This window comes from Centrocercus urophasianus, unplaced genomic scaffold (assembly GCF_019232065.1).
Source record: "Centrocercus urophasianus isolate 14NV4802_14NV808 unplaced genomic scaffold, USGS_Curo_1.0 seq_9, whole genome shotgun sequence".
Lineage (NCBI taxonomy): Eukaryota > Metazoa > Chordata > Aves > Galliformes > Phasianidae > Centrocercus > Centrocercus urophasianus.
In genome coordinates this window covers 9,291,678-9,363,766 of record NW_024885532.1, presented here as the reverse complement: position 1 = coordinate 9,363,766, position 72,089 = coordinate 9,291,678, and the positions used below count along the sequence as shown (strand labels likewise).

The 72,089-nt window shown below is 41.8% G+C and overlaps 1 protein-coding gene across 1 annotated transcript; it reads right to left on the bottom strand.

Moving 5' to 3' along the window:
- Nucleotides 1–43,058: 43,058 nt before the first annotated feature.
- Nucleotides 43,059–44,036, bottom strand: KCTD12 (potassium channel tetramerization domain containing 12). The gene has a single exon (XM_042839087.1). The coding sequence runs from the start codon at nt 44,034–44,036 to the stop codon at nt 43,059–43,061; it is 978 nt and encodes a 325-aa protein (XP_042695021.1).
- Between the last annotated feature and the right edge of the window lie 28,053 nt (nt 44,037–72,089).

The following is a 72,089-nucleotide window of genomic DNA, read 5'->3' as shown; positions in this document are numbered from 1 at the left end:
TGGACCATATGGTGACAATGAAGCTCAGCTAGAAGCAGTAAGTTTCACCATTACTGTTGCCTGGCAAAAAGTACTTAAACCTCCTGCCTCTAAAAACTTCAGTTGCACTGGAGGGAATAGTTACTTTAAAATATGCAATATTTTCTTAACCCACACTGGTCATCTGCTGATCATTGCATAGAGCAGATGACCAGCACCTTGAGTTGAGGAGGAAATTCAGCAGCAGCTGTCTTCAAGGGCAATTCCTGCTGAGTCTTCTGGAAGCTGCAGGAATTCCTGAAGTACTAAATAAACCTCTGATTACTTACATCCATGACACCTACTGAGAAACAACTGGATTTATATGAGTAATACAATTCTAAAGATAGTGCTGAGAATGTCTTTATGTTACCAATCAAGAAAAAAAATATACATTGATCACCAAGTTTTTTCCTTGTTCTAAAAAAAAAATACTGTTTAGACTTCTGTGTTATGTCATCAGATAACGACTTTTGACAGTTTGTTTTGTTTTCAAAGCAGGTAATATTAAATCTAGGGCTTGCTGTGCCTCTTATTCAGATGGTCCAGGCATCACTTTCAGTCATGAAAATAGATTAGTGGTTTTCTACTAGACAGTTTTCACTCCTTTTATTTTTTTCAAATAATAATAGAATCTAAGGAGTAACATCTAAAATAACAGCTGATAACATCTTTGCAGAAAAGATCTCAACAATATATTATAACATATTTTATGTGTATGATAGGATTCTGCAGAAAAAAAAAAAATTAGCTAGAGTTCAAAATCACCTGATCACAGAATCACAGAATCACAGAACTGTAGGGGTTGGAAGGGACCTCCAGAGATCATCGAGTCCAACCCCCCTGCCAAAGCAGGTTCCCTACAGCAGGTCGCACAGGTAGGCATCCAGGCAGGTCTTGAACATCTCCAGAGAAGGAGACTCCACCACCTCCCTGGGCAGCCTGTTCCAGTGCTCCGTCACCTCACTGTAAAGAAGTTCTTGTGCACATTTGTGCGGAACTTCCTATGCTGCAGTTTCTGGCCGTTTCCCCTTGTCCTGTCTCCACTCACCACTGAAAAGAGTCCGGCCTCGCCATGCTGCCCCCCACACCTTAGATATTTATAGACCTGCATCAGGTCCCCTTTAAGTCTTCTCTTCTCGAGGCTGAACAGACCCAGTTCACTCAGCCTTTCTTAATAGGAGAGATGCTCCAGGCCCTTCACCATCTTTGTGGCCCTCCGCTGGACTCTTTCCAAGAGATCCCTGTAGATAATAATTTCTATGTTGTGGAGTGTAAGATATTTATATAGCACATTCAATACACAAAATACACAATACAAAATCTTTCAAAAAAGGCAAGCAATAAAAGTACTACATGCTTTCAGGACTTTTTGAGGGTAAGGAAGTTCTAAATTAATTAACATCTTTGTACATTCATCATAGAATCATAGAATGGCCTAGGTTGAAAAGGACCACAGTGATCATTGAGTTCCAACCCCCCCTGCATGTGCAGAGTCAGGAATCACCACACTAGACTGCCCAGAGCCACATCCAGCCCAGCCTTGAATGCCTCCAGGGATGGGGCATCCACAACCTCCTTGGGCAACCTGTTCCAGTGCGTCACCAGCCTCTGTGTGAAAAACTTCCTCCTAATATCTAACTGAAACGTCCCCTGTCTCAATTTAAAACCATTCCCCCTTGTCCTATAACAATTCACTCTCATAAACAGCCGTTCCCCCTCCTGTTTATACACTCCCTTCAAGTACTGGAAGGCTACAATGAGGTCTCCCCAGAGCCCTCAACCTGGGTTGAGGGAACCCAGTTCCCTCAACCTTTATTCATAGGAGAGGTACTCCAGCTCTCTGAACATCTTAGTGGCCATCTTCTGGACCCACTGCAAGAGCTCCACCTGTCCTTCCTGTACTGGGGCCACAGTCCTGGACGCAGTACTCCAGATGGGCCTCACAAGAGCTTAGCAAAGGGGCACAATCACCTCTCTCTCCCTGCTGGCCACCCCTTTTTTAATGCAGCCCAGAACACAGTTGGCCTTCTGGGCTGCAAGCACACACTGATGACTCATGTCCAGCTTCTCATCCACCAGGACCCCTAAGTCCTTCTCCACAGGGCTACTCTGCAGGAGATCTTCCCCCAGCTTGCATACATTCCTGGGATTGCTCTAACCCAAGTGCAGCACCCCGCACTTGGCCTTATAGAACCTCATTAAGTTTTCACGGGCCCACTTCTTCAGCCTGTCCAGGTCCCTCTGGATAGCTTCCCTTCCCTCCAATGTATCAACTGTGCCGCTCAGCTTGGTGTTGGTGTCCACCAAAGCCATCACTCCATCATTGAAAGCCACCAGATTGGTCAGGCAAGATGAGTCATCGGTGAAGCCATGCCGACTGTCTAGAATCATCTCTTCATCTCGTATGTGCCTTAACACAGCTTCTAGGAGGATCTGCTCCGTGATCTTCCCAGGCACAGAGGTGAGGCTCACTAGCCTGTAGTTTCCCAGGTCTTCCTTTCTCCCTTTCTTAAAAATGGGACTAACATTTTCCTTCTTCCAGTCACTGGGGACTTCACCAGACAGCCATGATTTTCCAAATAGAGTGGAGAGTGGCTCGGCAACTATATCAGCCATCTCTTTCAGAACTCTAGGATGGATATCATCTGGCCGCATGGACTTACACACGTTCAGTTTCATGAGGAGGATTCAGACTTGTTCCATTGCTTCAGTGGGACAGAAACCACTCCCCACACCCTCACCTAAAGGCCCATAGTCTTGGCAGACATGGGAAGCCTGACAACCCATGCAGACTGAGGCAAAGCACTCATTGAGTACCTCAGCTTTTTCTATGTCTGAGGAAGCCAGCTCCCCATTACCTTTCATCAGAGGGAGAACACTCTCCTTGGCCTGTCTCCTCCTGCCTATGTACCTGTAGAACCCCTTCTTGTTATCTTTCACGTCTCTTTCCAAGTTCATTCCACCTCCATTTGCACCTTGGCTTTCCTAATCCTATCTCTATACACATGGACAAACAGCCTTGTACTCCTCTCAGGATACACCATCCTGCTTCCACTTTCTGTACATTTCCCTCTTTTCTCTCAGTTTAAACAGCAGATCATTGCATAGCCATGACGGTTGCCTCCCTACCCTGCTCGACTTCTGCTGTGAGATGGAGATCTGTTGCACGCTCAGAAGAACCATTGTGCTCTCAGAATGAACATTAACATGTCTCAGAAAATATATTGATGTTGAAACAGTTTGATACAATCTCTACACTTTTCTATGGAAGGCATTTTCAAGTACGTAGGGCAACATACATTATGTGGTTCCTTGGCCTGCCTTCTAAGAAGCAAAATAATCATAATTAAAATGAATTTTGGATTGCAAATACTCCATGATTAGCACTGGTACTAAAATCCTGTGTGAAGTTTGAGAATTTATTTTGAATTGTCATAGTAAGTTTAGAAGAAATTATGGAACAGGAAAGGGAAAGGCTGTGGGAATTGGCACAGTGGTTGTCGTGCATGCAATGTTAGCCAAGAGGGGGCAAATCCAACCGCTTTGGGACACAAATCTTTTCTTTGCTGTTATCTGAATGCAAGGTCACTGTTTCTCCATTTTCCCAGCTCCAGCCTAGGAGCAGTACTAAACTTGCATTCCCAAAAGGCACACGTGCATGCACAACACATGGATCTCTCCGGTATCTGACACAGGCCTGTAGCCTGAGACCAGTATCTCCAGTAACCAGTCTCTAAATGTGTATCTAGACTTGGTATTACTCAGGTAATCTCTCCTTTACATGGTGCCATGGATGAAGTATTTGAGTCATTGCTGACCTCGTGGTACTTTTCTCCCCAAAATGTCTCTGATGTTCCTCTTCAGCTAGGCCTATCTAGAGTGAGGGCTCCTCTCATTCATTTGGTATAAATTCTGTAGGATTTCAGACATGAAATGTCTGCCAAGTAATTAATCTAAATTAGCTACCTTACCTTCATATTAGAAAATCATGGATGCTACCCTCTGGTTAGAAATTAAGAAACATAATTTACTCCAGGATCAAGAGAGAAGTGAAGGCTTCTGGAAGGCTCTCTCAGTAGCTACTTTCCAAACAGCCATGCCTTTAATAAAATAGTATATACAATGAGTGAAAATAATCTCGGAGTGGTTCTAAAATGCAGAAGCAATACCAGAAAATAGACCCATAAAACTGCCATGTGTAGTAAGTTTTTCACTTTCATTCTGCTGACAGTTTTCTGAATTTGCAATAGACAAAAGTAATTGACGGAGTGCAGGACCTACCCTAAAATATGTTTAATGCAATCAAATTTGAATTTCGTTTGCTTTCATTTCACTACTTTTCACTGATAAAATTTTTATACAGTAGAATCCAAAATGCAATCTGAAAGTCAAATATACTTGAAAAAATATATCTATAGAATCATTCAACTATAGAATTGCATATGGTTTTTATAATTATAGATAAACGAACACATTTGCACATTTATCTAATAGCTTTCTGTGAAAAGATTCCTGCTTACCCTTGCACTTACCACGCATTTCATTTAAATTGCATTCATGTTAAGTTCCAAGATGCTCTTAAGTGGGATTGACTTGCTAAGTTGAATCAATTTTGTTTAGATGAAATGGGAGTGCTCTGCAATATCAAAATCAGAGCTTCCCTACTAGGGAAGATGGTGGTATCGTGTACAGTTTTCTACTAATTATGGGTAAGCCAAAGTTGCATCAAACTGCAACTGTAGACTACTGTGATGTGGAGTTTGGAAGCTGTGTAAAAATTCACTCATGAAGCAAATGAATAGCATAATTGTGAAATAACAGCATAAACAGTGAATATTCATCCTTTGTCAGAATGAGTGCAAGTTAAATGTGAATCCATTTAGTTCCAAAGCAAAACGAAAATTAAAAAAACAAAACAAAACAAAACAAAAAACCAACCAAACAAACAAAGAAACAAAAGCCTCATCTACAGCATGACAAAACGTTTCCAAGTGTCTCATCAGCTCTGGTTGTTCAGCTGATGGTAAACATATGGAGGAAACTAAACTTCAAGGCAAATGAAATCTGAAGATTGAAAAGTTATGAGGTACAATGTGTATTTAAATAAAAATATTTATAAAACCATAATTTTAGTGTAAGTCAGGGGTATTTCTAGCAATGGACTTCTAAGCCCAGCGACTGCCTTGCCTGAAGTGCCCACATTTCCAAGTGTATTCTGGCAAGGGCTCCAGCTGGGCCACACACTGCTGTGGATTCCACAAGGTACTCACTACAAGCCAGGCAACTCTATTTCCATCACTGTATTCAGGGCTGCTCTACTGCAACTTGCACATCCAATTAACCCACTATGTTTCTTCAGCTTGCTATTCCATATTAGCACTACCTTTACCCATTCACTGCATCTCAGTCTGGCAGGTGACACAAGGTTAATCAGCCCTGCAGGTTGCCCCCAAAATAGTGTTGAGAGCTGTATGGAATCTAGATCCATGCACCCCTCCAAAGCAGGAGTCTCCAAGGAGGCCTTCTTCACATCATCCCCATATCATCTTCTACACTGATGCGACGGTGAAAGCCTCTGTGGCCTTCATCTGTGATGCTGTGGCCTTTTTTCTATGCCATGAGCTAGGTGAACATTTCACCAGGACCCAGCAAGGACCAAATCTTTACAGGATTCCCATTCAAAGTACTGACAAGCAGAAAATAGGATCCCGTAGCTCTTATAGACAAAACAGTATTATTTTGGTATTCATTTCTGGTATTTGCACCTCAACTGGAAGCCATACAAGAATCTTAACATTTTCCTTATCAAGGAAACTGGAAAATTCACTGTCATGTTTTCTGGGCCTCAGGCAAGGCTGGAGGTGGTCTTGGGAATCTCTCATTCTAGAGAAGCAGCCACAATGGCTTGGGAGATATATCAGATACAAGTGCCAACACAGATGGGAGGAAGAGATGCATTGCTCTTATTTCACTGCTAGACAAATGTCATTCCTTTTAATTGCTGCAATCTGGTAGGCTGCAGTTCTCTCCTAAGATTATTTCAGGCTCTTTGAACCAGAAATAACACACACAAAATAAGAATGAAATCTGCAGTGGCATATGATGGGCCCCCAGGGCTGTGTGTTTTACAGTGTGGATGCAGTGTGTTACTGGAGTGCAGGATAGCCCTAAACGCATCACACTCAGCCTGTGGACTCACTGTCTGGAGTGATTACATTTGTCAGCATGGATGTAGCCTGCAGTAGACAGGTTAGTTCTCCATTCCTCTATTTTCTATTTTTCTGTTAATGAATGTGTTCACCAGTGCTTTATGGAATAACAGGATTACAGAATATCTTGGGCTGGAAGAGACTCATGAGGATAATTGGGTCTAACATCTGAATCCAAACAGGGCAAAATAAGACTTAAATTGTATATCTAGGAGAACTGTCCAAATGCTTCTTGAACACCAACAAGACTGAGGCTATGACCACTGTGCTTTTTTTTTCTTAATATCCAATTTGAACCTACTCCAGTGAAGCTTTAAGCCATTTCCTCATGTCCTATCACAAAGAGATCAGCACCTCCTGTTCCACTCCCCCTATGATAAAGGCGTTTTTCAGTAACAACCACTATAATCTTCATAATTTTACTAGGCACCAAAATGATATTATAGAATCAGTCATAGAATCCTTAGAGTTGGAAGTGACCTCTGAAGGCCATCTAATCCAACTCCTCTGCAATGAAAGGGACATGCATAGCTAGATTAGGTTGCCCAGAATCTTATCCAGCCTGAAAGTCTCCAGGGATAGAGCATCAACCACACCACTAGGCAACCTGTTCCTGTGTCTCACCACCCTCACTGTAAAGGATTTTCCCTTGTATCTAATCCAAATCTAACCTCTTTGAGCTTGAAGCCATTTCCCCTTGTGCTATCACCACAGACACTGCTATAGAGTCTGTCCCCTTTTTTTCCTTTAGATACAGAAAGGCCACAATCGAGTCATCTCAGAGCCTTCTCTTCTCCAGTCTGAACAGTCTCAGCTCTCTCAGCCTGCCCTCATAAATTAATTGACAGACCTACAGCTGACAGGATCCTCTTGCTTACCCTTCATAAAAATTGGAATAATATTGTCAAGCTTCTAGTCAACTGATTCCTCTTCAGGTCAAACTGTTGATAAATAGCTGAAAGGGGTCTTGCAGTAACACTGGCCAACATTTTTTTTACCCTGGGAGGAATCTCGCTGGGCTTAGTATCGCAAAATCACACAGATTCACACAGAATCACACAGAATGGACAGGGTTAGAAGGGACCTCAAGGATCATGAATCTCCAACCGCCCCTGCCACAGGCAAGGCCACCAGCCTTCCCATTTAATACTAGATCAGGCTGCCCGGGGCTCCATCCATTCTGACCTTGAACACCTCCAGGGACGGGGCATCCACAACCTCTCTGGGCAGCCTGTTCCAGCACCTCAACACTCTCTCTGTAAGGAACTTCCCCCTGAAATCCAACCTAAATCTTCCCTCCATCAACTTAAAAAAATTTCCCCTTGTCCTGCTGTATCTACCCTTTCAAAGAGTTGATTCCCCTTCTGTTTGTAGGAACCTTTTAGGTACCGAAAGGCTGCAATGAGGTCACCCCGCAGCAGCTTTTATCCAGGCTGAACAAGCCCAGCCCCCTCAGCCTGTCTTTGTAGGGGAGGTGCTCCAGTCCCCTGATCATATTTGTGGCCCTCCTCTGGGCACTCTCCAACAGCTGTCTTTCTTGTACTGGGGGCTCCAGACCTGGACACAGCACTCCAGATGGGGCCTCACAAGAGCAGAGTAGAAAGGGACAATCACCTCCCTGTCCTTGCTGGCCACCCCTCTTCTGATGGAGCCCAGGATACCATACTCTCTTTCCGAGCTGCAAGAGCACACTGCTGGCTCATGTTAAGCTTTCCATCCATCAGGAAACCCCAGGTCCTTCTCTGTGGGACAGAGTGCTTAAGGAGTGCTACTTCCAGTCTGTATAGACTATTCCAGCCTGGGATTCCTCCAGCCCAAGTGCAAAACCTTGTATTTTGCTGTGTTGAGATGCATGCTCATGCTGGGCTCCTCCATCTGCCCTGGCCCTGACAGCAAGGACAAGGCCAATGGTAGGTGGCATGGAATGGGCTTGGGTAATGATGGACAGCAATGCAACTGTAACCCAGGGTGAGAGGCTGTCCCCACACAGAGAACACTGACAGTGGGCTCCCCATGTCAGCCATTTTCCTCACAAGTCTGAGTTATTTGATTCATCCATTTCATTATACTTGAGTGAAGCTGAGGAGTCCTTTCTCTCTGGGGTAGCTGATGGCAGGGCCTTCCATTGTCTCCTGGTACCCACCATAGTGATGCAGTGGCCGTGTCAAGGCAGGGAAAATGCTGGCAGAGCACTGTGTCACAGAGGTTTCAGTGGCATGGCCAACACAGCGAGAGTATAAAAGTTGCTGTGTCAGCAAAGAAACCAGACCAGAGTAGACCAGGAGGATGAGCAAAGGCTGAGGTGAAAGAGCAAGGAGAAGGACATAGAAAGGGAGAACTGGGCCCTGAGCAGGGAGGCAGGGGTTGCCTGTGATGAAACAGTGGCTTCTTCTCCTTTGCCTCCTAAACCCAGAGGCCCAGAGGAGAATGCGACCCATGGAAATCTCCTGTCCCCAGACACTAAGCCAGAGAGATTGGCAACCTTCTAAAAGAACATAAGCATAAAGATAAGGAATCAGAATACTAATAGAAGGGTGGTAGTTTTGAACATTGGCTCTTGGCATCAGCCCCACTGACACAGTGCTCATGTCACAGCTGTCCATGTAACCATGTGGATAGTGACATGGCCAACCCAACACAGGTGACTTCTGGTTGGGAAGGAGATGTGGCATTGACAGCCTTGAATCTGAGGCAGGGTTTGCCCTTAGCAGTGGGCAATGGGCGACGGACAACACTTTCTCCTTTAACAGTGGCAGAACCAGACAGGGACATGGCCATGTCAGCTTCCTGACCACATCCTCCAGAGCTGCTCAGTTGAAGATTACTGCAGCCATCTATGAAGTCACTGACCTAAAGGCATATTCGATTGAGTCTAAAGAATCTTTATTATTTTAGACTGTAGTACCCATAAAGAATAACTCCATTGCTGTCAACTGGAATACATTCTTTTTTTTTTTAAGGTGAGACTAGAAGCCCAACATTTGCACTACTTGCTACTTCATTTTTTAATCCTTCAGAATAAAGCTTTAAATACACTGGGAACCTCACAAGACAAACTAACTTATTAATACTGTAACATCAGTTAACCAGGAATCCATTCACTATTCTAAAGCATGCGAAAGAATATAATATATAAAAAAGCTAAGTTTTACAAAAACACAAACACTTCTAACCAGCTGGGTTTCTACAGTATGTTTGTTTTTAATTGAATTTTATGCATTTTGTTTGCCTGTGTTTTGGGCATCACTGGGCTATATAGATAGTGAATAGAAAATCAAGCAGCCTTCTCTAAGACTTCTTCCACAAATGGGTTGTTTGAAAAGAGTTGAACATGCACTGACTTTAAAATATTGTAGAAATGACTGCGTTCATTTGGGGGTATCCACTTCTCAGGATCTATACTTCTACACTGAGCCAAGTACAACTTGAACAGCTGATTATATTCTAAACCTTCGCTTATCAAATCACGGCCATATGAAGAATTTCTGTAAACAACATATTATTTTAAGAGGCTCCTCACAAATCATGATAGTCAAGATAAAAACCGAGCTTTCTACATCTTTGCTTTTTTCCTTACTTCATGTAATCTTATTTCACTTTTACATTGAAAGTTAGTGGTGAAAGAGCCTTATTTTATCTGCAGTTGCATTCTCAAAATTGAAGTTTTTTGGTTTTTTGTTTTGTTTTGTTTTGTTTTGTTTTGTTTTATGAGCACTTCTGATATTATAGCAGAGGTATTCACAACCCAAGGGTCTCCACTTAAAAACCTGCTAATCAGTTTTCTGAAGGCTTGGATATTTTTCTTTCCTGTGAAAGAATTCGTATTTGAATGTTGCTAAATCATTTGAACTGAAAATAATTTATAAATTAGTTTTGAAGAACAAAGCCTTTGCCTTTAGAAAAGACTGAATTGCTGCAGGTTACAAATACATTTAGGAGAACATTACCTAATGCATTTATGCAGTCTTCATTTTAAACTTTTGTCCAAATTATATCAATTAAATGCAATGTCATACTGCAAATACAGAGCACGCTTCGTTTCAGGTAGCACATGTATACTTTTTAGTAAAGAGCTGTCTAACACAAGTTTGTGGCCATCCTGGTTATAACCATAAAACAATTTCCTTAAGAAGAAAGTGAAAACTTAAAAACTACTGTTTCTCATACATGTGTTCTGTCTCGTTTTCACACAAATGCATGCCAAAAGAAGTCATATCTCTTTTGCACTGATATTATCTTAAAATAATGCATGACTTCTTTTTTTATGTTTTGTTAATATGTTTTTATTTAATATGTAAAATGTTTTTTTGTTTTGTTCTACTAGCATGTTTCAGAGTTACTTATCACCCTATTTTAATATCTCCTAGAAGCAGACTGGCAGCTCAGTTTTCATTTCATAAGCATGTAACTCATTGAATTTACTTTGAATTTTAAACACCTCAGAGCTAGAAGGAACTACAGGTAAATATTAGGCCATGCCTGGCCTTAGACGTAGATCAAGCATATCTAAATTTTCTTAACATACATTGGTCTTAATTACTGAGCAATCCATCAGCTTTAGGGATACAACTTCAACAGCATCCCACCAATTTTGTTCTCAAGTGTTGCTACTTAACTAGATATTTCCTTTCTCATGTGCACCTAGTTGATTAGTTCTGTACACAAATAATACATTACACTTGTTGCTGTTCAATTTCATCTTACTGTTTTGAAGCTACTTATTCACTTTTCAAAGATCATCTTGAATTCTATGGTCTTGTCATGCCTCCCAGCTCTATATCATCATGAAATCATCATGAGCAGGCTTACTCTTCAAACTGTTAAGAACAGAACTGAACACAATAAGACAAAAGAAACATCCCTGTGAACCACACGAAACACATTTGCCTTTTTGGCACACGTCTTTGATTTATGACTTGTAAAACATATTCCACCTTTCTGTACTCAAACTGTCAGTGCTTTTTTGTAGAGCATACCTACCCAATTTGTTACATGAGAGAGTATTAAAAAACCTACTAAGATGAAAATAAATGACATTTATGTTCTCAAATCTTGTCCTCCTGCAAAAGCAAATCACATGGATTTGATAATTTTGTATTGGCTGCTAGTGTCTTCCAGGTGCTATAAAATAACTTGTTTTGTCAGTCCTTCAGAAGAGATTAAGCTTATGACTGAATTTCCTGGGCTGCATTAAAAGAGGAGTGGCCAGCAGGGAGAGGGAAGTGATTTTCTCCCTCTGCTCAGCTCTTGTGAAGCCCCATCTGGAGTACTGCGTCCAGGCCTGGGGCCCCCAGCCCAAGGAAGATGCAGATCTCTTGGAATGGGTCCAGAGGAGGTACTCTAAGATGATCAGAGGGCTGGAGCTCTCTCCTATGAAAAAAGGTTGAGAGAACTAGTCTTTTTTTTAGCTTGGGGAAGAGAAGGCTCTCTTGTGACCTCATTGTGGCCTTCCAATACTTGAAGGGAGCATATAAACAGGAGAGGGGACAGCTGTTTACATGCGTGGATAGTGATAGGACAAAGGGGAATGGTTTTAAACTAAGATGGGGAGATTTAGTTTATATATTAGGAGGAAATTTTTCACCCAGAGGGTGGTAACACACTGGAACAGGCTGCCCAAGAAGGTTGTGAATGCCGCATCCCTGAAGGCATTCAAGGCCAGGCTGGATGTGGCTCTGGGCAGCCTGGTCTACTAGCTGGCAACCCTTAACACAGCAGGGTGTTGAAACTAAATGATTTTTTTGACTAGATGACTTTTCAACCCAGGCCCTTGTTCAGCCATTGTTCACCTGCAAAACTCTAATATCTAAACTGTTCAGTTTCCATTCAAAATTTATGTTTTTCTTTTTGTCACTGATAATAACTGTAATACTCCATAATTGCAAGAACCAGAGCAAAAAAGTAACTGCAAAATTTGACCTTTTGATTATCATCCAGCAAGAGCTTTTCCTCTCCACTGAACAGCGGACCAACTCACTCTTTCCTTTACCTTCCCTGTTAAAACTGTACTTCTCAATTGACTGATATATCTTGGCAGATGCATCTTGTTTGGAGCTTTGGCTTTTTAAAATTTTGTTCCTACATGTTCATGTTATATTTATCACTTGCCCTCAGTAGTCTAACCTAAGTCTGGCTTGATTTTCTCTGATGTTTATAGTTCATGCACAGTTCATGCTTTACTCCAGATGTACTCTTACTGCTTTTTGTCTCTTTTCATCACATTACATACTTGTGGCTAGGTATTATGTAATTGTATTTCTTATTAACTAATTAGCTCTTCAATAGCATTATTTTAGTTGTTATTCCTCCTCTATGGCTTTTTTTTTCCTTTCCCATTCTTAAGTGGACCTTTCAGTCTCAAGTTTTTATTCATTCCATTCATTTCATTCACAGTTGCCAAAGAATATAGAATAATCTCCCTGTTGTTTGATTTTCTTACATCTTGAATCAGAAACATTTGCCCTGAAGAAATCCAAATGTTTCCTGCTAAATCTGCTGCACTTCTTTCCCAGCCGACATTCCTCATTTTCTCAAGTTCTCTTACGCTGAATATAAAAAGTCTTGTAAAATATCATGTATCATTTTTTTTTCTGTCAGTTCTTTTCTGTTTAAGGCATGAGCTCTAGAAATAAGATGCAGTTTAAAACTATATATAATCATTTCTTTCTTACAGAGCCCAATTTGGGGAAAAGTTGATTAAAGCTAGCTGATATTTCAGTAGGCACAAAAATTGACTTGAAGACAGCTTCAGTCATTGACAACACAACACAGAGCATATGAGATCCTGTGAGTAAAGGCATTTAATGTGCTGTTAATAGGGTATACTGCACTAAAAGATGAGTGAACAAGCCAAAATAGTCCATTTGCTTGCCCAGTCAGTCTGGGGTTTGCCTACAAAATTTGAATGTTGGAAATTCAGTGAATCTGGAAATAAGCCAGACTTCTGGCTGCTCATGTATGTCCTGCTTAAGCTCATGGTAAACTGAATCATTTCATAAAGGGGAGTACTAGAGAGACTACTCAAATAAACTCAAGCTTTTCTGAACTCAGCTGGAACTTCCTCAGGAAGCAAAGAACATTTCTTAACATCAAAATCCCAGAATATGTCTGAGTTATTATGTTAGCTTGAGTGTTGTAAGCAGAAAGAACATGAGGAAAAAATAAGACAATATAAAAATAGAGTAATTCTAAGACACTAAATATAATCTTTATTTTATTTAAACAAGTTTTGTTATATAGTGCATAAAAATATGTCATAGGAATAAAATAGTAATCTCCTAAAATTATACCTGTCATGTACCAGCATACAGGCAAAATGTCTGCAGCAGATTTAGATGCGGAAGTTCTCATTTCATTTCAAATAAACAGTGATCAAACATAATGCAAATGGTAAAATGTAAAGCTTGCAAACTGAAGATGGACCTTGAGCAGACTCCTTGCATGAAGTGACAGAAGCATAATATGTAATGTAGCATTGGATTTTTATGAGGCATAAGAGTTTTAACAGCACAAATTTTAAATGATCCCATTGTAGGCTACCAAAAAAACACAGACAAAATGCCAGTGTACAAAGTATTTCAAGAGAAGGCAGTAATACCTCTCAAGTAGAACACAACGATGGAGAATGTTCTTTATTTTATCATATAGGTAGTGTGAGTAGATCTTATAATAGACCCAAGAATAAATCATCAGATGATACTAGGGCTCATGACAGTATCTTCGAATTTCATCTTTCATTCTGAAGCGTTTAGGTATGCTGATATGAAAAATACTTTAACTTGTATGTAAACGTTATCTTGATTTCTGAGTGCATCTGCAAACATCTGAAATTAATAGATATAAAAAGAACAAGCTGACTTATGTATCCTAATCAGGTTTTCCTTCTAACAGTGGTAAATCAATCTTTTCGATCTTTAACATCTAAATTTTAGATATGTTATATGAAGAAGATTTTAAAATCATAACTACATTCAGGGCCTTAAGAGATTGCAACTACCCACACCAGGAAGCAAAGAAGCCTCACCCATATTCTTCAGAGTAAACAAAGCTGGGACAGGTAAAGGTAAAGATGCAATAGCTGAGCAAGTATTTTCCAGGTTACCAAAAACAGCTCAATGCTAACTAATAGGTATAGACATCTGCCTTAGTGATGATGTATTAGCTTAGTGCAAAAATAATAGAAACCTCCAGACTAAAATGGCTCCATTGTGTAATGACCAGAGAAATCTCTCCTTTGAGGTACCACAAAGAATTAATAAGAACTTCAGTTGTTAGCCTAGATATATAACTAACTTACCTAAAGATGTTTTCTGTTAGTAAGGCTCTCCTTCTCTTAATTACACTAATTACTTACTTGGTGCATTATTATTCAGTCATATCTTGCACTGTGGTGTCAGTACTGCAAATTCTGAAGTGCTGGGGTTGTGGGCGCTTGTTCCCTGACATGAATTTCTGGTACTCTGAAGGTCTCTCTGCACAAGATTAGGGTTTATCAGAATGGTTACTGGGGGATGGAATATTTATAAAGACTATTTTTACTGCATGTGTGAAAGGAGAAGAATGCAACAGGACTTACCTAGTTACATGTTACTGGAGCGAGTAAGGCTTTCCTGTCCTCTCAGAGTACCCACTTGTGCTACTATCAGAGGAAGAAATGGATGTAAAATTGTTGTCCTTACCTCAAATGGTTAAAAAGTCCTTCACTCTTGTTTATGAGCCCCCTCTTTTCCTCTTGTGACACAGAATAACTACTGCTTAGACATTTTAGTCTCCCTCTTGAAAGCAATTTTAATCATGAGCACAGAGTACTCCTTTATTTTGCACTATTATTAAAGGGCTCCAAAAGTGATGAAAAGTGGTGTTATCAGCACAGTTTATGATTTGAGAAACCTCTAGCTTATCCAATTCCTTGCTGTTTCTGTAAAGTTGTCTGAATTTCACCCTAGTTCCCAAGATTAGATTCTCATCTGCTGCAGTTTTCCTGCACTAGTAAGAAAATGTCGTATCTCCACCAAAAGTCCTAAGCACATCATTAAACTTTCTTTTTTGGACTTACTAACACATTTAAATATGTTTGTTTTATGGCAAAAGTAGAAAGACATAAGCAACACGTGGCCTTCTACCTAGATGAATAGCAAGCAGTTCTGGCTGGAAAGATGAAAGAATGCACAGCAGTAAACAGTAATCCACAGGGACATCAGCTAAACACTAGAAACAAAGAATACAAGTGACCAAATGAAATGTAGTAGCAATCTGTCCCTTCAACAGATGTGTCAAGAAACAAGGAACTAATTAAGCCTTCTTTATGCAGAATTAACGTATGTTACAAGTAAAAGGCTTAAAAGGCATAATTGTTTGATGAGCAAGAAACCAAGTGAAGCCCTGGACAATTGTAGATGGCCAGTCTTCTCCCCAGCCTCTCCCACATAAGAACCCCAAAAAATACCTTTCGGTGTTGAAAATGAGGTCCCTGTTGAAGACAATGTCATTTACACATTCTTTATGTGAAGGTTGCAAACGTTCTCATCCCTTTCTCTGTCTTCATGTAGAAAAGCTCCCTAAAATTTCCTAATAAGTTTCCAACATTTTCACTTAGTGTTGCATACAAAAGGAAGTTTTCTATCATGTGGTAGTGCTGATGCACATAATCAAAGAAAGAGCAGAAAAAAAACACTGTTCCTTGAAGTAATTTCTGTAAAAGAAAATAAATGCTTGATCTAAACTGAGCTATGTAGAGGTAATGCCAAAGATGAAGTAACTCCTGGCTCCAAACCTGCTGAGACTAACCAGAAAACTTCCATGAGCTTTGGCTTATATTCTGATTTATTTTCCAGTGATTCTGCAGAAAGTAAATCGCTGATCTGACATTTAGGAAATGGATTTGGTTTCCTGTTCTTTACACAAATTACCTACAAGACCCAGGATCAGTCACAGTGCAATACTGTAAAATATAACATGATTAATTTGAGTACATACATACCAGTACTGGAAAATTACCATGGAGGATAGCAGTGGAATCACTGGAAAGGTAATAATTGGAAGTCGGACATCTGTGATACAAAAAGGATGTGCATGAATTAGTGACAGTTACAGGCTGCCCAGATAGGCTGTGGAGTCTCTTTCTATGGAGATATTCAAGACCCATCTGGATACCTACCTGTGCAACCTATTGTAAGGTACCTGTTTTAGCAGGGGTGTTAAACTCAACGATCTCTTGAGGTCCTTTCCAATCCCTGAAATTTTGTGATTCTGTTACAGCTGAGTAGTGAAAATGATTTTTAAAATTTTTCCAGACCACAAAAATTCTTTGAAGCTCTTGAACAATCAATGAGAGCAAGGAAAAAAAAAAAAAAAAAAAAGAAAGAAAAAAAAACCAAAAACACCTGATTTCTGTTTATAGTATCCACCAAGTAGAAAATAAAAGTCTCACACAAGAGAGTGGCCAAATTTAGACCTAAGGGAATGGTATATATTTTTAGCTATCCTATCTGTAAATGGTTATTCACTGGAAAAACTTATCTATTCTATGAGGGTTTAAAAACTATATTCTACACCTTTAAATTAGGGATTTGATGCAGGAATTATCTGATACACAGAACACTGAACCAGTTAATAAATGTTTCTTCTAGATTTGAAGCTGTGTGGCTTTGTTTCTGTTGCATCTTATCCAACCTCAAAAGTTTGTGAAAAAGACAACATAAAGTCATTTTTAGATGTTATTACTATGCTGTTTGTTTTATAAGTGAACAAATGGAAATGACATTCTCAGTATTTATCCCTTATATGGTCAGTACTTGTTTTAAATCTCTCCCTTCCTATGTTCTCTTTAGAGACTACACATTTGCACATCGAGGGAATGCTACATTCATAGCACAAGTTCTCTGTGTGATAAAGAAGTTAAATCCTATGATTATAACTCTTTTCTCAGTCCTGTTTAGAAGTGAATCAATGCAACTGCTTACAGGTGTAAGCGACAGGAAGGGATTGCTAGAGAGCAAGCTTAAACTGTCAACCCTTTGTCACCCACAGTACTCAATCCATTCTCCTAGCTCTTCTTGGGACTGCTCCAACTCTGACAAACCAGCCAAAGAGGGGCTTGTGCCACAATGGGTACATGCACCTCAGTCTGTACCTGGCACGTTTTCACTTAGCTGTATAGACTTATTGCCTTAGAAACTTACTTTGAGTGGGTTGAGTCTGTAGCTGAGATTAATCCCACACTATAAGTATACCCACAGAATACGGACACAAATTTACTGAAACACGTGGACACAAACTGGAACATGTGAAATTCCATCTGAAGAAAACAAACCCACTTTTTTTACTGTAAAGACTGGTGAACACTGCAATAAGTTGAAAGGCGAGTCTCCATCCTTTTAAGTATTCAGAACCCAACTGGACGTGGTCCTGGGCAGCCGTTCTTGATAAGGTGGTTGGACAGAGGGCTTTTAGAGATCCCTGGTGACCTCAACTATTCTGAGATTCTGAGAAAATTAGTTTCTGGAGGTAATAAGGAAAAGAGAGGAAACTGCTACAGCTATAGAGACATTGTTAACACAAAAGCCATAGGTGGTACTGAGAGTAAAACCCTTGTTCTTCTTTGGCTCTCACAGTTATAGAACTGAAACATCTGGATTTGCCACGAGTAAAAGCGATAATGATCTCTGAGAGTACATTGAAACGATCTTCATGTAGGGTGGAAATTTTCTATCCAGGCTTTTAGACCATCTGAGGAAATCTGCTGGGGCAAAATGTAGGCATACATGGAGATGCTCACATGCTGGTTGGCTGTGTGCATCTAGACTTGAACGTTACACAAAGGAGGCTCTTCTGGTGTTAGAAACTGTAAAATCCTGTAAACTTCTCATAATACTAGTTGCCATTCTCAGTACTTCCTACATCTCATGTCCTTCCTTTTTTAAAGAAACAAACTTAACTCTTCTTTTGAAATCTCATTACCACGAGATTACTCCTTCCTGTGACACCCAGGCTTTACTGGTTGATAAAGAGAGAAGACAAATTTTAAGGAAAAGCAGTGTTATTAAACTTGAATTTACTTCAAAGCAGACTGGAAGCTCCAGTTTAGCACATGAACTACAAGCTCCCCAGCTACTGCTCTGCCATCTGCTCTATATGTGCCAATTGCTCGGACTTTTTGGCTAATAGATCAGATACAGTCTTGTAGGTGATGAAATGTATTGTGAGCAAGAGGAAGCTGTGGGCTGGTACAGATAAAGCTGTAGCTGTAGCAAGCAAAAGAAGCTTTTTAACAAATGCACTGGGGTGTGTAGAAAGGTTCATTCCAGCAGAAAGCTATTCTGGTTAATTCATGCAATCATTTTGCTATTACTTTTTCATGTCAACTTGTAATAACAAAAAGGCTCAAGTTATTTTTACTATTTCAACTCTGACAAAAAATACTGAAAATAAATGCAATAAAAAATGGACTCTTTAAGAAGGGATTGTGGTAGCAGATGCTTCAGGAATTCCCTTTTATTAGCTTGAGTAAAGATATCTGCTGTAGAGAAGGTGTTTATCTGAAAAGTATTATGTGAGACATATGCATGATCTGGAAAGGAAACAGAGGTTTACTCAAGCTCAAATGTTTTCTCAGGAAGGGACTGTCATGCGCAACTTCTGGCATGTTCTTTCAGCTAGCTTCTCTTCCTTACTTTGATGTCCTCCCTGTACACTGGGAATGAAACGTAAAGAGGCTGATAAAGGGATCATGAAATCAAACAATACAAAAAAAATTGGATCCTCAAAAGAATTAAGTAGGAAATATAATGCTTGGTTCCTTCCGGTATGACACAACTTAGTGTTTATGAGGCTAAAACATGGTTCCAGGAAAAACAAGTGATGAATATACTTTCAGCAGGCTAAGGATTACACTCAGTCTGGCTGAAATACATAAAAAGTCAGAGATCTTGAACTGTGCAAGGCAGACTGCTTTTCTCAGCAAAGCTGGGAGATTTCACAGAGAGTAAAAATGTCTACAGAATTTCTTCAGTTTTTATATATAGAAAAGAAGCTGTTTTCTCCTGAGTGCCAGAGAAGTTAGGCCTATTAGCGTACCAAAAAATGTGAACTCAAGAACTAATATGCATCCAAATGCATCCTTTGTGTTACTTACATTCAAATTCATTATGATATAGACATTAAATTAACTCCACGAAGAGCCGTTTCTCAGAAAATGAGAACATTATGCCTGCAATGTCCACAGATTGTATACACTGTCATTGTTAATCAAAAATCAATAGGACCTTGCATTCATGATTAAGCTCTCATGGCTCATATGACTTCAACGGATTGGATGACAACCAATTTACGATTCAGCATGATAATAATGTCTACTGTGAAAAATTGAAAGATCTCATCTGTGGGACTCTTCAGGGCTTGACTTTTATAAAATTCTTGCATCAGGAAAAGATAGTGTTCAAAATACAATAACATCTAATCAGATATGTGTAGCGAAAATAAGTGTCATATGCATAGAGATACTGAGGCAGTACATCTATTGGATGGCAATGAAGACATAATGCTATCACTCTGGATCCATTAAAATTGTAGCGAGCAACATACTTCAGAATCTAACTGAAAGATTAATCTCTGCAATAAATCATTCTGAAGTTAATTATTTCCAAGTGATTTAAAAGATCTGTGCTGAAGTAGCAGTTTATAATTGCATTTCAAGAGATTCTTTTTTTTTTTTTTTTTTAATGCAGTCTTTAAATGTACATATGATCAGCTTCGTAGGTCCACTAAAATGTTATTCAGTGAAGGTTTATAGATGTAATAGAAGGCTTGTAGGGATGGATGCATGTCAGTTTCTCCAGAGCATTCGTATCCCGCAAAACAAGATTTCAGTCCATTTTTAACAGAGCAATCACTCAAGATCTGTTACAGTTACTGTATTTTCCAGTATTGTCTATTTCTTTGTTCCTACAGAACAAATCTGGGGCAGGGTAGATTCAGATTTCAAAGTCGGTAGGTTTTGGCTTTTACTTTTCTCCAGAAAGTAACTTCTCAGGATGAATATAAAAAATCATTGTTGTTTTCTGTTTATTTCTGGTTATTCAGATCTTGTTTGCTTTTCAGCACATTTTATCAGGCAATTGTCAAGAGAGATGAGGCAATCTCTCTTGAAAGGGAAATCTCTTCCTATTTTTAAGCATCCCAAGAAATAAAACATACAATCAGCAGGACACAGAGCCATCTTTTCACTTCATTGCTGACGCTCAATGTAGAACAAAGCTGAGATGGAGGATGGTTTTTGGAGAAGTCTTAGACTCGTATAAATTAAATCAGGAGATAAAACCAACTTGCAGTGCATGAATCTGAGGCTGAAAGTGCAAAACTTCAAGAACAGCCTACTTTTCTGTGCTTTTCCAGGCATGTGCTAATGGACATCCTGAGTCAGGATAGTAAATATACTTTTGATCTGCTCCAGTTCAGCTTCCCACTTCCAAGCTCCAAGTTACAGAACAATATATGAAGGACTCAGTATAACAACGTTGTGAGCTCTACCAGGAGAACAGAAGGAACCATGATGGAGATGAAAATAGCAGAAGACTGACTAGAGGCAGAAAATGACAAGGAATGACCAACTAGAAAAGGGCTCTTTATCCTGGAAAAGCGATGACTAAGGGAACAGTTTGACAAGGACAAAAAAAGATCACAGAAGTGAGAAGATGAATAATAAATGGTTATGTGTTTCCCGTACAAAAACTAGGAGTCTTCAAACAAAATCCAGTTGCAGGTTGGAAAAAAAAAAAAAAAAAAAAAAAAAAAAAAAACAACAAAAAAACCTCTTCATTCCTGATGCTAGATGTTGGAAGTGCCAAAAGCTCAGAGATGTTCAGAAAGTAATTACATGATGTCATGGACTAGAAATCCACGAGGTGTTATTACATACAAAGACACTACTGGGAAAAAAAGTCAGTATTGGCCTAGATTAATCCTTCAACTGACCTGAGATACCTGTTCGTTTCTAGAAGTCCTCACTCCTCTGACTTTTCTCTTCACTGCTTTTCCTCTGAACTGCATACATAATAGCACAGTTACTTAGCATTTAAAATTTCAGGGGTAAAAAGGGCAGTCGTCCTTTCCCTGTCACAAAGCATTTGGAAGTTTCCTCTCAACTAGTAGGTTTCAGCTGTAAAAAAAGTAGAGTCAGATGAAAAATTCAAAGGTTTCAGAGATTGCTTTAGTGCTTCAATAAAGCAAATCCAAGCACAATCCTTGACAACTTTGACCAGGATCTAGGCACGGTCACAGTCCCTCTCGGTCCCATGACTCCCAATTAGGTCACTGCCAGCTCTGCTTATTCCTGCCTCAGACTGTGCTCAGCTTCTGTTGGGATCATACCTCACTCTGCTAAGCCCTCCAGAATGAGTGGGTAAAAGTTGCTCTGGGGTACAGAGCTATAGCCTGCATTATTCAGCAGCAGGAAGGCCCAAGGGTCTTTGTTGAAGATGCCAGACTCACTAATGCTGTCAAGAGTGAAGAGGAAAGCAATTAGGCTAACTCTAATCCTCCCCCAGAATCACTAGGTCGTATGGATATTGACAATTAAAGGAGAGGAAGCAGGACTGTGAGAATGAAAATACCCCAGAAAGTCAAATTCTTTTCCAACACATACAGCAGTAGTGTTCTGCTGAGATAAAGAGAAGTTCTCATTTCACTGCTCTGCTGGATAGTTATACTCTGCAGAGGTTTACTAAGAAATAATCATGCTAGTATTCTTCCTGGATATGCACCTGCATCTTATAATGAAAAAATGGATGATAATGTTTTTGCTGTACTATATTGTTCTATAACTGAGAACTAGGTTGTCTTTTCTTTTAGGCATTTTCAAAAGATACAGATAATTACAGCTTTTACTAACAGCACTGAGGCAAATGTGAATTCTCTGGTGGGCTGTTAAGTCTCTTTTCAACATGTTTGATGTAGGAGCAAACATTACAAGTACTCTAGTATTTTTTGTCAGTGCTTTCCTGCATAAATTCTATTAAAAACATACATTATTTTGATCTGTTGTGCATTTAGTAAGAATAATTGTAATATTATGAACTATTGACTTATGACTCACTAACATTTCAAAGATCTAAATCAAAAATATCCACTAGGTTGTTTTTTTTCCTCATTTACTCGTACTTGGCCATAGTAATCTGCAGAGAACATACTTAAAGGTGACTTAAAGTAAAACACTCCTATTATTTTCATTCTTGTCTTACGACACAGTGTGACACAGATTTTATGATAGCTTCAAAAAGCAATGCTGGGACAACAGCCAGATTGGTACAATAAAGAAAACATGGCCATTTTGATTAATAACTAAATGAAAATTGCATGTATTATGGAAATAAAAATATTGGGTTGTGTGTGATTTACAAATTCATTTTCAGCTTCTACACAAAGATATTCTACGAAAAGAAACAAGAACAGTTCTAAGAATGTAGAGTATTTTGAACTGGAAAAAAGGCAGCTGAAACAGAAAAGGGAGAACTGAAATCTTCAGCAACATATTGTCTCTGAAAGAAATTTTTTTTACTTGTACATAAACACTTGAATAATTACTCTGCAGTTCTTCAAACTGGAAACTTGCAAGAAGCTCTTTAGCGTGGCTCTCAGAAGCATAAACAGCAAAAGCTCTTCAGGGTTTCAATTACATCTTTGAAACAGCTTTACAAATATAAACATGCATGTTGTTCTAATATATGAAAACACCTTCATTTACCACCAATTTGACATACAGAGAATAAACTAGCTAAGACAACCACCACAATGTTTGAGACAAAAAACAAGAAAACAAAAACAAACAAACAAACACTCTCGAAAGTGGGGAAAATGTTGTGATATCAGCAAGCTGCAGCTTTGCTATGTGAGCTAATGATTCATGTAGAGACATTTTCTGAATGTGTCACTTCAGACACTAATGGTTTCTAATTCTACAAAGCCATTTGCCTGGAGCAGCAGCTGCTATCACTCTAACTTAGCAACAAACCCTGTACAATCTCCATGGCTGCAGCTCACAAAGATATTTGGCTCTCATGTGCCACCCTTACAACTTTCAGGCTAATACTATTGCAGTTTTTTCCTTTGAAAAATTCCCATCTTCTTCCGGGAAAGTCACCAACTGGATCCATTTCTCATTGCTCCCTTTCTCAAAAGCAAAGATAACCAATGGCTCCTCACTAGAGAAGGGACCAGCCCGACTTTCTTCATTCAGGTAGGGCTGAACTTTTGAGTCTGCATTTCCCAATGAAGTGCCAATGTAAATATAAACACAGAAAGAAATATACCAATTCAGATTCTCCAGCAGGACAACAGAAAGGAAATGCAAAACTACTTTTCCAGCTGCCTCTCTCACAGAGCAGTGATCAGCTCCTTGGAAAACAGGGGTTGGACTGGCTGTGGGTATTCCCATTGCTACACCTGCTTAGCACTTAGCAGTGGTGAAGAGTACATCCGAGAAAACACAGCTCTTCTGTCTGACCCAGCATCATCCTCCTCATATTCGTAATGCATTTGAGATTTCTTAGTCTTTCTGCATATCTTTACTGTCATGGGGAACATCAGTCATCAGTCATGACAGTAGTCATGCATATTTTTCATTTGCTTCACATGTGGAGCCTTTAACTACTACGTTATAGCCATATTAGGTTAATATCAGCTTGTTCTCCATGTTCTGGTAGAACATTTTCAACAGCAACAGACAGAACTAGCAGATGATATAAAAACTTGTCTGACATTCAGGTCGGTTCAGTCTATGCTAGGCCTTGCAGCACCAGCATACCTCAGTGGTATCCATTCTTACACTCTTCAGTGCCTTAATTCTTCCCAAACATATGGAGCTCGAGGACATCATTGATAACTACTGTTCACAAAAGCACCCTTATTTAAACTCATCCTTAACTTCCACTGAAGCTGATTTCAAATCTATGCTTCAAAGTAAACGTGTGTATTCATATTTCCAAAACAGAGATTAAGCTGTCCTGAACCAGAATTCTATATTTGAAAATTGTGTACACATAGGGATACTTAGTCTACAGCATTTTACCATTCCATAATTAAATTCATTTTTGTATAAAATATAACAAATATTCCTCAAAATAAACAAAGTTCTAAGGTATTTTGTACAGATCTGATGTATTTTTTCTGTGTTTATTTCCAAAGAAGTTATTTGTTTTTAATGTAACTGAGAAATGCTTTGTCATATTGTCATAGACAGCCAACGTCAGGAACAACTGAGTTATTTGCTTTTTAATTTGTAATATGGAAGCATACTTAGAATCAGTCATCTATTTTTTCCAGTTAATAAGCATCTAATGTACCTCAGCTTAATCAAATTAGTATAACATCTTGTGTCTAGGAATTTGCGTACTCTAATAATCTGGAATTTCTGACAAAGAAGAAAACGAGGAAGTTAGTACTCTAATTGTCTGAGATACATGATATAAAAAATAAGTTATCAATGCCATACAAGCTCTGCTGCATTTTGTAATGGGATTCAGTCATCTACCACTCAAATGATTCCAGTCCAAACCACTGCACACAGATCTGATGGTACTGCAGATTTCACACCACCATACAGCTTTCCATAGGCAGAAATGCCTGGGCAGAATGAAATGGAGTTAGGGAACAAGAGAAAAGTAGTTCCACAAAGTACACTTTCAGTGATAAAAAACAGAGAATTGTTGTGCTATCTTTTGTACTTTCAAGGAATGGTGCAAATCATTTTTTCTAAGTTTAGCTAAAATGCAAATAGCTAATAAGTGTTTCAGTTCTTATTTTCATCTGCGTATCTTCTTATGCAACGGCCCAGATATTTGTTTCTTGCAAGGTAGCCTGTATTCATCTTTTTAAGATGATCTATAATTAGTATCTTTCCTAGCTAGAAAATGGTCATTTCTAAGTTCATTTGTTTAAGAGAATATGGAAATCCAGCTTGACAGAAAACATGGAAAACTATGTCAGTTCATCTGAACTAGGCAAACTGTGTCACTAAACAATGTCAGAATGTCACTTGGAAAAAAAATAGTGTTCATGCAGCAAGGATAATACTTTCACCTCGAGAAGCTATATTTGGAAATGAGAAATATTTTGAGTGATTCGGGATCTTCTACATTAGTAGATTTAATGTTATTTCACATGCATACAACATAGGCTTTAGAAGATCAGAGTCCCATTATTGTTGATGTACAATGTGCAAGGAAATGTAAATTCTTCTGCTGTATATAACAATTTCACCATATGTAAATAGCACTGCTAATTACTACTAGTAACTAAATGATTATGTTTTGGTAATTAAAAATATACTCTGTTAGTATGAACTCTAGTGGATTTGAAACCAATGCAAGTTTTAGTGGGTGGTTAGTGAGCCTGCAAAGTATCCATCAGTTCTTCTCAAAATGGAGAGAAATGGTTGGAAGATAAAATCAATTCCATGAACAGAGAAGATTGGTTCTGTCCCATCCTGCTTTCAAAGCGGTGATGAGATGCAGCACATTCAAGACATCATCCTTAGGGAATTCCCAGATCTTTAGATTTGCGTCTCCATGTAGTATTCTGATGCGAAGAAAGGTTTTACAGACAAATCATAGAATCACAGAATCATAGAATGTTTTGGGTTGAAAGAGACCCTTAAGATTGTCTAGTTCCAACCCCCTGCTATAGGCAAGACACCTCCCTCTGGACCAGGTTGCTCACAGCCCCATCCAGCCTGGCCATGAATGCTTCCAGGGAGGGGGCATCCAAAGTCTCTCTGGGCAACCTGTTCCAGTGCCTCACCACCATCACAGTAAATATTTCTTCCTTATTTCTAGTCTATATCTACCCTCTTAAAGTTTAAAGCCATTTCCCCTTGTTTTGTAGCTACATGCTCTTATAGAAACTCCCTCCCCAGCAAGCACAGTGGCCTGTCATTCACTTGTCACCTAGCATCTACCATAAATGAAAATGTTGTTTCATTCCACTATTTGGAAGATGATTTCTTTTTTTTTTTTTTTTTTTTTTTCCATTTGGGAATAGCAGTGTTGATTGAATGCAGGAAGTTGCTAGAAATATAAGCTCTGTTACCTGTCCTTTTTTGATGTAGGAAGCAAACTGACTAACCAAAACTTTGTGAACCAATGAGACAGCAAAATGATGAATTTTTCAGGAAAGGATGAGACAGTTCTGTTCATTGTTTTGATATTTGAAAATTAATAGATTTTATTTAGTCAGTGTTTACTTCTTTTTTGCTATTTCCTCCGAATACTTTGGTGTATGTGCATTTGAAATGTTTAATTTAACATTATTCTGAAGATAAATAAGTTACATATGCTTATTATTAAAGCAAATTTAAATCATAAGACTACAATGGCCTAAGCACTACTTTGCATTCAAATTCCCTAATTTAGACAAATAGCCTGGTTTCTGCTGCAAACAAATTGTTAGCACTATTAACAAAATTTCTTGCTAACATGAAGTTTTGTAGCTATACAGGTTTGTAAAAACAGTCCTAAACTAAATGAATATTGGATGTTTATTGTCTTCTGACTATTATTAAATATTATATCTAAAAATATAATGTATAATTATTACGATACAATGCTTTCTTTGTGTGTCTTGCCTAATCTGTCTCTATAGGCTACCACATACAATGCAGTTTCATACAAGTGTGTTTTATGTAGTAAGTGATTATTTCACATTAAGGCAGAAAAATGGCACAGATTTTGGCAGTGTGGGAAAAAAAAACCAAGAAGTCTATAATTGCATTGAGGATACTTTCAAAGTCTTTACTAAAGCGTGATGGGAAACCACTCATGGATTAACCTAAACAAAAAAAATAGAGCCCTAAATATGGTACAGCCACGTGAAAATTGAACCATAAAATCTTTTTCATGCTGTGCTACAAATAGGAATTGTATCTGGATGTGAATGCAATTATTCGAATTATGCTATGCATGGCCCTGTACATCACCTATGAAGGATATAAGGGGCATTTACGATAAACAGCTTGTCCCATACTATGAAACCCTTCAGGTTAAGTCAAAGAGTGGTAAAACATAGTACAGTTTAAAATGCACCTACGTAGGATTGTTACAATGATGGTATAAAAATACTCTGAAATTTGCCAGTCTCTCAGCCCTGAACTGGATCAGAAGTTGAAGTGCTCAAGCAATTTCAAAGCACTAATTCATGCGGTAAAGCATCATTACCATATGAAGACCTGAGTGTTAGATACTTAGAAGAGCTCCTTGTTGTAATTTGCCTTCAGATACACTGAAATTAGTCTAGGTGATACCCAGTGGTGGTCAAAACCTGAATATTTTAAGGTCTCTTCAGAAGTCAAATTTGTTCAAACACTTGCTGGATCGGGTTTTTTACTGTGTTTATAGATCTAGATTTTCATCATTTGTTGAATACTAACTCTAAGCAAACAGCCTGCCTGAAAGTTTCCGCTCACCACAGAATAAAATTATGGAAAGATCATAAATAATCCAACGTGGCCATTCTGTAGGCTAACTGAGGGACTGCTTACACCACAGAAAAGTGCATCCACATTCCATAGCACTTCCAGCAACCACTGAGGCTGACTGCCGAACTATAACACAAGAGATCTTCCTGATCTTTTAAAGCTGGCCTTGGTTTGACTGCAGACACTTTACATGCCTATAAAATAATTTGTGTCATCTATCCAGTAAGCCTGTCTTATAACAAAAGACATGCATTTTTAGAACCAAAGAGGGAGATGAGTTTGCCTTTCCCAGATATTTCGAATCATAGAACTTTGAGTTGGAAGTGACCCTTAAAGGTCATCTAGTCCAACTCTCTAGTGATGAACAGAGACACCTACAGCTCCATCAGGTTGCTTCGAGCTCCGTTCACTCTGATCCTGAGTATCTCCAAGGATGCAGCATCCACCACCTCTCTGGTCAACCTGTTCCAGAGTAAAAAACAACTTCAAAAAAGTTGTAAAAAACAACTTTCTCATCTGATGTCTAAATCTCCCCTAGAGATTTTTTCTTTTGATAGGCCTATACCCTTGGATTTTGTAACATTCTAATAGTCTTGTATTACTGCTTCTGAAAGACAATTCTTTGGATGTGCGTTATACTTTTCTGATGTATTTTAAAGTATAACCTGCAAACATTGTGTGTGAGCTCGTTTCCTTCCCCTTCAGCCAATTAGACACAATGCTGGGAGTTCTGGCTAGTGGTTTTCCAATTTACGAAGCAGTCATTTCATATTCCCTGAGCACACACTTCCAGTAATTTCATTTTATTCCACGAGAGTTGTATTAAAGGGATTTCTAACTCTGTTATTAAAAAAGGGGAGAAAAGATGACAAAAAATCGTATCCTACCAGCTTGTTTGCTGCAGTGTGCAAAATGGAAAAGAAAGTATACTGAGTCCACGGCTCAGAAAAGAAATGACAGAAAGATAATTATGAATGCAAAAGAAGAATGCTAGTTTGTCACACATCTTATTTGACACTTCTGTGTGGGTGTCAAGAAGGTGGGTAATGCCAGCAGAGCTGTGCTGCCTTCTTTGTACAGGAGCAATACAGCACACCTTTGAAAAATTTTAAACACACTTTAGAAAAGCACTGTCCTTCTATTGGGGTTCAGCTACATATCTTATATGCCTGTTAAGATCGGGAAGTAAGGAGAAGATCATTACTGAAAGAAAATACAGATGGGCAGCAGACAAGAGGATTGAATTACTCTGCTGCATGTTTATTTGCAAATATTCACTCTCTGCAGCCAGATGCTGCTCCTACTTGCTTAGGACAAGAATACAGCTGTAAGAGGTGCTTAGAAACCTGATTTTCCAAAAGATCCAAACACTTAAATAGCCTCTATCATTTTGATGCTTGAGCCCTGATTGATGTCTAACGGGGTCAAGTTCCTTTCAGTAGGAAAAATACAAGTCTCAGCTACAACAGGGGAAAGGCACTGCACAGCTGGCATCTGAAACGTTGATGGGGCACGGCCGTCTTTTTGTCATTTATAAAGGCTCATGTCTTAAACCAAGTACTTGCAACCCTAAGTAACCAGATCTTCAGCTGCTTTGAGCTCTGCACTGTGTAAAAAAATGCAAGGAAGGAAAATCAAGGATGCTGAGCACACTCACATCACTCAGTCTTGCAGACATGATAGTACTGCTATTGTGCACACAGCTGTCTTTATGCAGGCGTACAGTCTTTATTAAAATATTTGAGTACAAAGTTGTGCCCCTTCCCCTTTTCCATAGCTCTGCTGCCCTAATGTATACTGCAAGCAAAGCTCTTAATAAATAAAGGATTATTTAAATGCCCTTAGGAAAAGACTGCAGGCATCCCAGCTGTCCGCAAACAAACAGTGCTTTCTCAAACCTGAGCAACTACTGACAGTGATTTGTTTGTGACAGGACTGAATGACAGACGTGAGCCTATTCTCCTTGCCTTTCGTGAAATACATTTAATGGATCATCTGCTGTTCTTAATATTTCTTAAAATGCCTTTCTTTCTAAACTTTCTTAGTATTTCTTTACAGAAGTAAAGCAACAAAGGCATATCTGGATAGTGTCAACATTTGAATGAATAAAAACTTATAGTAATCATCATCATATTGAAGAGAAAAAATTCAAGACAGCTCAGGCTACCTTCACTGTGTGACTTCCTTCAGTGGAAGTGTGTTCTTCTGAAGGGTTATGGTGCCAGATTTGTGGGTTCTTCTCTCTGACTCTGACTGTGTTGGACAAGGACTTTGAGCTTCGTAATCATGAATTGTTCTTGTTCCTCCCCTGCTCCTGCATCTCAGCTCATACCTTTTATCTTCTTCCCTTCCCCTTCTCTTACCCTTTCTCCTTCCTCATTCCCTTTCCTTTGTCTTCTTTTTCTTCCTCTCTCCATCTCTGAGTTTCACTTCCCTCTCTGGTATTTAGCTTCTGAGAAGACAAAAATGTCATGCCAAATTGAACTTCCAGAACACACTTTATCTTTCTCCCAGGAACTTTGATTTTTTTTCCATAAGAAACATGAGTAACCACCTGCACCCAATAAAAGGCCTTGAGAAGGAAAGAACAAATTATGTTACTGCTTCTTCTGATCTGGGACAGAAAATTACTCATTTTTTGCCCTATCACAGAAGGCCACTTTTGAGGTTGGACTCAATAATCCATGCTGTGTCCCTCCCAGCATGGAATATTTTATGATTCTATGACTCCATTTATACAGCCCTGGCATTGAGGTAGGTTTCTCCATGCATGTAAGCCAAAAGAAGTTTCAGAATACATTTCTACTAGTTATCTTTCCTTAAGGAAAGGAAATCAGCAAAGTACAATAATTTTACATATTGCACTTACAGCCCGGAAGGCCAGCATCAAAAGAGGAGTGCAACCAGAGGAGTGGCCAGCAGAGAGAGGGAGGTGATTGTCTCCCTCTACTCTGTGTGGCCCCCATCTGGAGTACAGTGTCCAGGTCTGGGGCCCACAACACAAGAAAAACATGGAGCTGTTGGAGAGGGTGCAGAAGAGGGCCACAGAAATGATCAGAGGGCTGGAGCACCTCTCCTACGTGGACAGGCTGAGGGAGCTGAACTTGTTCATCCTGTAGAAGAGAAAATTCCAGGGAAACTTCATTGTGGCCTTCCAGTTCTTGAAGGGACCATATAAACAGGAGGGTAATCAACTTTTTACATGAGCAGAGACAGGAAAAAGGGAAACAGTTTTCGACTAGAGGGGAGATTTAATGTCAGGGGGATGTTTTTCACTGAGAGGGCACTGAAGCCCTGGCACAGGCTGCCCAGAGTAGCTGTCCTGGAGGAGGCCCCATCCCTGTAGGTGCTCAAGACCAGGTGGGATGGGGCCCTGGGCAGCCTGAGCTGGTGGATGGCAGCCCTGCCCACGGCAGGGGGGTTGGAACTAGGTGACCTTTGAGGTCCCTTCCAACCTTAGGTATTCTATGATTCTATATCACACAATTCCTGACTAAACACATAAGCAAAATAATTTGTGCATACTTAAAGATGGTTTTATAGCACAATACTCAGATTCCCTGTGGTCTTTAAAGAGATTCTTACAGTCTCCTGTGACGTCCACGGTGTCAGTCATAATCACAGAGACTTGGCAAATCAGCTAGCTGAGATAGTATGGAAGTTCTTCTGTTCCTTAAACTGTACCACAGATTCAGAAATATCATATGGGTACTGTGTGCAAAACTCTATGCCTCAGCAAAAAGTCTTTTAAGACAAAAGAAAAAGTGTAAGAGCTAGAAGAGGTAACACAGTAGGAAAATTTCTGAATCCAGCATCAGGCTTGTTCGAAGTATACATGCACAAGTTGTTGCAGATAAAGACATGGTTAAGGAAGATAATAGATGAAAGGGAGGGACTGTGGGCCAATATATCACCTTAAAAAAGATGAAAATTGCTGTAGAACGAGAGCTTCTCTATAAAGAGCAATGGGGAAACGTGTCACAAGGAAAACACCAGAGTTCCATGGGGACACAGAATCTTCTACAAATGTTGGGGGGGTGGAGGATTTTATAAATCTGGAACGACTGCCCTGTGTTTGGCCTGTTTCTGTGTGCAAAGTCTGCATGATAGCTACTTCACCTTGTGGAAAACCTTTGGTGTTAGGCAAGTGCAAAGGGCAGCATGTGAATATTGAGGTTGCTGTTATTACCTTCACAGCTTAAAGGATTTAGTAAATGTGGGCAACCAAAGAAATAAGAGCAGAGAGTCACTCTGACCTTAGGAAGACTTTCTTGCTTTGTTTAAATGAAGTTATCCAGAACTCGATATTCTGTTATAAAGCCAGTGACTTTCTGATATCAGTCAGGGACTTCTTTATTCCCATCTGCTGCTATAGAAAAATTTAGGTTAAAAGTAATCTCACATTCTCTAAGGATGTTAATTTAAAGCAGCATTTCTTCCTTTCATTTTCTCTAATCTAATCTTGCAATCAAAAATGTGGGAGGAAAATCAAAGCATTTAGGAAAGTATCAGGGGAAAAATTGTGAGGACAACACTACTGCTTATACTGAGGGAATTACAGCCAAAACTGTGTTTAAAAATGACAGTAGAGCCTTTCTTAATCATAGAATCATATAATTGCTCAGGTTGGAAAAGACTTTAAAGGTCAACGAGTCCAACCGCAACCTAACCATACTACCCTAACCCTAAGAACCCTCCGCAAAGGCACCCTTGGCATCATGCTTTTACCAGCACTGAATTTCTACATTGATCCCAGTTTCCACTATAGTTCATGGAGTGGAAACTATGAGTAAGAGCCATGTAGTGAGCTGCGTGCCTCGTATTAGCACCCAAGCAATTTTTACAGGTGAATCAAAACAGAGGGTACAGGAAAAGACATACATAACTGAATATAACAAAGCAGCAACTTTTAGACGTGTCAAAACACTGCTAGCAAAGACCTGAGAAAATACCCCTCTGGTATACCCTGCAGACATTCCCCGGATGTTCAAAACAATATTCTAAGTTGAGATCAAACTGTCAGAACACAAAGTAAGGTTATGGTACTGAGTCCTGAACATGTATCATATTTCTGTGGTGATAGCTTCTTATTAGTACATTTTGTAAACCTTCAAAAAAATTAACTCTTTTAAAGGTAACAACAGCAACACCAATATTTTACACGTGGCCTTCTGCAAGTCTGTATCCTTGTTTAAAGAGGCTTTGGCTATGAAAATAATTATGAAAATTAACATTTATATTATGTGACATTTTCCAACTTTGGGAATACATTATAAAAGGATGGTGAGTTGGCATGTGATAAAACTACCCAGCTAGAAATGGCTTCAGGTAAAGCTAAGTGTAGTGCTTTCAGATATGTGAGATGAGCACCAGGACAGAAGGTTGCTGCTGTAGAGACACCATCCCACATAACTTTGGTTTAGAAAATGAAATGGTGACTTGGAAAATAGAAGCTTTCTCTCTGTTAATAAGTCCGGTGAAACTTCAAACGCAGCCTCAAGGACAACACGTCTACAGTTCCTCTGATCTTACATTCATGAAGCAGGACAAATTTGAACATCGTTCCCTTAAAATCCTGAGTAAGTTTTTAAGTTTGCCATCCTTTTCTGTTCCCTAAAGTTTCCTGCAAGATTACTTGAGTAAAATATTATGAATACTAAGAAGTAATAAAAATCTCAGTGGATGGTCTATAACTTGGCTTGTCAGCCAAATTTTCTCCTTTAAGTAAATGAAAAAGATTGTCAAATGCTTTATCTCTAGTTATATAATTATACAGAGACTGAGATTACTAATCATTATTTTGCATACTAGTGGATGAATGATAAATTTCCACTAACAGCATAACAATAAACAAACTTTTTAAAATAGTGCATATTTGCATTTTTAAATTTCAAGTTACAGCAAATGAATGTAAATGTAAAATCTTAAATGTTAAACAGAGAAAATATCTTTGTTCAGTTTTCAAGTACATCCCAAAAAAACACTCTTTTATTGAGATAACAGGAATTACAGATATCCAATACATCACTGGACAGGATCTAGACAGCTGCTATTAAAATGTCATAAATATAAGTTGTAATGGAGAAAGAGAAAGCTGTCCCAGTCTGTATAAATTAAAAGCCATAAATTCGAAATGCTATGCTAATTGTATTGGGTAAACTCAATAACAGAAGAAAAAAATAACAAGAATAAAGTAGTAAGCATACACAAGAACAAAATTATATGTTTATTAGGAACAATGAAAAATCATACTGGTTCATTACTAGATGGAAATTAGAGGTTTCTTAATTCAGGAAAAATATAAATATTTTGTTCTGCACGTCTGTGGAAAAAAATGAACAACTTTCCCTCCAAGACTAATCAAAAAAGATGAACAACTAGTTTTTTTAATCAGGTCTTACAATTTATAGCTCATGTTGCTATAAGCTTGACATAGACCTCTCAGAAAGTCTCAGAGCCTTCAGAACTTTCCAAAGGACTGGAAAAACCCATCATCTGTTTGTAATAGAAGAGAGGCAAATCAGGTTATTTGGGAAGAGACATGAAATTTCTAAAAGACTAAAAACCAACCTTCCTATGGGCAGACAGAAGAAGCACATTCTGTTTGGCCATCAGATCAGTTATTCTGGCTCTAGCAGTTTACTGTGCTGCTGTCCAGTCCACAGAGCTACCTTGGTTGAAAAATTAATTTGCCCTTTTCTATTTTCGTGTTTAAGGTTTTCAGCTGCACCAGGTCCCGAAACAGACCAGATGGTCACATGAAAACTGCTTACAGGTACATTTGCCTGGGAACCAAAGGAAAAGACAGGACAGTAAAAATCCATATTTAGATCACAGAAAGTTGCTGTAGAACTGTTTCCAAACATACCCATCTACAGCATAAAATATCTCCATTGTCATGATGTCAGTAGAGGAGATATGACAGACCCTTCTACCAAAGTTAGTGATATTGTTGGTCACAGCCATGCCAAAAATAACTTGAGGGCACTGGTGGATGGTTGTCTGGATATGTGTCAGCAATCATAGAATCCTAGAATGGCCTGGGTTGAAAAGGACCACAGTGATCATCTAGTTTCAACCCCCCCTGCTACATGCAGGGCCACCAACCACTAGACCAGGCTGCCCAGAGCCACATCCAGCCTGGCCTTGAATGCCTCCAGGGATGGGGCATCCACAACCTCTCTGGGTAACCTGTTCCAGTGTGTCACCATCCTCTGAGTGAATGTGCCCTCACAGCCCAGAAAGCCAAACATACACTAGGCTGCACCCAAAGCAGCACAGTCAGCAGGTCAAGGGAGGTGATCCTGTCCATCTGCTCTGTGAAGGTGAGGCCTCACCTGGAGTTCTGTGTTCATATGCAGAGTCCTCAGTACAGAAGAGGCATAGATCTGCTGGAATGCGTCCAGAGGAGGGCCACAAAAATGATCTCAAGGATGGAACGTCTCTGCTATGAGGATAGGCTGAAAGATCTGGGGCTGTTCAGCCTCAAAGAAAAGAGAAGGCTCCAGGGAGACCTGAGAGCAGCCTTTCAGTACCTAAAAGGGGGCTACAAGAAAGAAGGGGGCAGACTCTTCAGCAGGGTCTGTGACGATAGGACAAGGGGAAATGGGTTCAAACTAAAAGGGGAGATTTAGACTGGATATAATGAAGACATTTTTTACAATAACGGCACTGGAACAGGTTTCCCAGAGAGGTGGTGGATGTCCTGTCCCTGGAGACATTCAAGGTCAGTCTGGACTGGGCTCTGAGCAACCTGATGGAGCTGTAGATATTCCTGTTCACTGCACGGGAATTGGACCAGATGACCTTTAAAAGCCCCTTCAAACTCCAAAGATTCTGTGACTCTACGATGCACAGAGTGGAACAATTTCTCAAGAACTGTAATCTCTTCCTGTCCACCAGTATTGTCTTGCATGACATCAGATGGTAGTCTCAGCAGTGTCAGTGATTTAAAGACTCTGTACTTTCTTTAGGGAAGTTCTGCAGTGTGTGCTATGTCAAAAAGCAGACAAGGTGATCTGAATGTTTCCTTCTGCCTTCAAACCCTAGGAGATAATGGGTTGAAATTCCTCCAATTTTTATTCTTGAAACCAGCTGTAAAATTTTCCTTTACAAACAAAATATTAGTGTATTTGTATACTTACACTCGTCCTCTAACACTTCTAAGGAAATGTGACTGTTTGGCCCAGTTATCTGATTGTTACCAGTCTTCAGCATGGTAGAAAACAGCCCAAATGGATAAACGCACCAGTGGTTCCAGCAAAGCAGTTTTCCTAATAAAGCTATTTTTCTCACCTACAAAAGAAAAGGAGTATTCATACAGTCTTATTATAGTTAATACAGCACATTTCATGGGTTATTCAGATCACAAAATTTTAAGCAACTGTAAAGCTATTTTTAACTGGGTGTCTTTATCATCCATTTATCACCACAGCAGATAAGCTATTAGGAAGCCTACTCTAAACAGCTAAATTGTTCCCATGTTCCAAACATACCCTGAAACATCTGATAATGTATTGACCTTGACAGCAAACCCCAGAAATATGTGGTGCAGAAGTTTAACGAAGGAGAAGTGACAAGTTGTGGCTGCTGGTCTGCACTGAGCTTACCAGAACACAAATCTGCCCTTTAACCAGCTTAGGTGCCAAACAGCAGGGCCATGTTAGCACAGGGATCACAAAGCCATCTCCCTGGAGCTTTCTGAAAGGGTGACTTCTCAAGCTCCCAGCCCCAGGAATATGTTGGAGTTTTACAAGGTGACAGAAATTAGGAATGCTTGTAAAATGCTACAGATTTTGGAGGGGTTGAAACAATTCCGTAATTGGGATCCCTTTCTAAAATAAAGAAAAAAAAAAAAAGAAAAAAAAAAAGAGTCACATTCCTGGAAGAGTTTCTGCCCTTTTAAAGGAAAAAGCACTATGCCTCTAATATTCACAAACATTGCTGTATTATGAGAGGAGAGACTGTCACCATGCTATTTGGAAAATCTGAGTCAAAACCAAACTACATCCAAGTCTAGGGAAGTCCCTGTAGTTATGATGATATGCTCTGCTGAAGGACTGATTATTAATTGCTACTGTGACCCTGAATTTTAGTCACTAACTGAAAAACAGTCACAACTGAGGTGCAGCATGGTGGGTTGCTGCACTTAGCTCTGATTCTTTCTTAGTTCTTTCAATTTTCTTTGAAATTACCCATGAGCTCAGAAGTTATTAAGGAGGGCAGATGTTCAACCAAACAGACAATGCGTGAACCTTTTTCCTTAGGGAAAATAGGCTAACAACAAATTACTATAATTAATGCTTGGCACTGTCTATATAAAATCTTTTGTCAAAGGGAGACACAGTAGTCTAAGCATAGATTGAGGAGGTGAATGTCCATGCTTACTTTTGTAACACTGGCCAGTCAACCAAATGAAGGAAAAGAAAGGTGATTCTCATCACAGCAGCCCTGCATTCCCACTCCCTTTGGAATGAGTTTGCACAGGGAGAGGACTGGAGCAAGGGGTTTTCCTTTAGTTTTTCAAATCAAGTCTCAGCCTGCTCCACAACAACCTAACTATTTAATGGCTTCACCTCAAAATTACCAAGGAGAAGAATAGGTCAAATGCTCTTGATCAAAGTAAATGTATTGTTTGGACTACATACAAATGTCTTGAGCTCCTTGTGATATCTTCTTAACTTCTTAACAACGTCATGAGGCTGCAAGCACTTTGTTCAAGGATATTTCCTATCTCTTGTTCCTGGCAAAAGACATAGATCTGTGTCAGAAACCTGACCCACTGTTGCTTGCAGCTTTGATGGAGGTACCGAATATTCAATACTACGTGCTAAATAATTCTTGGGAGCAAGAAATGTTTAACAGAGCTTAATTTTATTCCAGTTTCAACACAGCAAACAGTGGAACAGGGAAGAAATGTAATTTGACTGACGTTTGGACTGTCTCAGCAGTCAGAGTGCGTATTTCTGACAGACTGCTGCAATGGTGGCATTAGTACTTCAGCAATCATAAACAAGAGTTTTGTTTACCAGCAAAGCCTTACATCAAGCACTCTTCACTGTAAAGGGAAAAGCACATGCAGCTCAGCTTTATGAAAAACAAAATTGGCAATCAGGTTTGTGAAGCTAAATGCCAGTGCTTTCTAAATAAATAAAGCATTTCTTCTTCTTCTTTTGTTTTTCTTTAATAAATACAATGAAGATTTCCCAGAATAAAAGAACTAAGACAAAATCCAGCCTTTGCAAAACATTTCGCCGTACACTGCGATCCTTCTCTGCCCACCAAAAGGGCAGTGGGAGCCCTAAGAGCTCTGTGTTTGTAACAAATTGTCTCCAGCGAGGGTACCAACAGATGGGTTTCGGACAGCCAGCCAGGAAAGGCTGTTCTAACAAGACTCACAGCTGTCAGAGCCTCACTTAAAAGCACTGCAGAAATCTAGAGGCTGGATAAAGTTCCAAGCCATTCTAATGCACCCCTTCATTTGGTTGACTGGCCAGTGTCACAAAAGTAGGCATGGACATTCACCTCCTCAATCTATGCTTAGACTACTGTGTCTCCCTTTGACAAAAGATTTTATATAGACAGTGCCAAGCATTAATTATAGTAATTTGTTGTTAGCCTATTTTCCCTAAGGAAAAAGGTTCACGCATTGTCTGTTTGGTTGAACATCTGCCCTCCTTAATAACTTCTGAGCTCATGGGTAATTTCAAAGAAAATTGAAAGAACTAAGAAACCTCACAGATGTTGCATTCTTACAAAATCCATAAATACTGATGGCTGGATAAAGGAATGGGAAAAATGCAGTTGTTCACTGAGGGAAAAAGATAGAATTCAGCCATAACCCTCAGTATGGCAGATATCAAAGAAGGTATCATCTTTTACCCATAGAAGTAAAATGAAAGTAGTGTGGCTAAACATTTGAAGTGGTGACGCAAATGAAATGAGAGCTAACTTTGTAGAAAGACAGGCACAAAGTTCTGCTAAATAATGAAACAACCTCCTTTCTTGTACTGTTATGTAACAACAAAGCTCTCAAATACTATCAACTCATCAGATGACTTGACGAAACTTCCTTCATAGAATCATAGAATCATAGAATGGCCTGGGTTGAAAAGGATCAAAACGATCACCTAGTTTCAACACCCTGCTGTGTGCAGGGTTGCCAACCACTGGATGCGCCCAGAGCCACATCCAGCCTGGCCTTGAATGCCTCCAGGGATGGGGCATCCACAACCTCCTTGGCCAACCTGTTCCAGCGTGTCACCACCCTCTGGGTGAAAAACTTCCTCCTAATATCTAACTGAAACCTCCCCTGTCTCAGTTTAAAACCATTTCCCCCTGTCCTATCACTATCCACCCTTGTAAACAGCTGTTCCCCCTCCTGTTTATATGCTCCTTTCAAGTACTGAAAGATTGCAATGAAGTCTCCCTGGAGCCTTCTCTTCTACAAGCTAAATAAGCCCAGTTCCCTCAACCTTTTTTAATAGGAGAGGTGCTCCAGCCCTCTGATCTTAATGGCTTTCCTCTGGACCTGCTCCAAGAGTTGTCTTTCTTGTGCTGGGGGCCTTCAGTTAATTCTGTTGCATTGTAACCATTCTACCCAAGAAAACCTCCATTAAACACAGATGCTTCACACAAGTGGTTTTGACTGGCATTACTAACCTGCAACGAATCTGACCACAGCACACTCCACTGGGTTTGTAACAGTTTATTGGAGTTCACAGGGTAGCCAACACCATCACCCTTCTGTTCCATAGCAGTTTCCAAGTGCATTTCTCTCAGATCTTTCCTTGAGTATTAAAGCTTCCTTCATTAAATAATTATTATATCTAAGTTAATTATATTTAATTAGTTTCTTAAAAAACATGGGCATCTTACGTTAACGTTTTGTGCTTTTCAAATTAAACTATTTATTCACTATGGTTCCCTGAGGATGGATTTATACTGAGTGGTACCACAAAAATTCTCTGTGACACTTAAAATGCTCAGAGCATTATACATTTCTGTTTATCGTGCTACGGCTGTTACTAGAAATCCTCATTCTTGGTTCGATGTTCCTGTTTTATTTATTAGCTACAAGTATTTGTTGAATGGCTATGACACTGTGAACAGAGTGCAAAGCCAACAACATCTTTACTAGAGTAAAAAGGACAGCATGAATCACACAACCAAGTTAATATTTAAAGAACAACAATTTAATTTGGTACGCAACATTTTCCTAGGAGGATCTTTATTTTCAATGCTATACATGTGAAAATAAGAATGAGCAAGTGGTTTGTTATCTACATGTATAAAAATATAAACATCCTATCAAACATCCGCAGTCACCCTTCACAATATGCATCACTGAAAATCTTAAATTCTAATTAAAAGAAACGACTGAGTTTAACAGCTCTTGTAAACGCTACTGCATTTATCTCTAAGTAAATCCACAGTGAACAGCTGCAAACCATGTGTGGGGCTCTAGCAGTGTGCCTTTAGATATTCTCCTTCTGAAGAATAATGGGTAAGAGGAGCTATTGCGTCCATCCATTCTCCGAGTGCTCACCACAGGAGAGCACACAAACTCAGGGACTTGGCCTGGGGCATTTTACCTTTTGAAGATTTGACTGAAATTGCCAATTAACCTTTAAGAAATACAGAGTTTTCTGCAGCAAGTCATCAAATGACTGTTGAATTTGTGGCACTGTCATTTCAAACTGAGATTTTAAATACAAAATGAGCAGCCTCATTGTCTAATATTAATCACACTTAGAAGAGTTTTTAGCACAAACACAAAGATTATTTTTTTAATGATCTATTTACATTTTTATTATATCAACTTTTACTTAAAATTCTGAGTTCCTGGGTCATCTGCCATCAAATGGGCCAGCACTCACTGATCAAACTACAGGCATTCTTTGTTAGAGAGATGCATTCAACCACCTGGAAGTTAAGGTATGATTCACATTCAAGCAAATATGTGATCAATTTCAGTTCTACACTGATGCTGATATTCGCGTTCAGTTTTCTGCCATAGAAACAGGTATAAGAAACCAATAAAACATTACCATATTATGTACACAGCGTAATATGTAACTGCTCAGCTAGATATGAAATTTTGTAGCACTAAAGTGATTAAAAAACTAAATGATTCGTGTAAAATGCTTATATACTGTATATATATATACATACTAAATCACAAGTTCAATTCAAAACTGCCCCTACTCATAGCTTCTATGATGGATTTCATAAGCTACCAGATTCTTAAAAAAAGAAAGCTATCTAGAGCGAATCCGAACACTTCCACTGAAATTTTATACAAAATTTTAAAAAACATACTTCAGAGTTACTTAACAGAAATTAGAAAAAGACAGTCATTATTCTTGAGAATGACATGGTACAGACCTAGTAGCTGTGATCAAGCTCCTTTCACTTGCAGCGTAAAGAAATTATCTCAGAGTAAGGCATAGGACAAACAGGTTTCAATCTGTCTTCAGGTGTATTGGCCTCTCACTCTATCTTATTGCTCATCTAACAAGACATGGACATTGCTCTACACTTAAAAATACTCCGTTACACATCTATCTACAGCTGGACAATATTCAGAGCTTTCGCATGTGCATCATCACTTCAGTCACACTGATAAACAATCTTGCCAATTAAAAAACTCATGGCTGTGGAAGTTATTTTCAGTTTTATGCAACTGCAGATGTACTTAGTGAACGACCAAGTGATGCACATGGAGACTGAGCGCTGGAACTCAGTACGTAAGCGGCTATAGCTCTTTTCAAAGGAACTAAGGTTTAAAAATAAAACCCTACTACGAAATTCTTTGGTTAGACGTAAGTGCTAGCAGTATTTCTAAATTTGGGGTTAGAATGATCAACTTGTTAATCAATAGTTTAAAAAAAAAATGCAACTTCAGGCGTTAAATGTTGAATTCTTTCAACATTACATTTAAGATATTTTTCTGTCACCATCTGAACAGACAACACAGGCTTCAAAATCAGGTGTTAAAGTGCTTTTGTACTCAAACCTTCACGAATTTATTGGAAAGAACTGCTTGACTTTCTGCACTGTGCAAACCACTCTCGGGCCGTAGGTTGCAAAGCAAGCTGTGGCTGTCTTCTACAAGAGAGACTACCAAGTCGCATGAACACAATGCAACTTTACTTCCTTAAAGGGCAATTTCTCCTGAAGAATACTGTCACCTCCCTTTCATAAGGATGGGGCTTAATCCTTTCTAAGAATGAGCTGTGTGGCAGGAGAGGTTCTTAACTCTCAGCAGTCACTTCCCAGGTAATACTGACATGAAAAACAAGAAACTGTTTCTTAAAAATGTTGCTTCAGCATCAGTTCCATTGGCTTCAAAATTTTACACCACTAAAATGACAAAACTCAAAGTAATAAGCAAGGTACTCTTGATTACACTTAAAAATCCATCTGCTTCTATTCAACATACACACACAATTTCACCATGACAGAAGCAGGCTCCACCTTCACCATGGCATCCCAGCTGTCACCCCACCCTGGTAATTTGGAGGATGCTAAGGAAATATGCACTGCATTTTCTATGCATATTGCAGACTTCAAGAGAATTACAAGGACTTCACGCCACCCATGAAAGTTACAATGTACACAGCATTTTAAGTTCCCAAAGCACTGCCCCTTGATTCTGCAGACACTACAGTTCGACAGCTGGTTATCCTAAGAACAGTGCTCCACTGCAGCCTCACTCTCCTGCTGCACAGGCCTTGGCCCAGCTCCACAGTCTGGGAAGTTCAGAGGCTGAGGGAGGGCAGATGGACACGGATGGATCTGGTCACAAAGAGCTTGCTTCCTGCAAAATTATTCATCTCTACAGGTTAAGTACAAGCAGCAATGCCAGTGTGACAGGCAGCCATCACCGCCACATGGCTGTCCTTCACAGGTTGGCATCGCCTTCATGGGAGGGGCCATAAAACGGGCTGCCATAACCTGCTCAAAGAGGTAAAATCTCAGTCTGAGCATGGGGATGAGAGAAGACACCTACCAGTTCAACAGAAATCACTGAAAAGCAACCGGAAAAGAGTTCTTTGGTCCCTACACCCCAATCTGACAGCACTGCATGGAGAAGCAGGGGCTGGGCACACCTATGCCTTCCTGGCTGGGGTGTTTATCTACACCCGTGACCTCTTCCCTCCCCTCTCCCAACACAGCTACCGGGGGGCTCGAGGGGGCACAGGGCAGCCGGGCCACGCCGCGGCAGCTAAAGCGGACTGCAGCACGGCGGCTCCCGCCCCCGGGGCCCTCCGGGGCTGTGCGCAGCGGTGAGGCGAGGCGGGGGCCGGCGGAGGAGCCCCGCAGGTGCGAGGGCCGCGCAGCCCCGCGCCGCCGGGCGGGGCTCAGTCTCTGCAGAAGACGTACTCGGTGTAGCTGGTCCAAATCTTGTCCTCGGCGGGACCGCCCTGCTCGGGGCCGAAGGCGCAGGTGCCGGTGGAGGAGCAGGCGGCCATGCGGAAGCCGGCCTCGGAAAGACGGTCGAAGGCTTGCTCGAGGAAGTTGAACTTGAGGTAGTAGCGGGCGGTATAGCGCTCGGGGGGGCGATCGGGGTCGCGGCTCTCGTTCAGCGTTTCCCCGAAAACCTCCTTGGCCAGCGCGGTCTTGCCGCACACGGTGATGCGCGCCACCCGCCGGAACTTGGCGTCGGCCTGCGCCTCCCGCCCGATGGTGTAGGAGCCGCGGTAGCCGATGGTGATGTAGCCGGAGCGCCGCCCGCCCGCCCCGTCCAGTGACTGCGAGGGCGTCAGCAGCGGCCCGCCCGAGGGGCTGCGGCTGGCGGTGGGCGACGGCGCGGACGCCGCCGCGGCGCCTCCTTCCGCGGGCTCTGCCTCCAAGCAGCCGAGCAGCGGCGGTTCGTCGGCGCACAGCGAGCCGTCGCGGTGCAGCGCGGCGGGGCGGGCGGCGGCGGTGGCGGCCCGAGCCTGCGCCAGGCGGCGCGCCAGGTCGGGCAGCTGGAAGTACTCGGCTTCGCGCTGCAGACGGCTGCGTTCGGGGAAGTGCTCGGGCAGCACCAGCTGCAGGTCCCGCAGGTAGTCCAGGATGTAGCGGAAGAGGAAGCCGTCGCGGTCGAGGAAGAAACGGCCCTTGCTGTCCCGGGGCAGTTCGCTGGGCTGCTGCTGCGAGAACATGCGCCAGAGCAGCGAGTCTCGCACCGAGACGACGGTGCAGCGCCGCGTCACGTACACCTGCCCGCCCACGTTCAGCTCCACGATCTCGGGAAAGGCCGACCAGCCGCCCGCCGCCGCCGTCGCCCCGCTCCCCGCCGCCGGCGACACGCCGCCGCCGTTGGGCAGCCCGCGGGCGCTGTCCGCCAGGGCCATGCCGAGGGAGCCCGCCACGGGCGGGAGACGCCGCCTTCCTCCTCCTCCTCTTCCTCCTGCTGCCGCCGGCAGGTACCGCGGGGCCGTTGCCCGCCGGAGCCCCCGCCCCGTCGGTGCGTGGAGCCGGGCGGCCGCGCTACAGACCGGGCGCCTCCGTCGGACTACAAGCGGAGCGCCCCGGCTGCGGCGGGGCCGCGTTTATGTACGCGGCCGCAGCCGGCGGGAGGCGGAGGAGGCCGGCGGGAGGCAGAGCCGAGCGCGCGGGGAGGGGACGGCGGCGGCTCGGCACTGACGCAGGGTCCCCGGCCCCCGCCCCGTCCTGCCCTGCCTCTCCCTAAGGCCGGGCGCCGGGCGCTGCGGAGACGCGGTTCCGCTCCTTCCGTCCTCGGCCGCTGTTGGTGAGGAACGTAGCACCGGGAGCGGCGGTGCGGGGACCTTACCGTGGCACCCGTGTGTGTGTGTGTTGGGGGGAGCACGGGTGTCACCGGGTGGCCTTACAGCTGAGGTTGGATTGGGAGTTACTGGGTATGTTAGGAAACATAAGCGCCTATTTAGAATGTAGGGGCAGGGAGCATTTAAATTATGTTTCAGTGCTTTGCTTGAATTTCATCCACCTTTCTTTCTCTTTACGAGCGACAGCATTGAGCTGCTGCTGTGGTGTGCTCAGTTTCTCTGGGGTGTCCACTCGTGCCCACTTGCCCAAGAGCAGCTGGAGGGAGCGCTTTCCAAGGAGCCCTTTCCAGTCTGTTGTGCTACAAACAACAAATCCACTGAACGAGAAATTAGATGGTGCAGAGCCAGGCGTTAAAATTACTTTGAAAATGGAGAAATGGAGGAGGAAGGAAAGGCAAGCTAGTTCTCAAAAAGCGAGGTAAGTTTGCCACAGAGAAGAGGAAGAAGGGAGGGAGTTGAGAAATAAGAGTTTTGCAAAGGGAGCAGATGACAAGAACAGGGAGGTGAGGCAGGGCATGGGGAGAGCTTGAGTCACTCAGGAGTCTCAAGAGTTCAGTTGGAAAGGACTAAGGATAAGGCAGCAGAGAACACTGCATTTTCCAAATGGAAAAACAGGCTGCCAGCACACAGACCACCATGTGTTTTCATTTGTGGGAGCAAAATGGCACAGTAGATTAATCTGATATTTTGATGATGTGCTGCAACTAATGACTTGGTTCATTCTTCCTTTTTATTTTTTTATTCTTTTTTGAGAGAAGAGTAGGATTGGGGTTAAAACTGTAGTTTAGTAAAGATCAGGGGAAGTACAAGAAGCCTGAAAGAGTTTGATTTACTATCCATTTGAGTACACAAGTTTGTCATTGCAGACAAAAAGAAAAATAATGTCACTTATCCACTAGCCCAGGGTGGGAATCTTTTTGTCTTACACTATTTTAGAGTCAATTCACTAGACTAAAGCACATGAAAATATCACAGTGTGGTTTGCTGGCAGCAGCTTCATGGGGTTACTTTTGCCTCAGTTCCTTTATGCGGTGTTTCCCCCCAGCATCACTCTGCTCCCGGCCATCCTTAGTAGGAAGCCACTTCAGGAGCCTCCCACAGGTGCATATTTTAAACTCAGCTTCCCTCGTGTGGGCTCTGCTGAGAGCACTGTGATCAGCCTGTGCATCCAGGAGATGAGATCATGTGATGCTCTTGAGGGCAATTATTCACTGCACAATTTGCAGTGGAAGATTCTTGCAGATGCTTCTGTATAAAAAATAGGGTGTTTAATTCATCTATTAATTAAGGAAGCTGACCATAGAATTATAGAATCATGGAATGGCTTGGGTTGAATGGAACCTCAAAGCTGATCCTCTGGCCATGGGCAGGGTTGCCACACAACAGGTCAGGCTGCCCAGGGCTCCCAGCCTGCTGTGGACTGAAGGATGAACCCAGCACTGAAATACCAGTTTTGAAGCAACTACTTCTCAGAATTACTGTCCTCTCTGGGCATCTCTTGCAGCTTTATGCAAGTGAGGATGCTTTGCCTGGCTGCAAGGCTATGATTATTGTAACATCCAACAGTTGTTTCTTTTCTAATTTCACCAAATTTTATAATAGTTTTTTTTTCTCCATTTTCTATCCCTTTATATTTGGCTATATTTGTCTCCAATGAGGAGAACTGGACTTCATCCAGGGGTATTAAAATGGATGAATGTATCAACTATTTTCATGTGCATGTCAGTCACTAGGTTGCATAACGCAGCCATAACCTCTGTGTTTTATTCTCGTTTTGTGTGGGAGACTCAGTGAGCTACTGGTACAAACTGAATGTTACATTCAGGAGTGCCACAGAGCATCATGGAAGGCACACGACCCTAGGAAAGGGAGCTTCTGAGATCTGGTGGACACGCTAAGCTTTATGATGGGAAATACGAATTTCCTTAACTCTGTTGGTACCGTAACAATTCTGAGAATGAGTTGCTTCAGATAAGGCACTCACAGCATTTGCTGTTAGCTGTCAACTGGGACTGGCTGTGCTTTGGATGCCTTCTGTCCTAACGGTGGGATCCAGTTTTCTTTTGGCATTTTTGAGTTTAGACTGTTGTTCTTTTTTTGGGTGGGTGCTTTTTTTGAGTCAGTGCTTAAAAGAAGGTTTCCATCACGGCTGCCAGCGGCACCACGCTGGGATGAAGAACGAGCCTGGTTTTTGCATTGTGGGTACAACAACCACAGCGGTAATCTGGTTCAGATGCCCTCGAGCATGAAACGTAAAACTTCCTTCTCAAACCGTGGAGGAAGAGCAGCACCTAGCGGGAGTGAACCGTATTGCAGTTAATAAATGGAAAGGGCTCCGAATTTGGGTGTTAAACGACCCAAATACCTGATTTAGGGAAATCGTAGAATCCGTTTGAGCTGGAAGGGACCTTCAAGGACTGTGGTCCAGCTCCCCTGCAATGAACAAGGACATGTGCAGCTAAATCATGTACCACTCGCACCTCGAGTACTGTGTCCAGTTTTGGGCCCCTCACTGCAAGAAAGATATTGAGGCCCTGGAATGTGTTCAAAGGAGGGCAACAAAGCTGGTGAGGGGTCTGGAACACAGGCCATATGAGGAGAGGCTGAAGGAGCTGGGAATGTTCAGCCTGGAGAAGAGGAGGCTCAGGGGAGACCTCATTGCTCTCTATAACTTCCTGAAGGGAGGTTGTAGTGAGCTGGGGGTCGGCCTCTTCTCTCGTGTCATTAGTGATAGGACCAGGGGGAATGGCTTCAAGCTACGGCAGGGGAGATTCAGGCTGGACATGAGGAAGTATTACTTTTCAGAAAGGGTGGTCAGGCACTGGAATGGACTGCCCAGGGAGGTGGTGGAGTCACCGACCCTGGGGGTGTTCAAGGAAAGACTGGATGTTGTGTTGAGGGACATGGTTTAGTAGGAGCTATTGGGAATAGGTGAACGGTTGGACTGGGTGATCTTTTAGGTCTTTTCCAACCTTGGTGATTCTATGATTCTATGATTCTATGTTGCTCAGAGCCCTTTAGCCACAGAAAGTAGAAGATACATTAATGTATTCACATTCTTCGTAGGACACTTGAAAAACACATTTTATCCCTCTTTAGAACTTAAAGTTGTGGTTTGCAGTTATGTCTAATAAGATATGATTGAATTGTTTCAGAGTTCATTACTGAATTGAGTAAAATATTTAACCTCCTGCATAAAAATAACAAAAGGATTACTGATCTGAACCTACGGGTCAGCTATGCTTGTTTAAGCCTCACAATCTTGCTTTGAGGATGTAAGAAAAAGAATATGTTAGTTAGCTGCAACTGCATACCCTAGGAAGTCCTTCTCCTATGAAAATATTCAAGTGTGAGTGACATTGAAGGAAAAATCAGAATAATTCAGGTTGGAAGAGACCTCAGGAGATGATCAAGTGTCAAAATACTCAGCTACTGCCAGGAGGCAGGATAGGTTATAGGACAGTTATGTCATTTTATAATGTGTAGCAGTGTGATATTTTACATGCACAACATGTGCAAGTTTTCTCCTGTGCCAAATTACTCATGGTTCCTGTGGAGCAGTTCTAAGTCAGTGTTCTTTCTGTGAGACTTGGCTCTCAGAAATTAATTTTTGATATCTCAGTGAAATATTTCATTCACATATACAAGTCTTCCCTTGGCAATTTTACTTTCTGTGAATTCTGACATTCTGACCCAGCTTCTACCACAGTACTGACAGAAAGACAGTCAGACCTTTGCAAACATGAGTGGAAGCTACATCGATCTTCTGTGTCAGCCATCAGCATGGATCAGCAGCCTTACACTCTGTCCTAGAATCTGACGGCATAAGGACTCAATAGAAGAGTTTCTTCTAGTAGGGAAAATGTAACTCATTATCTGTTTTTTTTTAACATAACTAATTCGGATATCAAAACATACCTCTACTTTCTCTTGCCTGCCTTTCTGTAGCGTCTGTCAGGCTTCAGAATAGCTTTTAGTGAAAAAAAGCACTTGCAAGTGGTAAATGCAAGAGAGCAGAGTGCTGGCAGTCCTTCTCATTACTGAAGGCCCCAGGGTAGGAACTGAAGTCAGGAGTCAAGGCTCAGACAAGGTTGGGTGTGCTTCACACCCAGAAGACAAATCTCAGAGGGAGCTATCATCAAAAGACAGAAGTGTTGGTTTGCAAAGGAACCAGTTAAGAACTGACCCTAAGTCTGTTCCTCTGAGAAGCTAATCACAAGGGGAGTGTCACTCCTGGGCATGAAATCTATCCAAGGGAAAGTACTTTTTAAGAAACTTTTCAAAAGTTAGAGATTTGGCTTAAATCCCTTTCTTATTTATGAAACTGTATTTTAACAGAGGAATTCAAAATGTGTTCTTAAAAAATAAGTAATTAATAATAAAGATAGCGGTGACTGTGTTTCACACTTACCTATTCTGTTTGGCTGAGGTTGTTGGTGTGTTTTTTGGTAATCTGACTTTTCAAAATGATATTTGTGGACAGTACACAATAAGGAATTCATTTGCTTTGGCTTTTTGCCACTATGTACCAAATGTAAACTGGAATGGTTCACTTGAACAGACTCAGGAAAATGAATGTTTTTCTTTGTTCTCTTTGCATCTTTTCCTGTTGAAATTGATGTAAAATTCCTATTATATTTAATGGAAGAAATGCTGTCATCCTCTCCAGGGATGCTTACTGCATCCATTAAAAAAGGAGGGAAAGAAAGCCCCTAGGTGGGAACCCATAGCAGGTACTCTGTGGGTCAGTGACTGACAAATATGCATTCACTATTTTTTGCTCTACCTAAGCTTGTGTCTTCAAATGTGGAACTTAGTGTGTTGATGTCACACCCTGCTAGTTTCACAGCCCATCTAAACTAATGAGCAATATTAAACTGGCAAGGAGGGAACGGCTTGACAAAGCTTATTTAGCATGCTAATGTTCATTCAGGGTGTCAGTCCTGAAGGATGCTTTGAATGTGGCAGAGGTGGGCCCAGCTTTTTCCTGGGCTCTGTGATTAAGCATCTGTCCACCAGACTTCATCTCCTCTGACACAGACTGAAATGAAATTAATGAAGTCTCATTAGAGACTCGGTGTTCTCGGTGTTCACCTTCCTACCTGGAAGATGAAAGTCAGAATTTAAATGCATTAAAAAAAAAAAAAAAAAAAAAGACCCTTTATTGTTAGGATGCTCAAACTGGTTTCTGCCTCTTAGACCTCAGAGTACAGGCCCTCCTGCTTGGTATGCAGCTCCAAAAGATTTTCACTGCTCAAAATGTCCTGGAAAGGAGCCATTCACTGAGGATCTCCCCAAATACACATCACTTATGGACATAACCAGCATTCCTGTCAGTGAGAACATCTGTGAGTGAAGGCTGTGAACAGACCCTCTCTTAGCTCCTGCAGGCAGTGTGTCTCAGTTGTGTGGCCATGCCAGGAGGAACTGCTGGGCCTCCTGCTTGCTCACACCCTCTCTGACCCACATGTAAACTAATGTTGTAGTGAGAACATTTCATTCGAGAGGGAAGATGGTTTGCTGCCTAACTGCTGAACATCTCAGCCTAGCAAGTGAATTAGCAGGTCAGCATCTGCTAGAACTAAAGTTGATCTTGCCAGAACATTTCATTCATGAAGTGCCGGCCCCCATCCTCAGCAGTGTTTCCAAGTTTCCTCGACCACTTGTGCTCTTAACTCCTTGCGCGCTGCAGAACCCAACCTGATTTTCAGCTTAGGTTGAGTTTTGCTTCTTGAAGCTGAGCTAGAACGTTGGAATCAACTTCATCAGGCACAGTTGACTGTTCCCTAGCTTCCTGATGGCCCATGATAATGAGATGTTACTGCACGAAGTAATGAAAAACAGCTGTTTCTTGCCTGTAAATTAAAAATGCAGTTCATTTGGAAGTAGGACTGACAAAGCTGTCTTCCTTCTCAGGGAACTTCATGTATTTTGCTCTGTAGTTGGAGACGCTAAAATAGGATGTAGTTACTGTGTCTAGGAAATTCTGAATGTGCTTTCCTTAGAGGAATTATCACTCTGCTTTGTAGGGATTTGTTGTAAGATATTATCTATCTACAATATCTGTGATTTTCAGTCATGTAAGTAAGTTTAATTAACACCTTATTGCTAAAAATTAACATATTGATAGAGCAAGTGTCAGATGGTTAGGACATTTCAAAAATATGTGGAATGAAAAATCAGTGTTCAGATATAATGAAGTTTTAAATAAGCAAGTATCTAAATTCTCAAGCAAATCACATACACTTAATTCCAGCAGTTTGCAGGCTCTTTAAGCCTTTGAGGAATACAGGAATTTGATTTTTAGGAAGCTCTCCTCTCTTTGTATTCTAGAATCATGGAATATCTTGAGTTGGAAGAGACTCAAAAAGACCATTAAGTCCTACTCCTGTATCCAGCTTATCAAATTATCCTGTCTTATCAAATGAAAAACAATATCCAACATCACTCACTGCTGAATTGCCCATTAGAGGAACGTCCTGGACACTGATAAGACCTGGACAATACCACACAAAGTTTACGAAGGTAAACTTTATGGTGCTATACAACATTTTGACTCCAAGTCAAAATATTTTTCCCTGAATTACTTTGCTATGAATCTCAACAGGAAAGGAACACAAGGATACTGAGATTACAATGCAGCATAAATTTTATTGAATGTAAAGAAGGAGTCAAAGCAGTGCATAGTTTAAAGCTGCTACAAAAGCAGCTGGTAAACAGATTGGCAATCACCTGGCAAACTTTGCCACAATAGGATGCGTGTCTTCCTCCCTCATGTGGTGAGAGGAAGAAGTAGGGCCCTCTCAGCTTGCTTCAGGATGAACCCATGGCAGAGGACAGCACTAGACAATAAAAACTTGTGATGATGAGAAGAAAGCAGAAGAAGACGTCTGCTGACTGTGTTTCCAGACAGCACAGGCTGGCACCCTGGCTTCCTCTCTCTGCTTTGCAGGAGGACAGGAGGGTGCTCAGCCCATCTGGAAACTTTGGCCAGCAGCTACATCCTCAGTCTGGTGCCTGGCTTCAAGCATCACTGGGATGTGTTCAGAGGATGTCCACCCCAGCTTTAGCAGGGCAGGCACCTCCTGCCAGAGAACCGGCCACCCAGGCCAGAGAAGCCAAAGCCCCCAGAAGAGATAGGCACTCCCTCCTGGCTAAGGATGCTGCCAACAGCAGCAGAGGTGCTGGATCCCACAGCAGTGTTCTGGGGGAAGGAGCTGAGGATGGGACCAGGCAGGGTCACCACCACAGGAGAGGGCTGGATCACCACACGGGAGTCCTGGCACTGCCGCACACAGGGTTCGTTGCAGCTGTTGGCCAGCGGGGTCGGGCCACAGGGACGGCACAGATCGAAGCAGGACATGGCTGTGGGATGGAGGTGTACCTAGGAGAAAGGGCAGGCAAAGCACATCTCACAATTCACCACAGTTCATAGTTCACCAACAGAGGAGGTGCAGGCTGGGGAGCAGGCTGGATAGGCCCCTGCAGTGACAGCCCAAGGTCTGTTTCCACCTCCCCTGACTCTGGCAAGCAGAACAAAGCTGGTGGGAGCACCACCGAGGAGCAAAACTCACACCAAGGTTAGAACAAAGTCAAAGACTCAGAGGAGGTCAGAAGAAAAAGAGGAGAAACAGAGAAAGAGGACAGTGATGAGAAGAGCACTGCTGCTTACCTTGTTCACCAAGAAGGAGAAGGCAAGAGAAGTGGATAAGGGAGCATGGTGTTGGACAGGCTTTTATACTGCTCAGAACTGCCCATAGGCCCAGAGGCACCCTTTGCACATACATTATTTGTAACAACAAGCTCATCTTGCATGCAAAACACCACAATTAAAGAAATTTGTGTCTTTTTTTTTTTGTTCCCTGCAATGCTCCCTTTTCATTTCTGTGTATAGGACATGCCCAGTCTGCCACTAAGTCTCCTTTCAAGTGACAGGATTAGAAGCCAAAACATTTCCTGGAGACATGACACGTCAGTATGAGCAGGTGACGCAGCCAGTGATGAGCACTGTGTCACCTCAGGAGGGAACAGCAGCCTCCTACCCTCAGGGGCTTTGCTTCAACACTTGTCTTTAGGGTTGGGACAGGTCTCCTCCTAACCCTGAAGCTTCACCTGTATTTCCACATGGGAGGGACAGTGTCATCAATCATTTTCCCTAATGCTATAATAAAATCTTAGATTATAGAATGACTTAGTTTGGAAGGCACCTTTAAAGATCACCTAGTTCAACTCCCTGCCATGAGCTGGGGACATATTGCAGCAGATCTGGTTATTCATAAGCCATCTAACCTTACTTTGAATATTCTCAATGCTGGGGCATCCACAACTTCTCTGCACAACCTGTTCTAGTGTCTAATAAAGGAATCTTCTTCACATCCCTTCTGCTTACGTGCAAACTGTTGGCAAAATAAAGATCACTCTGACTTTTGAATACAAATCTGGGGGCTTGGGTAGTAAAACTCAGAAATTGTCTTTCCCATGCTGTGAGACAACTGCCGAAGTATATGCTATACTTTTTTTCTGGCTTGAAAAGGGTTGCAGCCATTAAAGGTACCTGTTTGTTTTCACCTTATAATTTTTCATGTGTGTTGCATATATGTGCCTTTTGCCAGATTGCCATCCTGAAATCATTGAACACTTTCATTGTTATTGTTTATATTTTTTAATACAAAGTCTTGATTATGTGAGAACCAATTCTCTTAAATATAATCTTTTCAAATAAAATTAGGAAAAAAACCCAAACATCTATTCATCTCTGAGAAGTTAAATCACATAGAAAGAGGCTGGGATTGTAGAATGGATCTCAGTGAAGGGGAAGCTTATCTGAGAGGCAGAAGCATAAATCCTGCAGTCAAAGTGACAAAGAAGCTTCCAGAATAAGAAAACATCTCTTTGTAAGTCAAAACTCTCTGTGACTGGCAGTCCAAAAACTAAAAAGAAAACATGTAAATTGCCAAGCATAAAGCTTATTATAGGGGAAAAGGAGAAAGGAAAAAATGAAATACAGCTAAGAAAAAGCAAAATAAATACAGAGGGGATGGATAGCAGTTCTTTCTGGATTTTATGAGCCTTGAACTGCATATTGTCAGTTTTCTAGAATTACAGTAGTTACACAGCCTTGTCTTTAATACTGTGTAGATCATAGATTAGATTATAACTGTGGTTATTCAGACCTGTTTTATATTGGAATGATTTTAAAGGGTAAAATATTCACCAGTTACCTATGCATGTCATCTCTCTTCTTGATCTCTCAATCTGTATCCTCAGGTCAAGGCTGATGTGGCTGTCCCCTCAACTTGCAATAAAAAAATGGTGATGTTTGGGTCATTGCCTCTTGACAACAGTAGATTTACTCATAAGTTGTGTTTTGTTTACTTTTTCCACGTATTTGTTTTTACTGTACTCATGCATTTTTTTTCCATCAGCCAAAGCAAATATATTTGTTTTTATTTTTTTTACTTTGCAATGGAAAAAAAAATGTTTCAGAAGCCATAGGAGGCGCTTACATACAGCCCTAAGTACTCTGTAAGTACTGGAGGACAGATTGTGAACATTGCTAAGTATGCATCACACATCCAAAAGAGGGGTCAAGGCTGGAGGAGCAGAGGATTGGAGTGAGAATGGTCTTGTGTTGGCTATACAAAGGAAAAATACCAGTAACTGCATTTAGCCTTAATAACCATAACCCATAGGAGCTCTTCAGAAGTGAACTGGATACATTCAAGTGATACCTTTAGTGTACAGGTTGGGAAGCTTCAAGGTAATTTCATATATACCTGCTATAGTAATGGATATGCTGTAAAACTGATTGGATAGCCACAGCCTATTTTTTTACTGCTTACTAGAATTCTTTTCTTTTGCATAACTTCCCTTTTTCTATCCGCTGAGCATCATACGTCTCAGAGTCATGTCTGTATGCCAAAACACTCTTCTGCTTCTCTCCCATTCGATAAGCTGCACTGTGTGCTTATTATAAGCTAAACTGTTTGAATTTGCACCAGAAGAGGGAGGGAGTACATGACCAACCACTTCGGTCAGTCAGCATTTTTCTGCCGTTCTGAAGAGTTTCCAGGCATTAAAAAAAGAATGACAGAAGGTAGTGGTAGAGCAGGGCTCAGGTTCATGCGCTTGAATGACTTACAATCACAGACCCTATAAAGAACAGATGAATGGGCTTACAGAGCAGCATTAACACACATTGAGTAGATAAACCATAGGCAGCTTGACTTGCCAAGCAAGGATGATCCTGATTCAAAGCATTGGAAGAGAAAGTACGAACAAGCTGTAATGCCACACTGCTTATCAAGTGTTCTGACTAATGGGAAAAGCTGTTTTCTTTAGAATCTAGCACGAAGAGTTGTTCTAAGATTCAGAAAGAAAATTCTTCCTGGTGGAATCCATGTGCAAATATAAACACGAAAGCTGACATTTTGGCCCCCCTCAACTCAGAGGCAAAATTTCCTGAGTTTTCAGTCCTGATTTGCCTCTCAGGAATCCTGGACCCTGGAGATAAGAGGAAGAGTCTGAGGAATGGAAAGCTTCTCTAGGGTTCAGGAAGAGATTATCAGATTGCATCTAGCCAAAATCAACATGCAAATCCATGGGCCTCAGTTGGATGTACCCATGAATGCGGAGGGAGCTGGCAGAGGGGATTGCTGAACCACTCTCTATCATCTTTAAAAGGGTCTTGGTGAATGGGAGAGGTGCTTGAAGACTGAAGGATAGCACAGGAAGTTCCATAAGAATGTGCGGAAGAACTTCTTTATGATAAAGGTGACAGAGCACTGGAACAGGTTGAACAAAAAGGTTGTGGAGTCTCCTTCTACGGAGAGAATTCAAGACCTCTCTGGACACCTACCTGTACGACCTACTGTAGGGCACCTGCTTTAGCAGCGGGGTTGGACTCAATGATCACTTGAGGTCCCTTCCAACAGTTGCAATTATGTGATTCTGCGATTTCACCTGCAGTTGGCTGACCACATGCATACTATGGATGCCTTTGCATGTACATTTATTTATTTCATCAAAGCATTTCTGAGGTGAAGGTGTGAAAAATCAATTTTCTCAACAGTATGTTGGCTTTCCTTCAGATTGTACTTGTGCATCATTGTCAGATAAAATCACCATCACTTTTGTGCTTCCTGAAAACTTTCACAACTAACTCATTAAAACTCTAGTGAAATTTTCTAATTGTGTCTCATGTAAAAGCTCCAGGACCACCAGGTTTTGTTCATAAAACCCCTTGCATAGTGTCTCCAGCACTAACTTTACAGCAATCATAGAACTGCCCTTCACTAGCCCTACCTGTAGTGACCAGGTTAATACTGATGAACTGTGTCTCTTGCTAGCCTCATCTGCCATCTCATTCGTCACTATTAGTTTATGCCAGTGCCATACTGTTGTAGACCTATGAATATTGCAGTGGTTTCTATTATCACCTTGAAACATTAACTCTGTGGGCACATTTCTAATGTTCATCAAGGACAAGATTTCCAAGATTCCAGCTATTATCAGTCTGCCATTGCCCAGTAATACCTGTAATTAAGGACAGGATTGTTAATGTAAAGCCATAATCTGGTGAGATGCTGATTGCCTACATTTTCACTAAATTGCTAATGAAACTCCTTCAGTTGAACCAGCCAAAGATAACAGCATCAAAGGATGTGATTAAGCTGTGAAACAAGTGGCAAGGTGGCTTGTTTATTTTTTCGAAACTGTGACAGCACATTAATTACAGCTTACTTCATTCCCTTCTGTTTTGCAAAGTTGACAGTTGCCTTTATTGCTTTTAATTATTAATTTTCATTTTTTAATTAATTTGCAGTAAATGCACTATCGTGGGATTATGCCAACTTTAACTACCCATACTGTGGTTCCCCTGATGGAAGTGAGGCCCGTGCCCTAGGGAGCAGCAGGTGGCAGTGCTGTCTCCGCTCACGGCTTTCGGGCGCTGCAGTGCCGCGGCTGAAGGAAGCCATTTCGTGAGTCGTGCGTTGTTCAAGCAGAGTCGCTTTTGTTTACAGGCAGTGCCAGCTCATCAGGGTGCTGGGAAATTACCCTCCAGATTCTGAATAGCATCATTATCTGTGTGAAATTCCTCCAGCATTTGTAGCAAGGAGTGTGACTCTTGATTTCTTAAAGTTTTAACCCAAGATCTATCTGCCTGATGAACTGTGTTTACTTCCTGATGCTACTGGCAGCCTTCACTGAGAGGAGAAATCACCATCTGTTTCTAGACCTTAAAAAAATGTTATCACTGTTATGCAAGTAAAAACTTGTTCTGGAAATTGTTCCAGAATCACTTGGTTAATTAGCAGTCACCTTTACTTCATCTCCTCTCAGCAATCCATACAGCAGCAGTGTTGTGAACAAGAACAAAAATTCTGAATGCAGTAAATGCCTCACCAAGTGACTAGAAGGCTGCCAGGAAGGCAGCAGGCTGGATGCTTGCCTTGCCTTACCTTCCCCAGCCCCACAAGCTCTGCTTGCAGCCTGTGGCTTTGAGGCCAACTGATAGTGGCTATATCTGCTTACATTTTGAAGGCCAGTTGTCTTGCAGAGAGAGCAAAAAGTGCTTCAACTCAATGCCAAATCAAGAGGAAAATTAAGCAGTGTAGATAATCGTGGGTTCAAATCAGAGCTCCCCCTCTCTTACCCTTTTCTATTTTGCTACCAGCAAATTGTGAGATGGAGGAGGAAGGGAGTAGGGGCATGATGACAGCAGCTACCTTAGCTTGTTCTGGATCTATGGGGAAAGGATCCAGTCTATTGCAAACTGGAAGGGAACAACCAAGTCTCTATGATGATTGTGGTGAGGTTCATCAATCAAGCAGATGTTTTTTTTTTCTTCTGATTTTTGGGCCATACTTTAAATAACTGAAACAAACGTAAATGCAGTAAAAACGAGAAGTGTCTGAGTAGCCTGGGCTGTAACTCTGTTATCCTCAGGAGCCTTGCATAAAGGGCCCCCGTTGAAGTAGGCTTCTGGAGCTCAAGGAAACTGAAACTGAAGGCCAATCTAGAAACTGGGAGAATAAGTAAAATATTTTTGTCTTTGAAAGGGTGAGATGTGAATCATTGAGGTCAACTGTTCCAAGACCAGCTAAACCTAGATGCCTACACAGTCACCAAGGCATTTGTATAATCTTATTATTTAAATATGCATTTGGTTTTGTCTTTAGTTTGGACTCCTTAAGTAGGACATCTGAGCTCCTGATGGGTACTACATTTGACACTGTGTCACCAAAATAAAGAACATCCCTGGCCTTTTAAAATTACACTCTGAGAAGGCACAACTGTAAATGAGAAACATTTGGCATTTACCTGTAAGACTAATTTTAAATTTTATTCATGTAAGTAAGGTACCTGGTGAGCTGCATTTTTCAGAAATTTGGATGTGAAGTGGTATTTTGGTAAATCAGCTGAGGAAGTTGTTCCGCTGGTAAGAACAGGCAGAAGTGCAGAAAGGAAATAGAAAGCTGTAGTGTCAGCATCAAAACAGAGGGTAGAGTGCTGGTGCGTAGTCCTGCTTTGGACACACAAAGAAGATGGAATGTTCATCTTCTTTGTCCAACAGTGTGGAAAGAGAAAGGGTCAGCACAGATCAGTGTTAATTGAATGACAAGAAATTAATTAACACCCTCCACATCCCTCTGCACATAGACATAGAGGAGCTGCAGATCCTTGCCCAGGGTTTTCTGTTGGCATTTTGTTCATTCCTATGCTATGTATCAGGCTTCCTCATCTTTCCCTTGGAATTAGCCATACATCTCTTGTCAGTCAGGCAGTCACAACCATGTATCACTGCTGAATCAGAATCACAATCGCTTTAACGTGTGACTGACAGCAGAATCTCAGAGCAAAAAGAAGCCTGAAGCCCAACAGGGAGAAACAGATGAGGGTCCCTCATCAGGTGGAGGAACTGATTATTCTGTGATGCACATGCAAACTGCAGCATCCTCACACACAAACAGAAAGAATATGCTAATATTAAGGGGCAGAATGAGGGCCAAGGGAAAAAATAAATGATGGTACATGTCACAAGAGGTTGTCAGCACAGCCTTCTGCTGGATTAGTTCACAGAGGCAGTGAAGTCTTTTGAAGTTTCCTTTTCCTCTCTAATCAGTCCCATTAGAACAAGTAGATCTGAGCTTCAAAGGTAGCGGGGCTTGTCAAAGAAGAAATCTGCCCGCTCCTCAAACCAAGAATGGCAGGTTTGTGTCCCAGGGTGGGATCTCCCACATGAGGCCATGGCATCAACATGGTGGGCGTGATTGTACAGCAAGTGCTGCACTCAGATCTCTTTGAAGGGCTTATGCACGCTCCCTAATTATTGATCCTCTCCTCTTGACAGGACTTTCAAAGAGTTGAAAAGGTGCTCAGTGGAGCATACTTCTTAGCTTGATCCCTCACCTGTAAAGTCTACATGAATCCACAGATCTGTTGCATTTGAACTGTTTTCTCTAGTTCTTTAGCTGAATATATATAAATTAAAGTAACTGGAATATTTTCATATTAAAAGCCTGTACAATTTTGTTATTTTTGTTAGATTGTTCCTACGAACCTTTTCCCAGAACTTCAGTGCATTAAGGATATAGGTGAGATATAATGTTTAGTTTGTTCACCTCATTAGATAGCATTATTAATAATGACATTTATTTCTCTGAGGAAACCAGGTCAGGTAAATTTCAGTATTTTTGCAAACCCAATTCATTGACTTTGCAACCTATAATTTCTAAAAATTTGCCAAAAGAAAAAAGCCAGAAAAAAAAGCCTGAATACAGCATGTTCCTTCACTTCATTTTTAACACCAGTTTTATACTTCTGTAATTTGAAAATTAATATCATGTATATGGGGACTGGTGCTCTTCAACATCTTCATCAATGACATAGATGATGGCATCGAGTGCACCCTCAGCAGATTTGCGGATGACACCAAGTTCAGCAGTGCGGTCGACACACTGGAAGGAAAAGAAGCCATCCAGAGGGACCTGGACGGGCTGGGGAAGTGGGGAAGGTCAACTGTGTTAGGGCTGCATTAAAAAAGGGGTGGCCAGCAGGGAGTGGGAGGTGATTGTCCCTCTCTCTTGTGAGGCCCCATCTGGAATACTGTATCCAGTACTGCTCCAGTACAGGAAGGATGTGGAGCTCTTGGAGCAGGTCCAGAGGAGGGCCACTACGATGATCAGAGGGCTGGAGCACCTCTCCTATGAAGAAAGGTTGAGGGAACTGGGCTTGTTTAGCTTGGAGAAGAGAAGGCCCTGGGGGAAACCTCATTGTGGCCTTCCAGTACTTGATGGAGGGGAACAGGAGGGGGAACGACTGTTTACATGGGTGGGTAGTAGTAGGACAAGGGGGAATGCTTTTAAACTGAGACAGTGGAGGTTTAGGTTATATATTAGAAGGAAGTTCTTCACACAGAAGGTGGTGACGCACTGGAATAAGTTGCCCAGAGAGGGTGTGGATGCCCCATCCCTGGAGGCATTCAAGGCCAGGCTGGATGTGGCTCTGGGCAGCCTGGTCTAGTGGTTGGCAACCCTGCACGTAGCTGGGGGGTTGAAACTAGATGATCATTGTGGTCCTTTTCAATCCAGCCCATTCTGTGCTTCAATGATTCAACAAAAATATCTATTCATTACACTTTTCTTTTGATATATTAATGAATTTGTGTATCTCTGTATGACTTTCCCAGGTCATGACTCTACTTTCAGTATTTGCAACTGAATTTCCATCATGCTTGAGCAACTATTTGTGAGTGTTGCAATCCTTTTGCTGTCACAGTCATAAGTTTGAGAATCATCTCTAAGTATGACTTACTCTCATGGCCTCATTTTCATGGAATATTTAGAGACTAGCTATGCTAATCCAGGAGGATTTTCAGAATACGAAGCACATCATGAGTAGTGCCTGTAGACATGCTCACAGATGTTCCTCTAGTCTTCAAGAAAATATTGGTCAAATACCAGCAGTAGAATCAAAGAAAATGCCAAGTTGGAAGGGGCCCATAAGGATCATCGAGTCCAGTTCCTGGCTTCACCAAAAAATAGGCCTGAGATCATTGTCCAGATGCTTCTTGAGCTCTGACAGCTCAGTGCTCTGATCACTGCCCTGGGGGGCCTGTTCCCGACCACCCTCAAAGAAGAACCTTTTCCCAATTTCCAACCTGATATCAGGTTAGAAGCTGACCTTGTTCTTGTTAAAGCTATTACTTCAAGTATCATGACATTCAGTTAAAGGTCAGTTCAGGCAGAATGGGTGAACTCTATAAATCTTGAAGTCAGAAAAATGAAAGGATAGAATGAATCTCAAGAGGTCAGCTTCCAACCCACCTCTTCACAAAGGCAAGACAAGAAACCTTGGACTAATTCTGGCAGACATCAGCATCGTTGATTACAATGAAGGGAATTCAACGCTATTCTTATGTTTGCTATTTTAATGTTTGAGAACTCAATATGCTTCATGTTTTAAAACTTTTTTTTTTTTTTTCTCCACAACAAACAAGAATTTATAAGGTTAGGAAGACTTGTGATTGCTCATAGGCTCCTCTTCTTGGTTTTCCATGCCTAATTTGTGAGTGTCATTACTGTGACTTTGCCTACATGTATAATAATTGTGTTTACAAGATAAATGGATAAAAACAAATGTGTCATCCTGTGCAATGCTTTTTCTGTTTAAGGAAGGTCCTTCTGATCTCCACCCTCCTCTGTGTAGTCACTGCTCGTGTGGCCTTTTCATCATGTTTAATTTTAATTTAGGGCATTCCAGCAGAAGCTCAGTCAAGTATTTCTCGAGCTGGAGAGCATCATTTCCTGTAGGAGCCCCTGCCATGTGCAGACACAGAGCTAAACTGAGAACAGTTAAGCGACAGATTCACATTTCAGTCTTCAATGTAACATAAACTCAGAGTTAAAGGCTTCATGCACACATTCCTTTAGCGATCCGTAGGAATGAGATGTTAAGATTTGCAGTATTATGTCTTTTAGATAATTGTAAATAATTTATACTTTCCAGGATGAGTTCACTCTTGATTTATATTCATATAGTTCTCTCAATACTATCCAGAGTCTTAAAGATTTTTTTTTACTTTTAAAGCTGTCACCATCTGAAGTCATATAGTCAATTGAGAAACCTTTACTGTGTTTATATTATCATTGTAAAAATGAAGCAAATGTGAAGCCTGAGGATATAGAAACAGTAAAGTTAATAAGGGTTCCAAGTATATCTGTGTTTTTGTTTTTTTTTTTAATCTCACTGCTTGTTTGAACAGTTTTGAGGTTGGAGTCTGTGCTAATGTGTCTGCTGTGGATGAAACCCACAGCAAAGAAGGCTGCACCTAGTGATTCCTTCTTCATGGTGTAGCTGACCTCATGTGCAGACTGCTTAACCTGTGAGTTACTCTGTCCTGTTCAGGAATCCATCTGGGATGAACCACCTTGCTCCAGTCCTCCAAGAGAAACCAGTGTACTTCAGCCCACAGCCCTGACACATTCTTGCACTGTTCCTTGGCAGAACACTGGTGCCTTGCTGCTGCAGTGCTAATAGAGCAGGCTGCAAAGCAGTCTTTTCATCTCTGTGGGATCCTTTTCTGGCAACTTGCAGGGGGGACAAGCTGCAGCCCACAGATCTGCTCTAATGAGCATGATGAAGCAGTTTGCTGCAGGGAGGTCAGCTGTTTCAACAAGTCATACTGGGTAAAAACCTTGTGCTACCCAGATGAAGTCAACACTTACTGAAGCAGCCAGCTGGAAGAGGCACAGTAAAGGTCAAAAATACCTGTTCTGAAGGAAAGAACTGCTGCACTTTCCCATCCTTCCTGTGCACTGTGTTATGAGAGGCCTCTCAGAGTTCAAGAGCAGCACAGACTTGTGAGCAGAATCTGGGTTCATTGCCCATCAGGCTCAGAGATTATGTGGATAATGGGTCCTTCATGCCTGGTCTTTCAGAGCATGGTAATTGGTAATGTCCTGACACCAAGGAAGGAGCCATACTTATCTTTATATACTGTCAACCTGTTTGTGAGAATACAGCAAATTTTTGAAGCCCATCTTTCCAAGTCCTTACAGAGATTTCTTGAGGTCTGGACATATCTTTGGCGCAGCCCAGAAGCAAGTTTTCCAACTCCATTTCCACCTTCATTCCTACACCATTTTTTTTCCCCAAATGTTCCAGAAACTCCACTCCTCATCTGTCCTGTGAGAGCAGGAGTTAAGGGAAGATGGACATGCACCAGCAATGTGCCCTCACGGCCCAGAAAGCAAACCGTACATTGGGCAGCATGCAAAGCCCAGGTGGAGAGGTGATCCTGCCCGTCTACTCTATGCTGTTGAAGCCTCCCTTGGAGGACTGTATCCAGATGTGGAATTCTCAGTATAAGAGAGACATAGACCTGTTAGAGCAGATCTAGAGGAGGGCCACAGAAATGATCCCAGGGATGGAAAGCTTCTGTCCCTACAAGGACAGATTGAGTGAGCTGGGGCTGTTAAGCCTGGAGAAGGGAAGGCTCCAGGGAGAAATGAGAGCAGTCTTTCGGTATCTGAAAGGGGACAATAAGAGAGAAGGGGACAGACTCTTTGGCAGGGTCTGTGATGATAGGACAAGGGAAAACGGTTTCAAACTAAAAGAGGGGAGACTTAGACTGGATATAATGAGGAAGTTTTTTACAATAAAGCTAGTGAGGCAATGAAACAGGTTGCCCAGAGAGGTGGTGGATGCTGTCTCTGAAGACATTCAAGATTAGGCTGTACGGAGCTTTGAGCAGCCTGATGGAGCTGTGGGTGGCCCTGTTCATTGCAGGAGAGTTGGACTAGATGACCTTTAAGAGTCCCTTCCTTCTCAGTCAATTCTGTGATTCTATGAAATAATTTTACTTGGGATTTTTTGTTTGGCTTGGAGTTTTTCTTCTCGGCCACATCTCAAGATCATTCATTAACAGTCAGTTCCCATGTTGCATCAAGCCCCCAGGAGAAGAAGCTCTCACAGCTTCTTCCTGCTTCTGAAAGAAACAAATAACATTTCTCATGAGAAATGATGTCACTGACAGAATGAAGGAGGACAGAGGACAAATACCACAAAACTCATTTGTCCTAGGTCGCTGCACAAACATCTGAGAAAGAGAGGCAGCTCCAGCCGAATCCGTCTCCAACAAGAGGGATCTGTTGCCACCATTGCCAAGCAGTTCCTTCTCCAGATGTGCCAGACTTCTGATCCAGCCTCATATTTTGAGTTACTCTAGAGAAAGAAGCAAAACAAATGCCACCAGCATTAGTAGACAAAAAAAAAAAAACATTTAACTCTGGCTGTGGGAGATATGTAGGGCAGCCAGCCACGCCCATGTGCACAGTAACCACAAACTTCATGCAAACTGCAATGGGGGGTGTGGGCTTTGCCCTGGAATCTCAGAACCATAGAATCATAGAATCACAAGGTTGGAAAGGGCCTACAAGATCATTTTGTCCAACCATCTTCCCACTACCATTGCTACCACAACCCTCTAAACCATATCTCATAGCTCCTCATCCAGAAGCCTCTTGAAAACAGCCAGGGACGGTGACTTCACCACTCCCTGGGCAGCCATTCCAGTGCCTCACCACCCTCTGAGAGAAAAAGTTTTTCCTTTTGTCTAATCTAAATCTCTCCTGGTACAGCTTGTGGCCATTTCCTCTGGTCCTGTTTGTTGCCTGGGAGAAGAGGCCAAACCCCTCCTCATCACAGCCTCCCTTCAGGAAGTTGTAGAGTGCAATGAGGTCTCCCCTGAGCCTCCTCCAGAATGAAAAATACCAGCACCCTCAGCCTCTCCCCATAAGGCTTGTGCTCCAGACCCCCTGACAGCTTCACTGCCCTTCTCTGGACACGTTCCAGGGCCTCAATGTCTTTCTTGTAGTGAGGGGCCCAAGACTGAACAGAATACTCAAGGTGCGGCCTCACCAGTGCTGAGTACAGGGGGATGATCACCTCCCTGCTCCTGCTGGCCACACTATTTCTAATGCAGGCCAGGATGCCGTTGGCCCTCTTGGCCACCTGGGCACACTGTCAGCTCATGTTCAGCCGAGCATCAACCAACACCCCCAGGTCCTTCTCTTCTTCACACTCATCAAGCCACTCATCCCCAAGCCTGTAGCACTGGGGTTGTTGTGGCCAAAGTGCAGAACCCGCCACTTGGCCTCGTTGAACCTCATCCCACTCACCTCAGCCCAGCGATCCAGCTTATCTAGATCCCTCTGAAGGGCCTCCCTACCCAAGGTAGATCAAGGCCAACTCCCAACTTGGTTGCAAACTTACGGAGGGTACACTCAATCCCCTCATCTAGGTCATCAGTAAAGATATTAAACAAGATGGGCCCCAGTACTGACCCATGGGGGACACCACTTGAACCAGGTCACCAGCTGGACTTAACTCCATTAACCACTACCTGCTGGGCATGGCCCTCTAGCCAGTTCCTTACCCAAAGAAGGGTATACTTGTCCAGGCCATGGGCAGCCAGTTTCCCTAGAAGAATACTGTGAGACACTGTATCAAAAGCTTTGCTGAAGTCTATAGATGGACTACATCAGCAGCCTTTCCCTCATCTACCAGGCTGATCACCCAATTGTAGAACGACGTTGCTCAAGCACGATCTGCCTTTCATGAACCTGTGCTGGCTGGGCCTGATCCCCTGGATGCCATACACATGCCCTGTGATCTCACCCAAGATGGTTTGCTGCATAACTTTCCCTGGTACTGAGGTCAGGCTGACAGGCCTGTAGTTCCCCAGATTCTCTTTAATGGCTTTTCTTCTAGCTGGGAGTCGCATCAGCAAGCCTCCAATCCTCTAGGAACTTTCCAGACAACCAGGAGCACTGGTAGATGGTGAAGAGTGGCTCGGCAATCATTGAAACGGCTCCCCAGTATCCTGGGGTGGAGCCTGTCGAGTCCCATGGACTTGTGACAGTCCAGATGGAAGAGAAGCTCTCTAACTGTCTCCACCTGAATCACCTGAGGCGTATTCTGTGTACCATCTCAGACTTGCAGATCAGGGCATGAAGTGCCCTGAGGATAACTGATCTGCCTATTAAAGGCAGATGTAAAGAAGGATTGAGGATCTCAGCCTTCTCCTTATCCTCAGTGGTCACATTCCTTGCTGCATCAAGGAAAGGATGGAAATTCTCCTTGCTTCTTTTCTTATCACTGATAAATTTATAAAAGGATTTCTTATTCTCTTGTACTGCCAATCTGAGTTCAGGTTGGGCTTTTGCCTTCCTAACTTCCTCCTTGCATACCTTAGCAGCCTCCTTGTAATCTCCCAAGTAGCCTGTCCCTTCTTCTAGAGGACACAGACTCTTTTTCTTCCAGAGTCTCACTAGTAGTTCCCAGTTCATCCACACTGTTCTTCTTCCCCTACAGCTTGCTGTATGGCATTCAGGAACACTCTGTTCTTGTGCCTTTAAGATTTCCATCTTGAGGAGCATCCAGGCTTCCTGGAACTGTTAAGCCTTCAGGAGTAAATCCCAAGGGACCCCTGCAACAAGCGTCCTGAACAGGACAAAGTTTGCCCTCTGGAAGTTCAAGATTGTAGTTTTGCCAGTCGCCCTTCTGACAACTCCAAAAATAGAGAATTTTACAATTTTGTGGTCGCTCTGCCCAAGACAGTCCCCAGCTTTCACACCTCCCACCAGTCATTCTCTATTAGTGAAGAGCAGGTCTAGCAGGGCACCACCCCCGGTAGGCTCTCGTACCAGCTGTGTAAGGAAGCTATCTTCCACACACTCTAGAAACCTCTTGGACTACTTCCTCTGTGTTGTATTATATTTTCAACATATATCAGGGAAGTCAAAGTCTCCCGTGAGAATGAGTGCTGGCGATCGCACAACTTACACAAGCTGCTCACAGAATGCCTCGTTCTTCTCTTCATCCTGATTAGGTGGTCTATAACAGAGCCTCACCAAGATGTTGCCCCCCCCAATCCTTCCCCCGATCCTCATCCATAGACACTCAACTTCATCATTTCCAATCCCAAGCTCTTCAACATCAAAACATTCTTTAATATAAAGGGCTGCAGCACCACCCTTCCTTCCTTGTCTATCCCTTCTGAAGATCTGGTAACTATCCATCACAGCACTCCAGTCATGGAAGTGGTCCCACCATGTTTCAGTTACAGCAATGGACTGGGTACTAATTTTGGCTCTGCTGTAGATGCTCACCGGGCAAACTGGTTGCACCTCCATCAAAGAACTGAGACTGTTACCTCATACTCCAGTGCACCAGCTCCTTATAAAACACTGGGACTCTGGAGCAGTTTGCCTTTTAGATTAGGGAGGGCCAGTTGGGCAGAGGAGCATCTCCCATCTCAGCCAGGTATTAGAAACTCACACAAGTTCATCCTTCCCAAATAGCAGTGGTTTATTCAGCTTCTCAACAGCACAAGCAAAGTCAGTGTTGATGTAAAGCACATTTCCACTGTCTAGGAAAAAGTGACATTGGAGGAATCAGTGGAGCTTGGAGGATGGAAACGTGTAAGGGCTTGGGATCTCTTTCTTCCCCTTCTGTAAGTTTTCTTTCCCTACCCCAAAACATTTTCTCTTCCACCATCCTAAGAGATGGAACCTTTTATTTCAATATAGTCACATCTCTTTTCTTTCCTCTGCTCCTTCACCCTCCCCCAAACAAGCATCCACTTTCCCTAACTGAGTTTGAGTACAGATATGCCTTCCAAATTTTCAGGGACTGTGGGAAAATATGGGCCTTGTTAGCACAGGAAGAAACAGTGCACTAACATGGCTATGTTGTACTTGGAAGGTGGAGAGTCCTGTTGCTTACGGTAGTAGGATGAGACACCAGGAAGCAGGAGGGAAAACAACTTCACAGCATCAACCACCCTGTTCCTCTTAATGAGCCCTTCCTTTCTCAGCAGCAGCAGCCGCAGCAGAGGAATATGGAAGCAGAAGGCAGGGATGGGTAGATCAGGCTTAAAAAAACATCTATTAATTCACAGGCTACTTAGGCAGCAAGCTGCCCATTCAGAGTCACCACCCAAGGCAGCTGCCTGCTTTTCTTTTATCATAAAACTAAAACAGCCTTGCATTGCCCTGTGTGCCATTAGTTGGATGGTATGACTCGTGCCCCGCTGCAGTTGTGTTGGTATCTTAGGATGGACCACAACATTTCAGTATTGCTTCATATTCAACTCAGTTGATAAGTTTCTCTTTTGATTTTTTTCCTCAATGCTTAGTAAAATACCAAACCAAGCAACAGTTACAGTTATTTTCTTTGATTTTTAATGCTTCTTGCATCAGTCTTAATTTCCTATGCCAAAGATGACTTAAAATGATTCTTCAAATGTGTTTACGTAAAAAGGACCAATTACAATCAAATTGTTAGCTTCTGTTTAAATGTTCAATTAAAAAGTGAAATAAATGCTTTATGTATTTACAACTCTTGTCTTCAAATATAAGCTTTCTTCTTCTTTTTTTTTGCAGCTTTTTCTCCCTTTTAGATATGTGGATGTAATTACGCCAATTTTCTTTTTAGAGATGAATACACAAGCACAGTTAGAACTTCCCCAGTATGTTTTGTGGTCTGAAACATGTAATACTTAATCTCAGTACCAATAACCACCATGTCATATCTTATAATTGTACCATAAATCACAGACTGACACATTTAATGTGTAATTTAAGCTGTTTTGCAATATATTTAGGTTTTTGAAATCTACCAGTGGTGGAAAATGCATACTTTTTAACTGTGTAGAAACATGGTTGAGGAAAAAAAGTCTTCGGTTACACTTTGTAGTGTCCCGAAAGAGACCACAAGATGCTGACAGACAGCAATGCAAGTGTAGATCCTGGGATACCTGAGCTGCCCCTGGGACCGCAGTGAGAGCACACTGCCTGAGCAGAAGATGCAGTCCAGCAAAAAAAAAAAAAAAAAAAAAAAAAAGACAGGTGACAGCCCTGCAGGATGAGCAATATATCTTGTTAGTGATTTGAGCCCTGCTCATGTAGCAACATGAACATGCAGCAACATGTGTTCAAATCTTTTCAGAGGGCCTATGTTTGTGAGAGACTAAGTGGATAGGAGTGGAGAGAGCAGTGAAAGCTGGAGGAGCAACTGCCAACACACAGCATCTCCCAGTACCTGTTACAGGTGCTTCCACAGCTGCTGATAGATAAATGATTGACTCCTGTAAAACTGGGTGGATTTCTCACCCAAAGCCTGTTTCTGATTGCAGCAAGAGTGTTTTATCATTCATTGTTTTTGCTGTGAATACTTTAAGTGTTATTTTAGCCCCTCCTGTGCAGACAAAAGTTTTTTTATGGTGTCTGGGACACTTTCCTATGGGGTTCAAAATGCCTGAGCAATAACTGAAATGCAGATAAGGTCTTACATCTCGTAATTAATGCTTCCCCCTGGACTGCCACTGCAGGCTTCCTGATATGCTCTGAAATAATCAGGAATGCCTCTTTGCTGAGCTTCTTCCTATGTAGGATGCAGCAGTTTAGCACAGTGACTAAAGCCTCATTTGCACTACCAGAATTTTTAATTGAATTTGCCAAATCTCTCCATGTATTCACACTAATTTCTTCTTCACACTGCTTTCTTCTAATCAAAACCTGAATTTACGTTAGTCAGGTTGTATCACCTCCCTAAATGACACAAGTTTGTATTTTGGGTGCTCCTGTGTGGAGCCAGGGGTTGGACTCGATCCTTTGGATCCCTTCCAGCTTAGGATATTCTATGATTCTGTGATTGTATGACATAACATTTACAGAGGATGCACAGAAATTTCATGCATGTTCAATGTCTTCTCATGTAATTATACTTTAGGTCCCCTCACACTACTCCATAAATATTGTCAGACTTGCCTCACTATTTGATACATTCTTTATCTTCAAGTAGGCTTTTGCTTACTAAAGAAGTGATTTGAGCCTTGTTCATGATCGATCCATCTTGAACAAGAACTTACATGGAATGGAACTGCTGTCTTTTTAGACATTTGCTTGTGTGCAAGCAAATCGACATATACAAACTTAAATGGACTGTGTGGCCTTTAGCAGTTAACACCACTAATTTAGGAAGGAGAGAACGATGTGTGGTGGATCTGGTGCACTGACTTCTAGCAACCTTTACCAGAATATGGACAGGAACTTCCAAGATTTGCTGTGGGGAGACTGAAAAAAAAAAAAAAAAAAAAAAAAAAGCAGAAACAAGGATGTTGTAACTTGCTTGAGATTAATTGCAGTTGTCGCTAGTTGTGCAAGTATGCAAACAAGAGAAGTACTGTAGACTGGAAATTTCCAGAATTATATGTTTCCTGGTGCAGTCATTTCTCATTGCTTGTGCTGTGTGTTGTTGCTGTGCTGGCAGGCTGCCTGGAGCACTGCCTGTTGCTTCAGTGAGTGCAGGAAATAGGGCTGGGCAAAAGGAGGCCCAGAGAGCGTAATGATAGAGGGGCAGAATTACAGGATCCCAAAAGTTATTGCCGTCTCGCTCCAATTTATAGGAGGGAGATGAGGTTCTTTTAGTATCTGTATACCCGGTGTGAGATTAAGAAACAACGGCTCATATGTTAGTCCATCCAGTTTATTACCAAACCTAATCAGGGAGACGGGGAAGGGAAGGAGGGCGATAGAAAAGATAGGAAAGAAGCAAGAATTGCGTAAAGCGGGGATACTCACCACCAGGATCCAGCAGCGGTCCCATTGCGAGACGTTTCGAAGGTCCGAGGCAGAAGCAGCGAGGGATGGGAGGGAGGGAAGCAGCAGCGTGGCTGGACTTGGGCAGCAAGCAGGTAGCAGGACGCAGTCGCGGAGTCAATGCGGGAGGAAGCAGCAGTGCTCAGGCAGCAGGCCCAGAGTTCTTCAGGATGCAAGAATTCCGTAGTGTGAGGAATCTGATGGCAGACACCTCTTCTACTTCTGCACGCAGGCATCACTTCTTCGATTCCTCTTTTATCCTACTTGTTCTCCTGCCTACCTGACATCCCTGGGCGCTAGAGCAAGAGTCATGTGAGTGCCCCCTGAGATGGCCATCATCCTGAGATAAGTCCACACAAAAGACTGCTTCACAGCTATTAAGCTGCAGCTCATCTCTCCTTGCCCCTGGCCTTTTCCATCTGTGTCCCCCAGGCAAAGGATTTCACAGCCCTTGCCCGGGATTTGTCCATCAAAGTTCTCCTGAGAAAGGATTTCACAACCTTTGCCCAGGACTTTGCCTGGACTTGTTCATCTGTGTCCCCCAAAGGATTTCTCAACCCTTGCCCAGGACTTGTCCATCAAAGTTCTCCAGGCAAAGGATTTCTCAGGACTTGCCTGGACTTGAACGAGTCCATCTGTGTCCCCAGCAAGCTTTGAGACACTGATGTACAGAATAACATCTTACAATCGCTGTGTGGCTGTTAACAGGTTATAGATCAAGCCGTGCACACCAGGTGAGATTCTGCCTCTAACAAAATTCTCACTTCTTTGCTGCACTCAGAATATCTCTATAGAGGGGGCACTACTCAGGACCTGGTCCTGCAATTACAAGGTGTCTGCAGATCATTGAGAACAGCAGAGACTCTGTAAACAAATACATTGGCACCAGTCTCCCATTTTCTTGTGTTTGTGCAGCTCATGAATGAAGTCCAATCTTAAAAACTGGCCTAGAGGATGGGAAGCCTGGCCTGTGTATAATGTCATTTTTTTAAATGTATTTCTTTAGGACAAAAGGAGCGTATTACTGAGGTCAGATTCGAGTTCATTTGCAAGTATACAGCTTGCAGGTGTGAACAGAGTTTAGCCTAAAATAACTGGAGGCAAAAGGACAAAAAAAAGGGCTTAAAAGTGTGATGTCAGCACAAGATAATGTGCCTCTGGGGCACTGGTTTTCTAAAGCCAAATCAATATAGCTCATTACTGTACCTGTGCACAGTGTCACAAATGGCATTTTGATGAACACATTTTGTCTTTCCATCATGCTTGCTAGTTAAAATTTCTGTGCCCTAATTGCTGAAACATGAGCACTGTGCCAAGGAAGAGGAAAGCAGCAGATTCCCTTTGTCCGGAGCAGGCAGTCTGTGCCAAGCTCTCAGTCAGTCATTTACAACCTTCTTCCATTTAAGCCCCTGCAAGTTCTCCTATGGAGGTACAGGACTTTGTATAGATGCCTTTTCCCCTGCAGTGATAACCAATGCTGCTTCCTTTCCCTTTGAGGCTACTGACTGAGAGGTCTACTACTTTCAACTTAGAGATTCCATTTTTTAAAATTAGTCTCCCAAGCAATTTAATTCTGTGCATTCACATCTTCACTTCCTCTTTAAAACAAACAAACAAAACAACAACAACAACAACAAAAAACAACCAGTCACTTTCTTATTATACCTCAGTTCAGTCCCTAAAAACACCAATGTTACTATTGCAATGTATTGAATAATTGATACATCAGGGTAGGAAGTGGCCCTTGTGTCTAGATCAGCCAGCAGTGTGTGACAACAAAATGCATTGCAAAGCACACCACAAGTTCTGGCTCCTGTGAATTCACTTTTGTGCCTTGGCATAGGACAAAATCCAGCTGGGCATCTGCACTTCTTTCCCATAAAAGGTGTTTCTAAGTGTTGGGGGACAAAAAAATACTGGAAGCTGGAAGCTG

What these genes read in the sequence shown, in the direction of transcription:
- KCTD12 (XM_042839087.1), bottom strand. Translation starts at nt 44,036, where the DNA reads ATGGCCCTGGCGGACAGCGCCCGCGGGCTGCCCAACGGCGGCGGCGTG.